Below are 72,089 nucleotides of genomic sequence, written 5' to 3'. Positions count from 1 at the left end.
TCGCAGAGATTTAAATATATTGGAGTTGAACACATTTCCCCAGAAAAGAAAACGTTAATTGGAGAATGCATATATGAAAATATAACACTTTGTCATAATATAACCTTGTTTTATGTGGTGAAATGCACAAAAGAAAATTAAAATGAGCAAATATTTTTAGACCACCTTGGAACATCCTTAAGACACCCACTTTGTCTTTGGGACCAGTGTTCAGGAGACACCTGGTGTACACGGCAGGTCTATAATCTGGCATTTCTTACATTTCTCTCCTGATCTCATTAATACATCACTCCCTGCTGCTTCAGCTCCCTTCACCACCCCAACGCCCTCTTCATGTGTTGAAGCTTTCATGTAGTCTTTAGTTTGCCAAGACTTTCATGTATGTTTACAGCCATCTGTAAATCATGTATAGTGTAGTTCTTCTGTTCGTTATGCTCACGGATGCGTTCTTCCAGCAGAACCCTTGCTGGTGCCCTCTGAAAGCTTTCAAGAGTAGAGTTCTTTCTGCTATTGTGTGAACATTTTCAATAAATGGCCACCTCTTTAACACTGGAAATTCTCCTGAGGAATGTGTGATTTTTTGCCAGCTGTGGTCTTTCTCTGCTGATCAGCGTACTGACCTTATCGGTCCATTTATCCTTCGATAACGTTTTAGCAACATATGCTGTGTGTTGACTTGGGCAAACATTGCATTTGAAAACCATAGAACAGAATGCCCTTTGTCTCTTTTGTTAACGTGCTCTTACTTATTGGCAAAGAGAGACACAGAAAACTTTCAGATTGTTATTCTCAGCCTTAAGCTTGATGAAAGATTATGTTTCGTTGCTGTGCATTCAGGTTATCTGCAGTGAAGAGGTGCTGAAAGGGTCAGCCAAGATACTGCGTGTCAGACGCCAAACTGCAGCACGAGACACCAGCCTTCCATTATTCATACTGTCACAGTGTACAAATGTAGAAACCTTCAGGCTCTTAGCAACTTGGTCAAACTGGCAACTTTTCAGTCCTGACATTTTATCAGCTGATCATCATGGTTTCTGGGTAACACGGTTGAACCAGCTTTATCATTATCATCTTTATTTTGTGAGTCTTGGCCATTGTAAACTTTGACAAAGGCTGTGAATACACTCCAAGTAGTGTATCTGCTTTTTTAAAAGGAGCATAACTAACAGGCTGTAGACTCTTGTTTTATGCTGGTGCAAAATCGGAGGCTTTATGTCGTATTGTTTCAAATACAAACACTATATTGTACATGGAAGTATTTTAGTTGCCACCTTAAATGTTTTCAAATGTACTATGACCAATTTTATTACGCCAGACACAATTGTGTTGCATAGTTGATTGGTGATAACAAGTGCCCGGCGATTAAACAGACTGGTAATGTTTGTCATGGCTCTGTCTAAATGAGCCACTTCTTTTCATATTTGTTTTTAAAGCCACTCAGACTGGGCCCCTGAAAATCTGAGGTGCCAGTGCCTTTGAAATATTCCTCACAAAAGACGTAATTACCTCTATTCATCTGTAACCCATGGTAAATTAATGTTTTCTGGCACGCAGTAAGTTGCTGAGAGTTAATTCTGTGACGCTGTCTGCTCAGCCACCAAAGGATGTGCTGCTTACCATACTGTTGTGATGCATAGTGAATAGACACATTGTAAGTGGAAATATATGCTGAAATTCTACTTAGAAACATTATTTCCACATCAGCAAAGAGTCTTTCGTCCTCAGGAACATTCTCAGCCTGACACTGCCGATTGTTAAGGACACAGACTGAGTACAGCAGCTCCTCGTGCCCGCCTTTTCATGCCACTGCTCAACTCATATGGCAGATTTACCGCCTGAAGCAACAAATGAGTCACGTCTGCATGCGTGCAACCAGGTCTCTCAACCAGGTCTCACTGAAACCGCATTAGCCCTGTAGCCTGCAGGCAGTCTGTGACCATTCCCGTAAAATTCATCTATCAATACTGACAACAGCCACACCATACACATTATGATCAGTGTTGCAGAAAGTGTTTTGGTTGCCTCAGGTTGGGTTGAGCTTTGATTCTGCTACCGTCCTGCACCTCCATACCATCACCACACAGCTTCAATGTGGGGGGTCTCAAGAACTGAATAAAAAACCTCATATTTGGCCTCCAAGTGATCTGCTACATTGCTGTGTGCAATATCTTCATAGTTTTGGGAGAATGTACTCAAGCAAGCAGCGCATTGCATGAATGACAGTCGTTATTACAGTACACTAAGTGAACGTTAAATGTCATAACATGTTGAAAACCTGTGTTGAGTCAATTTATCCTGTTGTAACATCTAGTTGTCATCAACGTCTACAGCATGCAGCGTGAGTACAATGTCAGCATAATGTCATTTAAAATGTCTTTTGTCATGCTATCTGTATTTTCGAAACAGAAATTGAATATTAGCCAAGTCTCATTCTGGGATTGCATTAAACTGTCAGCCTATGGTATCGCCATTCATGAGGAATGCCTCATAAAAAAGTAGAGGTGTGATTTAAAAACATTTGCCTCTTGGGCGGAATACTCTTATCTGAATTATGTCAAGGCTTGCCAATAATGCGGAGCCGTCTGTTCGGAGAAGCTGTGTTGTTATCTGAGGAAACATGTGAAAATAGGTCCTTATTGTCTGGTACGGCTGTTTTCATGCCACGTCTTACCGCTCACAAACAAACAAACCAGAGACAGCTGCACAGATTGCACTTAGTGAGCAGCCACTCAGGCTAAGCGGACAGAAGTCATACGGAAATGAAGGGCACCTCAGGTAAGAGGCGGTGTCCAAGGCATTTCCTCAACTAGATTGGCTTAGATGAAGACAAACAAGGCCATTTCCCTACCAACTACAAGCCCAGTTGTGACATTTGCATCCATTTCGATGATTGTAAGTGACAGCTACCATGTTTCGGCCTTTACTTAACGGTATGCTGTGGCTTTCTTCTACTTAAATTATTCAGGTCTTTGTTGGACAGAGTATTGCACCTCTCTCCCAGGCTTTTCAACAACATCTGATTTGTTACAAGCCACTCCCGCAAGGCAAAAACTCCTGCTTAACACTTGACTAGTTAGATTTTGAAGTTAAGAATGATCTGCAGCTCATAGGGCTTTCAGCCTGCAGCGATTCTTTGTCGCACAACGGACTGAACTCGAAGGTATTCACATACTGGAAACACATGCTGTCTCTAATAGGGGTTCTAAAGCATATTCCACATAGAGCGACAGTTAAAACATTACCATATAATCTGTTTTCGCGTTGGCCACCGCAATGTTTTGATATTATCCGAGCCGTGCAGCCACCTTCTCCTACTCAGCTCATTAAACACTGACATACTGTTCTACACACCTGTGAGGGCATCATTCTTTTCTTTGGAAAATATCCTCTACTGCACAGTAAATAATGTTCTTTATACTCGAGCACTATGGGACAAATAACATGCAAATAATTATATACTGTACAGCAGATGGGGGCACCACTGTGCTTAATAGTCATAAATGCACACCATGTTAGCCCAAGGTCCTTTAATCCAAAGCTCTCCGTGGACCTTTGTTGCATATTAAACCCCCCACTCCTCCCAACCCCCCATATTATTCTGGAGCAGCACTGTATGTCTGTCTGTGCAAACATTACATCATTTGAAATCAGTAATAAACTACACAGATTCCAAGTTAGCAGCAGTGCTCTGTCAAAGATGTTGGTATATTTTTTTGCTTTAAATAAATCTCCAAACAGCATTTCCTGGTGATAATCAAAGTCATTTTTCTGTATTGTCTGTGGGATTATTTTGGGGAGTTCTGCTTCTTCTTTTTTTTTGTTAACAAATTAAATCTCCTTTGGGTAAAGTTCTCCATGCCTCGAGTTTCCCAATGGAATCACACCAGTGTTGCTGCTCGTTTTAGCCTTTTTACTCTGAACCTCGTGGATTTCATCATCTGTTGCTTTATACTGCATGTGAAACATGTTTTTTCATGCCTGGTTTCTTTTCATTTCCACATTGTATGAAAATCCACTTGGCTAGAGATGCATGATCAGTCAACGGTGAACACTGTGTCTGCTTTTATTATTTCCAATTTTATATTATTGTTGTTTGGTAATGCAGTGCAGATTTTTCAATGCAGTCTGTATTTTCAATTGCATTAGCATGGAAAGATGCCAGAAACAGCACTTTATTCTCAATGATTTTGTGTACAATTCATACAGACATACTTGAAGCCTGAAGTGGACAATTGAGCAACATCACTGACAGTGATTTTTTTTTTTGTGGTTGGACAAAGGGTGTTTAAAATGGACAAAGCTGATGGGGATAAAGTTAGAACAAAGGAACTAATTTGCAAGTTAATAGTGCTTAATCAGTTTGTCGCATTAGTGCCTGTTATAACAAAGGGATATGGGCAGAGGGATTTGGACAAAGAGGGTTTAGAGCCGGTGGAAAGGCCAGGGCCCAGATTTGATAACATTACAGTGAGTTTAACATTGTGCTGGTTGAAGGTGAACGAGTATGGACTCTTTAGCCAAAAATATATATCATTATTAAATATACAGTATTTAAATAATCACCTGAACGCAGGCAGGCCTACACACACGTGCAAACACATGCTATAAGTGTTCACCTGATCCGCCATCCAGTAAATAATCCCTGCTTGTGTTCAGACTCAAATGTATTACAACACTTATATAGCCTTTCACGGGAGGATTATTTAGCTGAAGCCCTTTCCCCCTCACAGGCTGACTAAGCATTTCCAAAATCTGGAATCTGGAGAGAGAAATTTACAACCTGTAGCTAACATCTGAATGAATTCCCAACTTTTGTGGGATACAGGCTCGACTCTCGACTCATTAAAGTCATGAATATTCAATTTGCAAAGATATGATCTTATTCTGTAAAAGAGTAATATTAATAGGGCTGGGTTACATGCTCTTATCCAAACACATATAAATTAATCATAACTCCCCCGTGTCGGCAGAGTGTTCTGCAGCAAACATCTGTAGCATAAATTACTCCATTGCAATCACATCATGTCTACCCACAGACAAACAGGAGATTTAATGATTTTCTGTTTACATTTTAAGCAAGGAAAACATAGCTGTTGTCCCTGAACCTGGGTAAAGAAAAACTTAACTGCAGTGTGTGAAAATTGTAGGGGCTTCCATAACATTTTATAAGAGTTGTTACTTTGTAATAGGATTGTTATTTCCCAGAGGTAATGTGATATAGATTGGGTTTTCATTTATCTACAGGCCTTAATTACCCCAACTTATCCTCTATAGAAAATCAGCATATGTTAATGGGATCTCTGTTTCACCCCAATAAAGCAAGGTGGTACGATATTGTAGTGCTTCCGACAAAAGAGTGATAATGGTCAGTTTTTAGATGCTGTAACTTCACCTTTAACTCAGGTAATATGATTACAATCTGGTGAGGCTGTCATACTTTTTACAAGACATAAACTCTTGCATGAGATATCACTTTCATTACTGCTCAGCAAGCAGCTCTCGTGGCAACAGGCAAGCTATAGTGTTGGTTCAAAACAGAAGCATCAAACAGATGGCATTTTGCACAACCGGCAATAATTTCCCTTTATTGCATTCAAGAAGCAGTGCAACTTAGATCACAATTGGCACCATTCATGCAAGTGCAGATGGTGTTTTTGACTGTTTATAGGAAATAGTCCAGAATCCAGGTAAAACTGCCTTGGTGTGCTACGGTTGGCTGGGTGTTGACTCACAAATGTCAGTCACCATTGCCCAGTAAATTAGAGTTATAGGCAAATATAAGATTTATCTCTTTCATCATTTTATATTAGTTAGTTTTTCTAGGTTTTCTGTAGTTTATTTAGATGTGCACCTCAGCGTTTCCATGGTTGGATAGTATTTTCTTTTTGGCCATTTCCTACACGGACGCACAGCTAGCCGTCAACGTGAGATTTGACCTTTGGTGCCTGTGAGTTATCCTGTGAGCATGCATCGCAGCTGCAGGTTCCTACTGAGTTCATCAGGAATCTGGAGCAATAGATCTCATACTTTATCAGAGCCGTAGAGATTAATCCTGCGTGATAAATATTCTATCAGGCACATCTCAAGGAACCTATATGTACTGCTCACAGTCAGAGCCCAAAATTAATTTTTCTGAAATAATTATCCATCAGTTACTTCGAGTTCCTGTCAAGACACGACTGAAATTCATTTAGAAATCTGACATCACAGAGACATGTTCTTACTTGACGGTTCTTGGCATTTAGGCTGCAAATAACCTGTTCTAATAACATGAAGCATGTTCTTTTCTTGAGTCTTTATGACTCATCCAGGTCTCTTTGTGATTTCAAAAGAATATTCACTCTTCTCTTCTTGTTGGGTTTACATTTCACTGGGAATGCAACTATACCCACAATTTTAGTCTGCACATTTTTAAACCATTTTGAGAAATGTTACACCATGTTATCAGAACTACATAATGCAGAAATGCACCGCTAAAAAGCCCAAGTGGTAACTGTTAAAACTGTCTGGTTCAACCAATTTAGTTTTTTTTTAGTTTAGAAGTATGCAGACCCAATTTTCTTTGTGATCATACTTTTACATTTTTGCGTATTTGCTCACACATATTGTCTCTGCCTGTTGAATACAATATATCTTGATAGTGGTTATTCAGTGGCTGTTCGCCTGCTGGACTATCATATTGTAAATTGGTCCGAGACTTCTCAAATAACAGGCATATGAAGGGATTTTTACACAGCACTCTGACTCAGTGCCCATAGACTGCCATTCCAGGCACACCATCACTTCAGATGTTTGAGTCTTCATTTGCCATGACAACAGTGCAGAGGATAGAGCATGACACATCTTTGACAGACTGGGGAGTAAAATAGGCTTGTATGTGTTGTTTTCCTGTCACTCTCTGCTTTATGTAACAAACATCTATAAACGCCAGTGCTGCCGCTTCTTGCACAATCCAAATTGTTTTGCAGAGTGATAATGGTATTTTATCATGTGTCTGCAGACACCCAGAGACCATTAATGGATGCTCGCTGGCTTGGTATAACAGGATGCACCAAGCCAACTGGTCAAGTCACAGCCGACAAATTAAACATTTTGCAGCAGGATGTGATATCGATGATTCCTCTTGTTGTGCTCTGAAACAGTTACTGTGCTTTGTAGGTTACAGCGCCTAACACACTCGGTTGTCCCAATTATGGGAGACCAAAAAAATCTGCAATTATTCATGAAAGTCAAGTCTTTAAATCCTTTGACTTATTCAGATCCCAGCCTATAACGATAAAAAAAAAAAGACTCAGTCCAGCAGCCTACTGCTCTGTGATAATCACCATGATATATTAAACATAACCAGTTAGAATAACAAGGTCATTAATTAAGATACTTAATGCATGAATTGGAACACTTTCTGTGTCAACATCTCTGTTTTTGCATAACCCAAGTGGTATTAGTATGATCTCTGTATTGTATAGCATCATGTAGTTACACAGAGATTTAAAGACAGCTGTGTTATTAGTGATTGATATGCAAATGAATGCAGAATGATGCTCCAAATTCAAATGGTCTACTTTGTAGAGGAATCCTGTGGTGTAAGAATGCAAGTTATTCAGTGATTTTGTTCACATGAATGTGTCACCGGACAGACATTTGTCACCGCGACAATGTAATGGTGGAGAATAAAAGACAGAGAATTATGGCGGCATGAGGTTGGAAAATAGAGTGGCTGGTCAAACAACGTGATGCCAGAGCATGCAGCAGCAGTGATGGCTGATGGCCATGCCCAAGCTTGGCCTGCCTCAATATTTACACAGCTGTGTCTGGTCTGGAGCACATCAATGCAGGTCGGCCATCTTGCTGACCACAGTGGGTCACCACAACATGCTGACAACAAAAACAAACTAGCACAATCTGCTTTGACTCAAGAACTTATGGGTGGGCTCTGATGAACATGGCTAACAGGGAGCACAGCACTTGTTTCCAACTGCTAAATGTAATCCATCTTAGTTGTGAACTTTTATTTACAGGAGGATGTTTTTTCAATTCCACTTGCAATCAACTTCTGACAGAGTTCAGCTGTTTTATGAGCCAGCTGCTGTTATTTTTAGGATAATATAATTACATTATTTATAATTAAGTAATTGCATCTAATCAAGATGAAGGAAACTGCTGTTAGGGAGTGGCATACTCAGGTTAGCTTAGGGTTAGTATCAGAGATGGGTACCAAGGATTGGTACTGTTTCCTGATTAGCCAGAACCATTAAGCTCTAAGAGCATTCTGTACTGCTGTTGGTATGCTAAAGTCATTCATCCATTAGTTCAATGTTCCACATTTTCAGTTGGCCTCCTGTTAAATTAGCTTTTTCCCAACATGTTGCTGTCCACTAGTGATGCGTTTATTGGCATTGTGTGATGGTTGGATAGTGTGAGCTGCTGTTTGGTCAGCCCCTGTGGAGAACTGCAACACACCAGTGCTCAACTGCGGACTTGGGTTAAATGGCCTTTTAATAAAGACTATGTCTTTTCCTTGTCCCCTGAGCCAGTGCCCACCGTGACATCCAATAGGATTTCACGTTTTTACCCAAACCTACCCTTGTCTGATGCCTCTCAATGGGCAACTCCAGAAAAGGAGAGAGTCCTGTCCCCCTCCCCGAGTTTTGTCCGGGACTTGTTGGTATGGCTCCATTTCCCGCACCTGCTCTGGTTCCTTCCCAGCCAGAGAGGTGACATTCCACGTCCCTAGAACCAGTCTGTGATGACAGAAGTCAGTATGTCTTGGTCCCTGCATTTACCTGCTACCCAGCATGCAAAACACCAAACCATGACGCCTATCCCAGTGGGTGGTGGGTCCACAGGGTGGCGGCTCCATGTTATTTTTTCAGAGTGTACTGAGCCGAGCCCCATGGGCCAAGGCCCAACCAACAGACGAACGCCAACGAGGGCCCCTCCCACATCTGGCTCCAGATGGGGGCCCTGGTTTCCCTTTTTCGAGCGAGGTGCTGCAGGTCCTTCTTGGACAATTCATGTTGGCCTTAGCAGGTAACGCTCAGCACCCAGGGTCACAGGGATACACAAACCCCCTCCACTGCGTTAAGGTGGTGATTGTTTTAGGGGGTTGTTGAAATTAATGACTATGCATATTTTGCATACACAGTTTGTAGTCTGGAGTCTTCTCCCAGGGAGTACATTAAAATAAAAGCTTGAGCTTCATTAAGCTTTGTTTAAATTCTGACAATCAATCTTTTAATCAGGTAGCACAACTCAGAAATATCCTTGATTTTGAGGTGAAGTAAGGTGGAGGTGGCAAACTGTCGTCATTCTGCCAACACAACTCAGAATAAAGTTTAAAGTTTTATATGAAATCTCTCCACAGGATGGCTTAACAGGAAGTGAAGAAAGAGTAGAGAGAAAAAGAGAGATTTCTAACCCCCACAGTTAATGCTTTGTGAGAAATGTTTAATTTAATGTCAGAAGAAATATCGTACATGGTATGAAGTCGTGCATTTACAGAAGAGTGAGAGAGTGCTTAATATTTAAAGTGCGTAAAGTACTTATATCTTTCCTTGATGGATCCAGGGCTTCATTTGAGTAAACACAGTAAAGTATGAAGCACTCCGAGGCTGAGAAACCAAGTCACTGCTGTGATCATTTACTCTCTCTCTCTCCATGCTTGAACGTCAAACCTCATACATTAATTTCAAACATTAGACTGTTCATGTTGGAACATGAGCTCATTGAGCAGCAGCTCTGCAAATAATGCACAACTTTCTTTCAGTCTTGTCGATGCTGGCTGCGCTGTTTTGTTGTCCTTGAATTGGAATGTGTTATATAGGTATTTGACGGTGATATTCAAGACAGAGTTCTTGGATATAAGCTCTGCACTGTAACCATCATAATGAGAGAGCTGTATGGTGATACGCAGATTGGTTTCCAGCCTGCATAGAACTTCCATGAATGAATATTGTGGATTGTCAGGATTTCTCTGATTTCTTGATATGCTCTATTGTGTGCTTTGAACGGAGATGTGCACTGTGCTGCCCAAAGACCTCTCCAGTCTAAACAATGGAGCCATAAATTTCTATATCATTATTCAGATGTTCCCTACTAGATGTGCATATTTGAGAAGCTAGAGGGCCATCAAAGTCAAACATAAAATACAAATGAGATCTTTATGAACCCATATTCATTTACAGTCTGCTGCTACGTTGTTTAATTTTCTCTATCTCACTCTTTATCTCAATCATGCTCCTCCAATCTGTTCCAAGCTCAACATTATATTAAAACACAACAAACACAATGCCTTTTATCACGTCATTAATCTCCAATCATGTTCGATGTCTGTATAAATACAGAATATATACATTTCTCCAAATTGCTCCAGCATCTTTAGCTCAGAAATGATTGCTCATTTATTTACACCAAATTTTGAATGAAAAAATACTCCCACCCTAACAACTCCCCGTGGGAGTGGCAGCTGAAGTAGGGGCCTCAGGCATGATCAGAAGTGTCTGGCCAGTCAACGTCATTATTTACCAGGCCATCTGATATAGCCTCACCAACAGTCATAACTTACACACCTCAATTTACCCGCCAAGGGCAAGTGCCCAAGGTCACATTTAGCCTCAGGTGAACACAGTGCAATCCACTACCATGGTGAGGTACCACTGTCAGGCCTAAAGCCTTCTTCTGCACAGCTGTTGAAGTTTACTTTCACCACACAGATATTTAGATAAATCATAAATATGTATGAATGAATTAGCTTCAGTGTTTTTGCCTGATAAGGACTTATTTTGCTTGGTATTTGTTTCACAGTCTTTAATTTGATTCCAGTTGAGTGGGTTTAGAAGGAGATCCTCCCTGTCAGAGAGTGTCACGTTTAATTTTTGTAACTTTGGATAACCTTTTCTAAAAGGTTAAATCTCCACAACTTTAAGAGACAGTTTAAGGTGCTTGCTGGAAAATAGAGCTCGGACGAAAATGTGTTGGTCTTGACACAGCATCAGTAAAGTTAATCTTCTGCTCACTAATTATGATCGCATAATATAACGTGGAGAAACCAATTGCCCCGCAAGGTCCATTTGGTAGCTGCTGTGGAGCTTTGATTATATGACCAGTTGTCACGCAACCGTAGATGTTTCAATTTTAGAAAATAAAAAAGGAAATTTGAACATCCACATTTAATCTGTTGCTGAAGATCATGCATGACTGAAAGATCCAGTTTTTTTCTACTCCTGTTTCATTGTCAAATTGCCATGATTGACATGTGGCTGCATTGACTGAAAGAAGCTAGAAGAAGTGAACGTTTGGTTAAGGCAAAGCAATGCGTCTGCATCAAAATAAAGTCTAGAAAAACATGATCAAATTTGTAATGGTCTACAAGTTTAATTCTGAAGTATACTGTAAATATCCTTTAATAATACTAAGCATCAGATTTTTTTTTGGGATGGATCTCTGTTGTCAGTCTAGGATTAAGTCATTAAGACACCTACATGTATAATATGTTACAGTATATTTACAGTATTATACAGTATATATATATTGTACTGCAGTATAAAACTGCAGTGATAGAGTTACAAGGTACATGCTCATGTAGGTTACATCACATGTTGAATCCCATTGTATTGCATTACATAAAGAAAGGGATGAACTGGATTGTATCAGTCTGTCAGCTCCATAAAAATATACCTGGATGTGTCTAATTGTTGCTGGTGTATTGAGATGTTAATCAAAACGGTGACATACACACTGTGACCATGCAAGCTGGTGACACCATCATAATTTTCTACCCAAAACAAATGACTTTGTGTTCTTTGTTGTCCATGTCGGCTTTACTGTATTTGCTGCTGTCAACCCGCTGAAAAATGCAGTAAATATAAGGCTTTGTAATGCAAACAGGTATTGTACATTACAGAGGGTTGTAGCATTGCTCCCAGAGATGATGCAGAAAAGAGTTCTGACTCCCTTGTGTCTGAAAGACATGCTGATACTCACAAATCCAGACTGACCTTGCTCAATGTCAAAGGACGTGCACGGGCTGCCTAAAATCTGCTCTGGTTTAATGGGTGTACATCAATCTGATATTGCACAATAACTATTTGCAGTGATGGGGATGCTACAAGGCACGAGGGAGAGTGAAACGTTTCTGCAACCGAGTGGGAATGAAAATAAATGAGGGAGTAAGAATTAGGTTGAATCTCCCATTGATTCTCTGAGGTACTGTATAGCACACAGCATCTCGCAGTGTAAGGATATAGTGGATAGGCACGATCACAGGAAAAGCTGTTTATCTTTGATTTTCCTCAATCAGTAATCAGGGCCCTGGTTTTGTCAATTATTTGTAATTTGTCCTTGTTTGACAGCTCATAAGCCCATAAGATCCAACACAATACTGAGCCTCATAAAGAAAGGAAAATCCAGACTTTATAGGATTACTGACTCCCTCATAAACTAGGAACTAAACACCCTCCTGAGCGAATATTCCATTTACAGGATTTATTTTGTAGATCCCAAAACAGAGAGTTCACCGCTTTCTGCTCAACCTAAGGAGATCAAATGGTAGAGGCCTGATGTCAACAGTGTGCTAAGCTTTTCAATATGCATCACCGCTGCTGACACTGTGAGAGGTAAATCTGGTGGGCTATCAACACTGTAAGAGAGGGAATTTAACATGATCCAAAATGCATCAGATGATAGATCTCTGAGTGAAGGTTAAAGGGGATAAGACTGCTCACCCCATGGATACAGAATTGATGCAAATAATGCCTATGCTAATGTAGCATTGGATTAAAAATATGGATCAGGATTCCCAAACAGGCCTTATTTCTGCAGTAGCCAGGGGCTGCATGGCCAGATTGTAGAGTAGTTCAACTAATTTGGGAGGAAAAAAAAGAGGAAAATAAAGAGGAAATAAAGATTTGATTAAAAATATATCCACACATGTATTTAGAGGAGGAAAATAACCTTTAACCGTAGGATTACAAACATGTGTTGTCACAATAACCCATAAACTACAAGCCAGAGTAACCTGACTGCACAGTACACACCTCCCATCAGTCCGAGTCAGTTTTTACATCCTAAAGTCACGTGATGCCACTGAAGGTGAATGAAAACCGGTTAGCAAGCCTGCAGACGAGTCAAAAAGTTAGCTAAAAGTACTAAATGGTTAGCTAAAACTAAGATAAATCCAAATGGTATTAGTAAGAATGCCAACATGACCAAACTGAGCAAAACTTAAAAACAAAACAAAACAAAAAAACATATCTAGTCTGTGCAGGCTTACTAAACATCAGGTTTAAAATCAGTTGAAATGAACACATCTTGAACACGATGTCGATGAACGAGAGCTTGAGCTCGTCTGACAGGAATGTGAGTGTTCAGTAAATCGTTAGACACCACTGATATAGAGGAGCTACTCCATTAACATAAAGCTAAACTGAGTGCATCGCTTCTTCGTCTTGGTTTTTTTGTGTCAATATCAATCACAATCACAATACTCTTTACAAAATGATTGTGATACGCACATTTTGTGGCAGTAAAAGACTCAGAACACTTCACGCCGATGAAAAGAGATTGACATTTGCTCATTATGACATTAATTTAAGCCCACTCATTTCACAAACCCTTGAGTTTGTGAAATGAGTAAAATGCAAAATAGATGGAAACTTTTATGTGCAGCAACAAAACAACACAACAAAACAGAAAAAAAAAACAATTGGCAACTACAAAAACGTCCTTCAAGTTTAGAACAAACAGTTAGCAATTTAAAGATTTTGTTCTTCTTATTTGACAAAAATACATACTGAACCAGCACTGGTTTTACTGAAATATCAACGTCAAAATCCTATTCAGACGTGAGCCACACATGGAAAAAAATCCTTTTAACTCCACTTCCATTTTCTGAAAGTTGAAATGAGCCCATATAAGAGACTCACACTGTTTCTTCCCCCTCTACAAATACATCTTTTCATCTTAAATCAAATCAAATGAGATGTCCCATAGCAGCATGAAGACAGGCTGCCTGATTTTTCTATCCATTGGTTTTTCATCTAAGGGCATTCTGTTTGTGTTCTGTACTGTATTAATTTAGAAGTAAGAGGCATTTCATGCTACACATGGCATTGTTTATGTATAAGGTTGCGGAGCCACATGTAAGAACTGTTTGTATTTCCCAGGAGTGGAGGTAATTACCGGAGCTGGGAGTGCTGTGAGCTTTCTTCTCCTCAACTTCCATATTTAATATGCCCCCATGTATGATTTTCACCACACAAGAAAATATGTAAAATGTGTTGGAATGACACACATTAGGCTTATGGCTTTGTGCCTCAGAATGACATGTGTGGGCTGTGCTAAAGCAGGATATTTCCAAGTGTATGAATAATTTTAAGCTCAGAATGATAACATCTAATTAAATGAGTCAGTGGGAAGGTCTGCTTTACTCATTTGTCTGGATGCCTTGAATGCCAAATCATACAGTATTATTCCACTCTAACAGGGCATTTCCTTTCCTTTGATAATATCACTAATGATAGGTATGTAGCCAAAATGTACTTATTATATATTCTCTTTTACTTCTCATAATGGTTTACTTTGCTGGCATACAACAGCATATTTCTATATAGGCCACAGTGCAGCCTGTTGGCTATTAGATGACAGAACACCAGAGGGTATTGTAAGTACTATCTCAAACGTCAGAATATGCACCAACATCCTTGCCATGAGTTCCTCTGTCTTTCCCTCCCAGTCAATAACATTCTCAGGGCATTGAAGAAAAATCAATGTGTGTGAGGCATGGTGGTATTGTGAATTCCAGACACACCAATCTTCACTGCAGAAATGTCTCCTGATGATTCAGGACGGTTGCTGTGTGTGAAAATTGCACATCATCCAGCAGTCAGAGAGTGAAGGATGCAAAGGAAATAAGTCAAGGTGAAATCAAGCTTTTCTGACACTATTGTGTGCGACAGAGATGCGCCTCCTCTTCCTCCCCGCTTGAGACGCACATGCACCGAAACATGAAAAAGCCAGGAGATGAAAAAAGACAAACATATCAAGTATTCTCTGTGCTTTCTCTACAGTCATGTCAATATGAGGCTAAGTGACTGTTCAATATTCTCCACCGACCACCAAAATGATGAGAGAGGGGTGATGTAAGAGTTACAACTGCTGCAGTGTATTAGAGAGAGAGTTGGCGCAGCGAGGCGGGAAGGGAGGAGTGAAAGAGGGGAAAGACAAACCGACAGACAGATTCAGAGACAAAGAGCAGAGAAAATATTTAGTAGAAGCCTGAGAGAAGACTGTTTACATGACTGTTGCGCTTTAATTTGCTTCTAATGCACTCCCATCTACAGTCTGATCAATTATTTACACAATATTTTCCTTTTATACTTAAGTCGTGCTATTTAGCGGGATGAAAAAAATCCACACATTAATCGCCTTTGGTTTAATTCAGCCTCTTCAATTGGCTTCGTGATGTATTCAGGCTTATCAGACATGCTCTGCCCACACTGGTTGTATTGAGTATCAGATCACAATTCACAGTCAATGGCGTTTCCTGGTCGGCCTACCTTTTATATCCACGTACTCAGGGGAAAACTCCTCCACACCTATTCATTTTCACAGCGCTGTGAAGACGTGTGCTGTGTTACATGGGCCGAGGTGACCATTTGATGAAGTGCAGCTCTTGTACAAAACTCATTAATGCAACGTGAGTTTGCTGTGTAGGAGGACATATGGCGTGTACTGTAAATGGTGAGCTTTGCAGGAGACAGAAACAAGATGGTGTGACCTCTAATGCAGTCATTATAAAAGGGGACCAAGAGAAAAGAAGATTTTCAATTTCATTTTGTTCAAGTGTGTCAATTAGGACCCAGGTTACAGTTGGGATTGTTGGAAGAGTAAAGGTTCAAGGCAGTCAGACGGCACCAACGCTGTTTCAAGGAATAACTCTCATTTAAAATAAATAAGAAAAAAACAACTTTGACACCAGTGGGGGGATCATTTTGACTTTGCCTCCTCATTTGTGCTATGGCTCAGCAGTTGTTGAAGGGACTTCTGAAACGACATGTCAGGAGCTGTTTTTCCAAGTGAAAAAGATTGAATTACAATGAAACTGAACTCCAGACAGAATGCGTCTGTGGGGAATAAGGGGCACAAAAAGAGAATACATCAAAATGCCACGATAGATGTTGAATGTTTGCTCTATACCCAGAGAAGTGTAGCGCAGTGGCTAGCACAGGTCAGAGTGATACCTCTTCAGGGACCCATAAAGAGATTTGTCAAGTCCTTGTGTCTCGATGTCAAGTGTGCGTTTAAACAGATCAAGCTTGTTCCCTGACCTGGCATACTTGTCTTGTCAACCTAACTCAATAAAGCCGCAACCATCAGATCGAGTCTGACTGAGCTTGACTCATTTTTGTGGTAAAGGTTTGTCGTTGTGACTATTCAGCTGCAGTGTTTTTGAACTCACTGGGGGGAAATCGTCATCCATGGAGATTCATTGACCCTTCACTCATCTCCGCAGGCTTACTTTGCTTGTAGACGTATCACGATCCTAATCAGGATTAGTGTAATGTAGAGATTAATTAAAGGATAATTCAGTTTTTTGCGATATTCAGAGATCTCTGCGGCCTGGGATTTGTCAGGGTACTCAAGCTTGTATTTATCAAACCTCTCAGAATTACTCCAAGGTATTACACATAAAGTTTGTCTTGGACTAAAAAAATAGTCCCAGTTTAGATGAACATGGGAGATAATTACAAAGGCTTGTACAGGCATATTTGGATTGAAGCAGAGGTCATATCAGGCAATTATAGAGCACAAAATTACAATGTAAAAAAAAAATATAACTAAGCCATTTTCTCAATGTGATGACAGCATGATGAATGTTTTACTCTGTCGGTTTTGGAGAGGCAAGTTGGCTTTGCACTATTTTACTTCCAGAAATTTAAACTGGATAAGACTCCCAGTCCGAGTCAATGAAGGAGCCAGGAGACAACAATTCTTACAGCTCAATGGCATTTAGGACATGACAACATAAGATTGGAGTTGACACTGGGGAGTCGTGGTGCCTTTGGGAAATTCCACATGAGCATGGACCTCTGCGATATTACAAGTTCAGAATCACCAGTAGGGTTGAGCGATATGACAGTGCATACTGTGCGACAGTACAAATGTGTCCACTGGTGGACATTTTGTAAAGTCTTCTCCATTCTGCGATACGTATTGAGGATGTGGACCAAATCAGCGCTTGATTCGTCGGTTGGGCCTGCTGAAGAATTCAGTTTAAAAAGATTAATAATTGTTGGCAGATGACATCATGTCACTCCTTTATTGTTGTGGGACCTGCAGATGGAGGACAGGAAGTGATTTTCGGCATAGGAAGCACTGTAACACAAAATGCCGATGCTTTGTTGTGAAAGAAGATTTTGGCCATATCGCCAAAGTTTGAGCCGTCGTGGTTTCTCTCATTCAGATGAGAATGTTTTCTTTGGCGTGATTAACATGGATCCTTTCCTCACCGTCTCGTTCCCTGCTCAACTCCAAACATCCAAACACACAGAGAAGACCAAAAGAAAATGGACCGCGCGCACACAGACACACACACACACACACACACACACACAGACACACACACACACACACACACACACACAGAGTCCAACTGTGATGTCTTTCCCACCAGCTCCACGCAATGTCTTCGTCTCAAATATTTAATATTTAGCCCACAGCATGTCAGAATATAGTGAATATCCACATCCAAGATGACATCCTCAATTGCCGGTTTTATTCGGCCAACAGTTCCAAACCCTAAAATATTCAGTGTACTACTACATATGAAGAATGACTGAAGAAATTAATCAATTATAAAAACTGTTGCGAGCAAGTTCTCTGTAAAGCTCCTAATTGATCAGTTAGCATTTCTGCTCTAGTGTTATTGGTATTTACCTCAAACTTCCAGTATCGGTCAGGCTATAACATGAATTTTATCAAAGTGGATTTCCTTCTCTCTACTCTCTATGATTTATGATGAGGGGATATCGATGAATGTCCGTATTGAGCTTGAAGATTGCATTTTAATCCCCCGACAGAAAATGAAACTTTTTATTGCACTTTTGCAAACTGTAAAAAGGAACTTGTCTTTCAACTACAAAGAGCACTCTGCCTCAATGTCTTTGTATTTATGATATTGTACTCTATCACAGTATATACACTATGTGACAGAGTGCCACACACACAACACTGAAATCTGAGCTATACTCTAATACCGTAGCCACTGTATTTCCAGAAAACAGCAGACAATATGCCGGTTGGAAATTACACAGTCTGTACTGAAAAATAGAGATCAACCTGCTGCCAGTTTCAAAAAAAAAAAAAAAAAAAAAAAAAAATATGACTCATCCCAAATGTTTGAACCACCTTAATCCGGATAAGACCCTGAATCAAGTTAATCTCATGGCTAGACCAGAGGCGCAAGGAACTAACCCTGAGGAAAAACAAAGACAGCCATCAAGCTCTATCCCACCTAAATAAACATCTGCGAGCAAATAAGTGAACAGATTCCCATTAAAGGTCAAGTGCTTAAGTCTGAAACAGAAACATGAGCAGGCTGTAATCCAACATCTCAAGCTTTGCCGAAGCATCAACAGCCATGTTCTAAACAAATGGAAATGTCAGAGCTGGACATAAAGCCGTCTCCACAGGAGGCTCTTTTCATCACTGCAACATGCAAGAGAAATTGTTTACATGCCAGCCGTCAGGGATGAGAGCGAAGAAGACAGGTACAGTAAAAGGGGAAGGAGCGAGAGATCCAGATAGCGAGTGAGGCAGCGATGGAGGCAGAGGGCAGAAAGGGGGGCTGACAGTATGTGTGTATAATCCTGGATGTATTAAACTCTAGGGTGTGCTGCTGGGTTTTTATGTTAATAATGTGCACCAGCACATGGCAGGCAAACGCTTTGTGGATGCTCCCCTCATTAAATGAGATCATTTACTATACCAGCAGGACTTAACACAACCTGAGATGAGACCATCGTATCTGCAGCATGCTGCTATAATGCCCCTTTCACACAGCACACATTCGATTATGCATGTTGCACTGAATGCCCACACAGACCTTTTTTCTTGACGTACAAAGGGACAAATAAATGCATTCCATGATGAGTACAGTGTGCAGCTACCACATCAAAAGTGATGTGTTTTGACTCCATTCCTGACTCCTTATTTTATCAGTGCTCGTGACTTTCTGCTGCTCGGTAAAAATGCATTTGCAGAGCATATTTTCCTCGTCGTGTTCCTCTAACTGTCCATAAGGACAGATGCCCACAGCCACTGAGTGTGTCCTGGTTCACTGAGTCTTTCACTTCATCATAATCTTTGTCTCATCAAATCACATCATAGTTATTTCCCCCATGATGTAGCAATTTGTCATTGTAGTTTCAGTTGACTGCGTTGTAAATGCCCTAAATTCACCTTCTGTTTACTTTCTTATTGTAACATGATCAATTTATAACATGACACGAAATGCCGCTCTGCATTACACAAGTAACATAAAGTGAATTACAACTCATATTTTAATTGCCCCTCATGCATGAACAAGTTTAGGGAGCTTTAAACAGTTATGAATGTTTTACTGTGTATCTGTTATCTATGCATGCCACTGCCTTTGAACCCGAATAAGCAGTAAAAGCTGGAGAATAACATTGTACCTTAAACTGTGAGCTAGCAGGAGTCGTTAAGCGTCTTATGCATAAAGCAGTGTGTTGTTTAAGAGTTTACTTTGATCTCGAGCAGTGTCACAGACTCGCACACACTCACGCACATGCACACAAAAATAATAAAGAACAGCAAACTGCAAAATACTCCATGAACCCTCACACTTTGAAGTACCAGTATAAAAACAATGAAATCCCACATCACTGCAGTCTTTTGGGGTCTTAAATATGAAAGACTGTTTACTCTTTTAAGTAGCTTTCAGAAATTGTTCTATTTATCACAAAGCTTAACATGATGCAAAACTTTATGAAAGGAATACTAATATACCATGATCTTAGCAAAACTCTCTGACCAATTATGTCTTCCTAAAATGCAGCGCTTCTCTCCATCACTCTTCATTTGACTTTATTTTGTGAATCATTTCCCAAAATACCCACGTGTAAACCAGAGAAAATGGAAATTATTGTGTGGCAGAACGAGTGTAACACGAGGTTTTATTTCCATGCATATTTTCTTAAAGAGTAACGCTGAGTCGACGTTTTTTCTTATCTAACCTACAAATTAGACCGTGAGTTAATTGTAAATGCTCGTGTAAACATCCGAAGCTAATACTTGAAAAAGGCTTCGGCCCATTACTCAGCCATACGTCTCACCTCGCCAAAGGAGCGCAATTGCTGCCAGTTTCAGAAAGATTGACATCCTCTTGCGTACCGTCAGAGGCAGTGAAGTGTGGGTCTCCGTACCCAGAATTCATTGGGGTGCAGGTGCAGCCTTTGCACTTCTACAAAAGTCAGTATCCAGTTTTATTGCTGATCCTTGCGTCATCAGGTGTCACCTTATGTCAGCAGAGATTTAAGGTTTGTCTGCTCTGTGTACACTTCCAGCGAGGGCTGGTAGAAAATATTTCAGAATAAACTCTCAGAGATCACAGAGGTGCTCTTACAGTTGTTTTTTCATTGCGTGGTTTTTGTAAGACCAGGCTATACGTCATGAAGTGATGCACATTGCTCAGTGATTTCATACAAATACACAAATACATCAAATGGCCTGAGGTGTGATTTCACATACACACAAACGCACTCACAAACACATGCACATTTTACTTTTAACTTGACCGCTTTACCTCAGTTTTATTCATTTTTTAAATGGAATTTTGTGAGATGCAGAGGTGGTGCAGCCAAGGAGGGAGATCATCCCTCACTGACTGACTCATGGGCTGATGTGCATGTGTGACAGTTTCAAGGCGACCCAGTGGGGCTGTGGACGGACGGACAGACAGACAGAAGTGAATTAGACTGACTGGATGGTATGGATGGTAAGAAGTGAGTTTTATATATTGATAACAGGGTCATATCGAGGTAGTGATCCATGTCTATACAATGACTGTTTCTTTGGTCTCTTCCCAGAAACTCAGTATTTTCCGACAGTAGTCTTTTTGTCTTGTCTCTGCTACTCAAAGTTTCCAAAAGTTAGCTCCATCACAGACGCTACAACAGAATGCATCCCAGCAAAAACAGAAAACTCGACAAGAATGAAAAATAATAATAATTACAAAAGTTAGACGTCTTGTCCTCAAGGGTTCGTGAAACTTACACTGAGGATCATTCATGCAGAGTGACGTCTTAAGAACAGAAGCACGGAGGTTTTAACCTTCAAATGTGGTTATTTTACCAGTGAAGACAAGGAGTTCACGATTAAGTACAGAAAAACAATTTCTGTCAAAATAAAACAGTATTTGCATGAATGAACCCTATGTGGTACACTGTGGCTGAGAATCATAGTTTATAAATGCTTCATTTTGAAAGCACATCTTACAAGCAAAAAGCCCTCAGACTGAGGACACATGGGGACAGCCAAGAAAATAACTTTTTATTTATGTTGTCAAGTGAAACTGGAGTTCTCCTGAAAATATTAGGACCTAGAGGAAAAAATGAAAAACTTTTATGAGTAAGTGTAAGTGAATAAAGTAGGGCTAAATTAATCCACTGACAAACTGAATATGCAGAAAACAAACCGGGTGGAGCACAGAATGACCACACGGAGTCACATGGGGGCAGTCCTGAAGCGAACAAGCGCCATGCTAACAAACGCCGTGCGAGGAGAGGATGCTGTCTAGTTTCAGAGGGCTGATGATAAAAAACGTTTGTTAATTGCGTTTGTAGTACAATCTGTTTTAATAATTAACGATACAACTATGAATAGTAGTTCGCTGCATCGGCTTTTAGCTCCAGCATGTTATGGGCTCTGATGAAGGTCTGTTTAAGAGGATGCTTAATGTTACTTCAAATAAATCTGATTTATAAAATGTTTCGTGTTCAAATGTTAAAAGCCTTCAGGTAGATGTGTCAGTTTCGTTCAAGGGAAACTGCACACATGCTTAAAACATAACCAGACACATACATGTACGATCCCACCAAAAATCCCCCTAAAACACTTGTCCAGGAAACAGTACAGTATACAGCCAGTCAACATTTGCATCAATGGTTATTTACAAGTTCCTCGAGACAGTTTACCAAATCATTTTAACCTTCGCTTTTTTTTCACTTTGCTATAATTTTCCAAACATCTGTGATAATTTTGCTCTCTACCTTGAATGAGTGCCTTTTTTCCCCTGCAGCTCTCATATTTTTCCTTTGCTCTGCCTTTATGATTTATTTGGGATTCTGTGTGTGTTTGTTACCCAAAGCAACTCTGAAAAGATAAAAGCGTTTCTTCAAAGTCTCTTCATCTGAGTTCAGCCCTATTCATTTTCTGTCTCTGGCACAGCCTCTCACTGTACCCACACTGTCACTGTACCCACACTCCAGTCCACTCACATGTGTTTTCAGGTAACTGTTTGACATCTCGATAGTCAACCTTGAATTAATCATGTGGTTGTGAAAATGCAGTGTCAGTATACAGCATCTTTAGGTTTTGGACTGTTGCTTGGACACAAAAGAACAATCTGAATTGTCATGGGCACTTCTTAAAACTTGTATCCTGATATCTTTTAGACCGAATGAGAACGAGGAAGTAATTGTCAAATTCATTAATGAATAAATAATCGTTAGTTGCATCCCTGTTTATGACAATGGCCCGGTGCAGCCTCGCGGTCCAGTCAGCTGTTTCTGTGGCAGCAGTCAACATTTTACCTGGCCGTGGACGGAGGAGTTCTATAGAAAAAGGTTGGTGTAATATTGGCATCCGAGGAAGCAAATTAACCGACAAATGAAATCACATAACCTTTGGCCCTTGACGGAGGTGATGTCACACAGTAGCAGACTACAAAAATGAACCCAAATGGTTTAAATGTCAAGACTGTGTGATTTTATGGTTATCAGGTAAATCATGTCCATTCTTTAATAGAGTCAAGAACTGCTTACATAAGTGTAAATTCAAAAAGATGTGCACTGTCTCACCTATATAAAGTACAGGAGTTTGAAAGCAAATTGGGTTTGTTCCTTAAGTACCAGTGGGATCTGATTCAGTAAATGGAAAGAGGAAAGCTCTGCCAAGTGTGGTGGAACAGAGAGAGCTCGTTTTAAAGTGTGCACTATAATCAAGGTTTGCATGTTCGCATTCTAACATCAAAATATGACATCGGACACATTTTATTTGTCCTATAGCTGATGGTTATTCATTACTCTCCATCCAATTTCCCTATTTAAATATTGGAAGTTGAAGCCCTGAGCAGCGCCGCCAGCTCAGACACCGAACTATCGCAGAGATCTTGAACGGTCGACTGTAAATAATGAATGTTAGTCTTCTGTTGTCTCTGTATCATACATGAGAAAGCTTTTATGCAGTCAAGAAGTAAAGTCTGAAAAATCAATGTACCATAGCCCGGGGTCACTCATTTTTTATTGTACCAATATAATACACAAGCCTTTGAACAAATAGCAGACAGAAGCTGTGCTATTAAAGTCAAGTGATGAGAAAAGAGCCAGAAAGGTATAGGAAAGGACAAGTCAACCTGTTCACTTTCATGGAGGGAATAGAAAGCTGAAGTGTTTGTTGTGCCTCTTCCCTTTATTGAGTCCATGTGAAATACTCAAAACACCCACAGGTACCTTTAAAGTCCCTCTTTGTACACCACAGGTACCTTTTAAAGTACTTCTTTGTACACCACAGGTACCTTTAAAGTCCCTCCTTGTATGCTGTTCACCCCTCTCATACAATCAGAAAAACATTTCAAATGAAACATGTGTAAGGTGCTTTTCTTCCCATCTTGATTCATACAAAACCTTTCCATACAGACTCACACCCCTTCTTGCCCCATTAGAATAAAACCATAGGGAAGGTTACAACGGGAAATTCGGATACTGATATGGATTCTGGTGGAGAGCCTACAAAGCTTCAAGAAAAGGGGTTTTTACCTTTTAACACTTTGTACAGTCCGGACAAAATGTGCGAATGCTGCAGTGCGTGATAATGTGAAAGCAGCACTGAACAAGGCTTCTTCAGGGATACTTCCTGATCATGAAATAAAGTACTCTTTTTTTCCATCAGTACTGCCAATAAAAGAGTACCAAATGTTTTTTTTTTATCCTCATTCAAGTCCTTACTTTCAATCTCCATTTCAATTGAGGTAATATTTCTCTGGACTAAGGTTTGTTATTGCTCATTTCAGTCACTTTCTCCATTTTTTCGATTTTCTCATTCTCGAGTTTCTGTCATGTTTCTCTTCTCTCCTGCCACTCTGCCTCCACAAAAGCTAATTGTGTGAAATTATGCTGTCTGCCTCAAGTCATTGGTAGTCCATTGTAAGCAGTTTCTTCTGCAATGAAAGTGACAACTTTTCATGCTCTGTTCTGTAAGAATTGTAGTTTGTCAGACAATTACCTTACTAATCACCGGCCTTCTTTTATTATAACAGTAAAACAGGCTTAGCTATTGGTGTTCTTGGCTTTCTTGGCTTTTTAATGACACCGCTGAATGCACCACATGTAAATATTGGACCAGGTTAATAAACTTAGTGTTTGTCAGGTCTTAGCCAATTATTTATCTCAAGGTTGAAATTATAAAATCAACACTACGCACCCTGCCAGAAATTGCAGGAAGTAATTGGTGCACTTTGCGCAGTCGGATTGACTTTGAAGGAATATTTCCGAGATTGACATTATATTTTTTCTTTTTCCAGAGACATAGTGCTGCCATGGTGATGCATCCCAAGTAGTTCCATCCTTAATTAGACTGTAGCTGATGCTACATATGTATGTTATTAAAGATTAATCTGTTGATTATTTTCACAATTAATCAAAGAATCAATTATGTTGGAAAATAGTGAAAAATGGCTGATGAAATCCAAATGCAGCAGATCCTCACAATTAAGAAGCTGAAATTGGGGAATATATGGCAATTTTGCTTGAAACTGGGTGAAACAATTAATGGATGGGCAAAATAGTTGACGATAGTTATCCGGTGATGGAGTAATCAGCTAATTGTTGCAGCTCTATTCGTAATGTCTGACACATTGGGGAATTCATTCTTTAGTCCCTCCCAGTCTAAAAAAAAAAAAAGAAAAAAAAAAAGGCAGAAAATCCATTAGTGCAGAAATGCAATCACACTATTTTGGGGCTGAAACAATATTTCAGGCTCTAACACTAGCTGAATATTGAGGATGCCATCTATAAGAACCTGACCTTTTTTTTTTTTAACCAGATATTAATACACTAATACCCCTTGATTTGTATTTATTTGTTTTGATTTTAATGTGGTGCCATCTATCATTTTGTAACGGGACGACTCTCTTGCTTTAATAATTCTTGTAATGAGAAGATTCACTTGTTGTAATTTCATTTCCGAACAATCATTTTTGGAATAATTCATTTGTAAATTCAATCAAACGCCTCATTAGGAGAAAAATAAACAAAGAAATGACCCACATCAAAGAGAAAAACATTCCAGAAATATATTAAAAGTTTAACTCATGATCAGAGCAGCATCCAATCATTTGAAGCACTGAAAACTCCGAGGCACTCTGAAACAAGATGACATATGATGTAGCAGACTGAAAAAGTCATGTGACTAGGCAACTAGATAACATGCAAATTGAAAGGCAGCAGTGAATTGCACTCTGAGGAGTTATCTGCCCTGTGGAGAGTGCCACTGGCAGCCAGTGTGCTAGCATGCACCGCCACTGAGTGAGTATGAAACCATTTGGCTTGCTGCCTCCAATTCCAAACATTCAGACCCTCTGATGGACTACTCTTCTGTAAGAGTGCTTAGCGTCCACTTTGAATAAATGAACTAGAATTTCTTTTATACACTCTGACTTCATGAATGCTCCAGTTTGTGTATTTCCTCCTGTTCCCCTACACTGCCATTTTTTTCCTTTTCTTTTTTTGAAAACACATCTCATGCTGAACACAAAATGATTTTAATTCATGCTTGTCCTCAACCTTAGAAATATCACTGAGGCTTAACATAATATTGGGTGACTATAAAACTCTCTGTTAAAGCTTTCTTAGCGTTCTGGGTGCATGCAGTTCTTTCACTCAGTTTTTGTCACGTCCTTCATTAACCTGTGCTGTAACACCACCCGCATTCTATAGATGATTATATACACATCATTTACCCAGCACAAAAATACAGCAGTCCAATCATCTCCCATTATACGTAACAGTAGGAAGCCACTCCACACTACAGCGTCATCCCCAACACCCTATATGATTCATCCTTGTTAACCCTCTTTAGGAGTTCAAAGGTGAACTGAGGTTAATAGAGGGCACATAACCATTGACACAAACGTGATAAGTAATTATTGGAATATTGAGCTGCATTCATCTTTGTGTTGTTTTTTGTTTTGTTTTGTTTTTTTAAAATCCTAATCATCATTTCTCTTTTGAGACGCTGCCAGACATCTTAATTACTCTGTTGGCATGTCAGTATATTGTTGTATCACAAATACAAGTAGGTACGCATAAACACTGCTCACTAGCCTAGCCATTTAAAAATAAAGAGATATATGAGCAGAAAATGATTGTTTCTCTGGCTTACCTATTTGAAGATTAACACAATACTAATTAAACTGTCTGAATCAGTAGTTTTGTTTGCAGTTTTTCCAAAGTGTGCTAATTAAAAAAGAAATGTTCCTCCCCCTCCACCATAATTATATTGGAGCTCTTAAGTGAAGTCCCTGTAAATAGTATAATTTCATGGTCAAAAACCTGACTATGATACGGTCACCAAGGTGTGAGGGGGCTTGTTTGTACTGGTTTGTTCAGCAAAATGGAAGTGAATAATAAATTGCAGTGAACATGTATTTCCTTTTAATAGAATGAGCAACTCACTGGGGCATGAAATCATTATGAAACTGTGGCATATGGGAGAGATGGCAGGCGACTGCTCTCACTCACAGTCTTTATCTGAATGAAACCCTCCAAAGTCAAATCACACCAATCAGAGTGTAATCAATAGACAATCATAATGTTTTGTTTGGTGGTGGTCACGAGCAGTGGTGAGAGAGGCCTCTGTTCCCTGATTTCCCTCAGTGAGAATAGGAAAGCACCCCAATTTATGAAGACGTCCATCAGATATCAGCTCTCCTAGTGTGTGCCCTGGGTTTGTTAATAACGAGTGAGACACTTAGGATGGACAGATTAGAGTATATGAGCTGGAGAGCTCAGGTCTTACATGAGACAGTCTCCCTATCATGTGGCTCCAGTGTATATATGTACATAAGTGATTTTAAAGATTCCATGTCCATAACCAAATATAATGCCTAGTTCTTCTCGCTTTAGGTGCAGCTAACAGATAATTCAGTGCTTGAGGTCGACTTAACAGTATCACCACAATTTGGACAATAAAATTCTTGCTGGGAAGGTCAAAGAGAAACAAAACAACACTTTAAATCTAAATGGATGTCCACTTGTGCAAAGGTCAAGTTGCCATAATTTTTTTTTTTTGCTCGGATACTGCTGCATATCACCCTGTCAAATAATGTTCCACTGCAAAAAAATAAACCCTACAAAAATGAAGAAAAACCATCTCTGAGACTCGGTTTTTCATCCTTGGAAAGTTATCTTGGAACTCATTCAAGGCCTTCCCTGTGACTGTGGTGATGCATTGGCTTCTACTTTCCTGAAACTGGGAAGTAGTGCAGTTGGTAACTCAAACACAAAGTGCACATGGGTCCAGCCAAATACATTTAGTGTCCAAAGGCACCAGTGCAATCATAGCACAAATGCTGCTGAACAGTATGGAAAAGAGGCTGAAGCAGGATGAATAAGGATTATGAACATGTGTTCTTTGTGTAGCTGCAACCTGCCATTGCATATACCTACATACTATGCTATACGTACTCAATTTTTGTCCAAAAAAGATTAAAAACACACAAAACAATTGTTTCAAGTCAACTTACTGAAATAACAACTCTTTATTCAACGTATTTCTTTGATCTCGGTGAAAAAACCTAAACTAATTGCAGCTGCTACCATAGCTTCAGTGTTTACTGAAAATGACAGGCTGGTTAAGAAGGCTTTGCTAGTTTGACGAGCTGAGAGGAATAAATTACACTGGTGGCAAAATTAGCTGTTTGAGGAATAAACATAATAAATTCTGCCCCACTTTGTGTTAGCTTCTGTTCCACTAGCTCTTGTTTCTTAGTGTATTTCTATAGAAGGGTTCTAGTTCAACTCAGTAATCATTACAGCCATGTACATTCCCCCACAAGTGGACACATCCTGGCCTTACCCGACCTACATGACACCTTAACTGGACTTCAGACCAAGTGCCAAGACACTGCCCTCATCGTGGCAAGTCTCAAGAAAGTTATGCCAAGTCTTTTTCAGCACATAAAAGGCCCAGCTAGACAGAACAAAACATTGGACCGCCGCTACACACCCTTCAAGGATGACTACAAGGCTATATATCCCCCACCTTTTGGCAAATCTGAACCATGTTGCCATTTTCCCGATGCTGGGATATAAACAAAGAATGGTAAGTTTGCAGACGGCACAGTCGAGGTGGACCAGATCTCAGATGATGACATGACCTAACTGGAGGAGGTGACAGGCCAATCACCAAGGAGCTGATTGTGGACTGTGCCAGGAAGCATCAGAGGTCTTACACTCCACTGACAATTGGCAGGACTCCAGGCAAGACGGTGCCTGTATCACCTCAGACAGCTGAGGAAATTCAAGGTTTCTCACAAAGTCTTGCTATCCTTCTACTCTGCTGCAGTGCAGACCATCCTGATGGGGAGCTTAACCTCCTGGTATGGGAACAGCTTCTCAGGACAGGATGGCCCTGCAGTGGTTTGTGCGATTGGCTGAGCGCATTAAGGCACTCCCCTCCCTGCAGGGCCTATACAACAAGAGGTGCGCAAGCAGAGCTAGGAGAATAGGAAAGGACCCAAACTACCTCAGATATGAACTGTTTGTATGGCTACAATCTCGGACTGTCAATGAATGTTTTTGTTTCCAATATATATTGGAATTTAAAAAAAAAAAAAAAACATTTAAAAAAGACGTTCACTTGTAATAATGAATTTTTGACTGTGGAAACAAAAAGCAGCGTGACTGTGGCAGCTGTTTTTGGATGGGTCTGGGCTGCTGCACTGAATGCACTGCATGATGGAAAAGAGTCACACAAGTAGTTTCTGTTATCCGATAATTAAAGTTTTAGCACTGGGAAAACCTGTTGTAGTCCAACATACTTGAATCTCTGTGGTCATGATGTCCGGTGAAAATAGTTCTTGAGTTAGACGTTAAAATACTATGACTGCCCTCTCTCTTGAGTTTTATTTTGTTTTTGTCGAGTTTGAATGAAATGTGTTTTATGATGATAAAATTATTGTTTCTGTGAATCTGGTGGCTTTAGCGAGAGCAATATCACAGCTGTTCCTGGCTTAACAAAAAGGATCTTACTCTTTAACAAAGATGTCTGTCTCTGTAGGGCTTCTTTCAAAAATGTCAGACACGTACAATAACAATCTGAGCCTGTCAATGGCAAAAACACTTTCAGTGGATGCACATTGACCGTGTGCAAACGGCCAGACAGATTAGATTGCAGTTCATTGCATGGCTGTACTACTCTCCCTTAATACAGGACCAATTTCAAAAATTGTTGTCTCAATTAGTCACATGGACACAAAAACATTGGAACAAAAGCTTCACAATCAGATAATAAGTGACTGGAATTTCTCCCATTTGTCTGGGACATTGAGATCTTCCAGGACATGTGGACATTTATATGTTGAAATAATATGCAAGTAGTATGTCTCTCTGTTTGGTTTACCCTCTTATGGGCTAAGTGCTCCAGCCACAAATCACACTGAGGTACTGAGGAAGAATTTCCCAAGAACATTCACCTAGGTGTATGTTATACCATACCTTGTACTAGGCCTACTGCCATTCAAATGCTTGGCACTTCATTTACACTGTTCACCTTTAAGCTTTGACCATGTTTACAATTTTGATATTGAGATATTTTTGTATATTTAGCTTCTTTGGTATTTATCTGGTATTTTGTTTACAACTATAGCTTTTATGTTTTCCTGTTCTTGCATTGTGCTCTGCCTGGAGTGGCCTGACTACAGTCTGTGCAATAACATTTCACGATACATATTTGTATGTATGTATGAATGACAAATAACAACTTTTGAATCTTGAAGTGCTCTTTCTGAGAAACACTGGTATTCTTACATGGGTATCAACTAAGCCAGTGGACAATAAAAACTTAAGGAGCTTGTCATTTGAAATGCAATCAAACTAGGAGTATTTTGACAAAATTCAAGTACAGCTGTCATCAGTTGGTAGTTGCGCCAGTAAAACTTCCAGCAATTTCCAGAATAAATCTCTGCCTTTTTCATGTCTGAGCACAATGCTGCTGAGAAGAATACATTTTTAAATTGTCAGTTTCAGAAAATAAAGATAGCTGTAATTACCCACATGGCTGTACGCCTCTGCCAGCCAGTCAAGCTGCATTTTACAGTCTGTCCAGACTCATCTAATATATGTAGTGAAGACTTAGCAGGAATTTAATAAATGCTACTAAGTGTCTTTTTTGGTGAAATGGAAGTTATCACTACATTGACATGTATGATTCCAGTGAATAATGTCCAATGAGAAACATGCTGTCTTCCCTTAGAGCCTATTTTTCCCAGAGGACTGATAGAGTGCTTCATCACATGGGGCAACAACAATCACCTGAAGTTCAATATCAGCAGAACCAATGAGCTTGTGTTGGACTACAATGCCTCAAATATGTAAAATGTGGATGCTTCACACACAGCTTCCGACAGGCAGCACAGATGATCAATACAATCAGCACAGTTTCAAGGTGGACACCAAGATTAGTGTCACCAGTTCAATATCTGACCGAATGTGAAATATGGTCACAATCGTTCCTTCTGTTCCTGAATGACAGTGTTGAATAATGGGCAGAAAAGTGTTTTTGCAGAATATTATGATGTCACAGTGAAGTTGACCTTTGACCGTTTGGATTTAAAATGTCATCACTTCATCATTTTATCCAATCAGACATTTGTGTGAACTTGTGTATGAATTCTTGAGTTATGGTCAGAAATGTGTTCTTTTGCACGGTGTCGGCGTGACCTTGACCTTTGACCACTACTTTCTTATCCTTGAGCTAACTGGACATGTGCCAGATGTAATGAAATGTATTCCAGGCTGTCCTGAGATATTACATTCACGAGAATTGGATGGACCCACAGAAGGACAACCTGAAAACATAATGACTCTGGCCTCGACTTGACAGCGTACAGACCTCTGTCTAATTTAATGGTAGGAAAAGGCCCTTCTGACACTATCCACTGTTCCTACTGGCCCTGGAGTGACTCATGCAGCAGTGCCTTCAGACTTCAGAAAACTTAAACGTAGAGTGCAGTGTTTAAGCTGAGAGGTGCATTAGGCCCATCTTCTTGTTGCCCCAAATGCTTTAAGCTAAAAGATTCATCTTGAACAGAAAAGTGCTGCACTGCAGAGGGTTCGCTGAGAATTAGCCGCAAAACTTTCCTGGATCATTTAACCATTGGAGAGCTAACCCCCAGATGACACCCTGAAAAACAGGTTGAAAAGCAGTGGTTTATGTCTATATTGGTGGGTTGAGGTTTAGTTTATGCAGTCAATTTGTTGTCTGTCAGTTCTGCCAGGGGGGAAGAGTAATAGTGTCATCATGGAGAATAATCAGTGGAGCAGAGCACATTAGAGAGGAAGTGTTATTGAGCTATGTGTTGCCCTTTCTTGTTACTTACTGGGAGAACAATTACTGTGTTTGAGTAACCAATGATTGAGACAAGATGTGGTTGCAGTGTGTGTAATTGATGAGCATTGTTGCATTCAAAACAAGGTGAATTTACTTTTAAAGAGTGTGCAGGGTTTTGTTTTCTTTTTAAGTTGCTTTAAGTTTCCAAGAACACTCTTGTGTTCGCCTCAACTGGTGAGATACAACAATGTCACCGTCAGTGCTGTTGAGCAATGCTGGATCACAAATCCATCCATCGGAGCAGGGTGTCCGTGCAGCTCGTTGCCAGTAGCCTTCTTCTCAGCTACACACATGGAGACACAGAAACCCAGAGATACATGTGTACTGTCCATAACACTCACTATAACATGCACATTTATATGAAACATTGGATGTAAATCATACAAGGTCTGATACCCTTTGTTGAGGGTTGGAGGGATATACTTCACAGCCCAGTAGCGCCATCGTGAGACTCTGGAACAGTTGTGATTGCTCATGTCTTTTTATCCAGTATGAGGACAACTTTCTCTGAAATTACCTAAATTCTCAACTCAAACCCATCTAGTGTTTTCTTGTGGAGCTATTCTGTTTCAGATCCACTGTTTAGGTGGTCTGCCCCCATTGTGTTCTGCAGCTCAGACATTTATTCAGTTTAAATCCTCCATCAGATGTAACATTTTCAACTGATCAATTTGAACTGGCTTTGTGTGTTTTTTGAAACAAAAATACAACTTCTGATATCTTTTCCTGCATTTTATTTGTTTATTGGCAGCTGTAAACAAATCCCCCTGATTCCTCACAAAGCTCTATGTTAAACCTTCCATTTATTTATTTACAAAGCTCAGCTATTGTAGAAAAATGAATACAAATAAATGAAATTATATTTAGCAAAATGCTGAAACTAGTCTTCCTGCAGAAACACATTCAAGGGCACGACAAGAGGGTTTTGTCCTGGGAGAGAAAAGTTCTTCAGCTCGAAGATGTTGTGTGATGAAAGCCAGGAGTCCCTGGAAGCATCAGGACCAACCACCTTTCTTCAACCAAAAACAACATCACCATCGGAACATGAAGACCATGTACCAAGCAGGGAAAACCACCCAAACAGCAGCATAAATGGAAAACTACAACCTTGTGCTACTGGGAATCAGTGAGGCAAGATGAACTCAATCCGGACAGAAAAGATTGAGCGGAGAGATGTTGCTGTATTCGAGTCATGAAGAGGACGATGCCCGACACACAGTAGGGGTTGCATGTATGCTTTCAATATCTGTACAGAGACCACTGATTGGACAGGAGGCCTATGGACAAAGAGTCATCACAGCATCGTTCTGAACTAAGAAGCAGAAGATCAAGATGGATGTGATCTAATGTTTCGCACCAACAAACAATAGTGGAGGTGTGAAAGATGAATTCTATGGCAGACTTCAGTACATTCTGGGCAGATGCTCACAGAAAGATGCGACTGTCCTTATCGGAGACTTTAATGCTAAAATTCAAGAAGATAACATCAAATATGAAGAAGTGATGGGAACATGTGACTGAAAGTGCCGAGAATTTCATAGGTGATTGTGCACTGAACAACTTTGTCATTGGAGCATCAAATAGATCACTCCTGTATAAGCAAGAAAACTTATTACAAGGTCACTACAGGACGTGAGAGTAGAAAGGGGATCAGATTATTGCTGTCAAAAATGTCCAAAAATGACATTCAATTATTCCTCCTGAAAGAAACATGCAGGTTCAAACCATTCCTACATCTAACTTTGTGCAATATCTCCATAGGAAGGCCAACCAATAGAAGTTAGAGACAGACCACTTGTAAAGGTGTATTTATTTCAACATAATAGCAGCAGTTGTATCAAGGTGGCCATGCCCCTCCCGGTCCCCCCTTGGCAGCACCCCTGCCCATACTAAATGATTAATTAATTATTAAAACATATAGAACACTGGCCTTTGCATTGACCGGAACCATTTCTCTTTGGTATCTGGCATCGGATGTTAGATGTTAGATGTTAGCGATGATGATGATGTTACTCACAGCTGCTTTTTGAGGTTTTGATCAGTCAGTCTTTGCAAGAGTCAGTGTCGATAAGAACTGCTCACAGTCGTCGACCGTTCCTTTGCAGCTCGATGATTTCACGTTGTTGGTTGTCAGGCACATCAGCTGCTTCGATATTAAACAGCATAGCATATATATTCAATTCCTTTTGTTTACTTTTGATGTCCTGAGCCCTCTCACCAAATGCTTGAAGGAGTTTTAATACTCAGCAGCATATTCAGATGTCATAGCAGGCTTTTGTTCTTGGAAAGTAGGAAAATGTCTTTCTTCCAGTTGCACTTGCCACAGCTTTAATTTCACCTCAAATGATTTCACATTTGAAAGCCGAGAGCTGAGAAGCTGGCTGAACCTTGAGGTTTAGCTGAGAGGTATTTGCTATTGTCCACTGTGAAGGCCAAATTACAGAGACACTTGATGTCGCATCAGGTTTTCCTTCTTCTCTATGAATTAGACAAACAGACTCTCTGGAACAATTTTACTCCTTCACAAATTCTCCCTCTGAGGATTCGGCTTTTTAGCTATTAGCTCTCTCATCACAAAACTTGCCTGCATAACACCATCTCTGTTAGTATGCGGCCTTATGAAAGCTGCTTCTTTTCTTCCCTTTGTTTTTTTTCTTTTGCACTGGCTTGCCTCTTACTTAAAAAAGAAAAGTTTGTCCGTTTTTCTTTGAAAGATGACACTGCACATCTACTTATGTTTTGTTGAGACTTAACATGATGCAATGACGTGATATCAACTGCCGCTTGTCTGTTGTGTTCAGGGACAATTCCGTATTTATGAATTTCCCCGTGGGACCAAACGGTCTTGCAGGTTGTATATGGCCTGGAAGCCACTCCTGGATTAGTTAATATTCATACTGGTGGTGTCTACTGACTGAATTCCAAAGCATTTCCAAACGGGGCTTTATAGATCGCTCCGGAATGCTGAACACTCTCTCTGCGACTGAGCTGGGTTGTGAACTCTGCCATCATTACCACACAGTTGTTGAATTATTTGCTCGTTTCAGCTTGACCTACATTTATTGTCAATCAATGAGAGTGGTGTGGTGTGAGTTGAGTTTCTGTTCCATGTGTGCAGGAAGATTTCAATGTTCTGGTCAAACAGGAGACATTCGAGTCAAATATTATTCATGTTCCTAAATTACCATGTTTTTTTTCCAAGTGACAAATGGGGACAACAATTCTTGAAATTGGTCCAGTATTGAGCAAGAACGCCGCAACCAGCTGACAGCATCTGCAAAACAGGCTGCAGTGTAATCCCTAATCATTTGCGCACCGTCAGTGTACATCTACTAAAAATATTTATTTTTGCCACTGATAGGCTCACATTGCTATTCTAAGTGTCTAACAACATTATGGAAAGCATCCCTACAGAAACCTTTTTGCTCTTGCCAAACCCACCAACACACTTCATTGAAACTCGGTTCATCTTTAGCTGTTCTAACAATCACCACCAACTGTGGCATGGTCGAAATAAACTCTTCATCGACTGAGTTAAAGGTGGAAATATAACAAGAGGAGTGAGAGAGAGGGCAGACATCAGAGAGGCAGTGGGTTAAAACTGTTGGACTTCAACAGATTTTGCTGATTAAAAAAAAAAAGACCTGTAATTATGGGATAATGGGAACTGTGGTTGCAGTGCATTCGGTTCAGTGCCCCAGGCCCACGTGAGAACAACTGCAATAGTCTTCCACAATCAAATATTAATTTTCACAATCAGATGTCTGCTTTTTTAACAATTCAATTATATAATTAAATTCAGAATATTTGTTGACAGCCCTAGAGGAGATCTAGCATCAGGCCACTGCTTGCCAACTGCTGGACTGAAGCTTAAGTTAAAGAAGAACAGGACAGAGACACTGGGAAATTGACAAAATTACATGTGTCGAGAGAGAGACAGACTGAAGCTCTGTAACAAATGTGAAGCTCTCCAGGATCTGCTGGAGGACAAGACCAAGTAGTGGCAAAATGTTAAACATACACTGACATCAAAATGTCAGTTGTTGACTACAGAAAATTCAATGAAAGGAATGGATATCTGCTAAAACTGTAAAGATCAGGGAAAGAAAAGAGATGAAACGAGCAGCAGCAAACAGCTGCAAAAAAGCAACAAAAGCAAAGGCACAAAAAGAGCATACTGATGCTAACAGAGAAGTGATAAAGAGTTTCAAGGCTGACAAGCTGAAATACATTGATAGCTTAGCAGATGAAGCAGAAGAAGTAGCAGGCAATGAAACATGAAGCAGTTGTATGAGACCACCAGAAAGATGTTAGGAATGCTATGTGACAAACAAAGATAAAGAAGGTAACACCTTCATGACCGATGAACGTCTACTCAACAGATGGACAGAACGCTTTGAGCAACTGCTTAACAGACCCCTCACTAAGCTGGCGAACCATATCAAGAATAACTATGCTGGAATGACCTTTAGAGTGACAGGTTGCCAACCAGGGTGGCCTATAACCGTGATTCTTGTTTCCACCAGCTATGGACTGGCTAATGAGAACAACTGAACAAGAAAGAACAGAATACAGAGGACTTTATGGAAACAGCTGGAGCATCTGGACTTTGCAAACAACTTGGCACATGGCCAACATCAGACATAGGGTGAGACCACAAAACAAGCAGCTACCTCCTCAAGTAGGACGTAACACCCATAAAGAAAAGATGAAGATCACAAGGATGAACACATCCAGTGTTGAACCAGTCACACTTGTGTCTAGTGAAGATGCAAAACACAATTGAAGCTCTGTCAAGAGCATGCCAAACCAGCAGTGGGCAATATAACCCTAACTATAAAGCCATTTTGGCCAATCAGAGGCCTGGAAAAAGAACGCCAATACTCATAGGTTACCTGCAACTAGAGATTTTGAGGAGATAACAATGCACAAGCTGATGTCAAACAAAGGAGAGAATGACATGCCCTCTGTCATCGTAAGCCAAAAACTCATCACACAGCTCCATTTTCAGTTACCTAAAATTGCGTTTGTGTCTGGAGGAAGGGACTTTCCCTGGTTGCATTTGGTGGAAGAGCGCTTAACATTTAAAGCTGCAACATAATCTCTGACTACTGCAGCCTTTGTAGTCACCAGTTTTCTCAGTTACATACAGCTGTGTTTCATCAGCAAAGAAATGTCTGACCAAGTAGGTGAACTCACATGGAAAACGAAATATAACCTTGGAGGGACTTTGAAGTATTATGCAGCTAAAAACTGATCAAGAGGATACAGCAATGAACAAGGTGAAAGAGGACTCTTACCAAGAGATATTATATAAACCAATTAAGAGCAGTATCTAATTCCCACCAAAGGGAATGTGCTCGTTGTCATTAGTGAATAGATCTCCAGTATCAGGACCAAGGTGAAGCAGAACTCCAAGCTCTCTCCATTCAGTATTTACAAAAGAAAATAGATTAAAAGCACAGTCCTTTCTTCATATAAATGCTTTGTGTTTCTAAAAAATGTTTCTTGTACATCAGAAGGCAGGTCTGTATCGAGTATGTATTATATGAGTAGACCCTCAAGGTTAGATATTTTGAAGGCAGATGCTGCCTTAATAGAGGTGAACACACACAAATGTTAGACCAACTGATCAGACCAAGCAGGACGCAGCTGGTCCATTTGAGCACATGTCACTTTTTGAATTGTAGCCATCAATTTAACAAATATGAAATGGAGAAATTATGATTTCAATCAGACTTTTGCTTTAGGAAATTCAAGCTAATAGTAAAAGAAAACTGAAAACGTTTTGTGGATCAAAGATTATGTTTAATGGTTACAGTAAATCCTGTTTCTTTCAACTTATATAATGAATAAATATATGAAAAAAAGTTTTCCCTGCCTACATGCTTACACTAGAGCCATAGGCTATAATTAAACATACACTGATAGCCATATTAAAGAATGTTATCATTATGTATCCCTCTGAGATTGAATTCCCCCGCACTGGAATTGACTATGAAATTTTTAATTGTCTTTGCTCTGACTAAAGTGGATGACTCAGAGTTGTGCCCATTTTGTAAGCAGGTGTGCATTTCATTTTGTCACGTTTACCACTTCACTGATGTGAGGTGCTTGTGTGAAGGTTCACATTTAATGATTCTGTTGTCATTCCAAAATGAAAAGCAGTTCAGCATTAAGATGAGACATTAAACTGTACATGCTAATGGCTTCAAGGTCAGTGGAGCCAGATTGTGACCGGCAGGTCAAGGGCTTGAATCCCAGAGGAGAGATTAAACAAAATAGAAAACCTACTTGCACAGCACTCAACTGTAACTGCTTTAGTAAAAATGAAGCATAGCGAACAGCAGAAGACTGCAATGTTAGCAGGTAACAAACTGGTGTGAATTAGGGCATTTGCTCCATTAAACCCAGATAAATTACGATTATACAAGAGGGGAAAAATTCTCTGCCTGCAAGCTCAACGTAATAGGTAATTTACATTGGCCTTCATTTGCATTTTTCAGAATAACTTTTTAACTACACACTGGTAATTTTAACACAAATCATTCCAGGGGACAGTTTCAACTTGTCCCCATTGTCCCTTTTACAGTAAGTAGTAAAATGTGACAAAATGGTCTCGGATAAAGGATTTGAATTGGCTTATTCATCACCCATTCAACAAAAATAAAAGTGGTAAATTAGTCCTGTAAGTACTCTTAAATATTCCAAGAACAAGAATGCATTTATGCTTATTAAAACTAGTCAGAACATGATTTCCTGAGGCCACGGACTAAATTATTTCACAACTCCTCATCTTGAAAAAGGTGCCTATGTGCCCAAATGTACAATAAGAGGGGGTCAACTATCGAAAGCACGATCCCATAAAGTCTAATTGTATTTAGTTCATTATCAGCACTGATAACTTGAATAGCCAGTGCCAGAATTGTAATCAATCAAATATAGAAAATGAAGTAAATGCGTGTGTTTTTGTGTGTTTTATTAGATTAACCAGGGAGTTAATTACATTATTTTCTCTGCTGCCTCGATGACATGTGCTTCTGGAAGCACAGGAACAATTACCTGGGGTTATTTTTTTGTTTTGTTTTGTTTTTGACTGTGAATGTTTCTGAGGATATGTTGGGAATCCATAGTATCTGTATTTCATATCCTTCATCATTTAAGCTCAGAGGTGTTGATTATTTTATTTACAGTCATGAACCATTGCTCGACTCAAAAATTTCTGACAAATGCTGTGAACGAGTAAGGTGGCCCTTGGTCATGTTACCATAAAGAAAGTAGAAAAGAGCAGCACTGTGCAATGCAATCGCAAGTTCAAGAGTGGATTTCTAGTAAGTATAAGAAGCAAGTAAAATTGGTGTAAAAGGCACCAAGTTTGAGGAAATGGAAATAGAACTCAATTTGTCCATCAATATTTTAATTCATTCTCAATACAATAGTATAAAAGAAAGTCCAGGTTATGGTTTGGAGTGTCTCACTAGATGCCTGCTGGGTAGTGAGCTGATTAAACATTCAGAATTATGAACAATGGAGTCAAAAGAAATGTAAAGACAAGCATATTTTATTTCCTAATTTAAGAGGCATTTGGACAATAGTTTCATCAAAGGTCCCTTTTGTCTACATTAGCTATCTAAGCCATCCTTGAGCTTTAGAATGCCATAAAATATCTGGATAAACATTTAAATTCATGAAGCAAAAGCAGATAGCTGGCTGTGAAATTGATCCTAGCCTCACACATACTGTTTCATCTTGCAAAGCAACACCATAATGTTTACCAATATATCCTTAGCTTGTACGTTTGAATAGTGCATGAAATGACATTTAGAATATGCCCTTTGCTCTGCTCTGCTCATTATAGGTACGGCATGCAGTGAAAAATGTCTTTGGATTATGTAAAATAGAGCTGTATGGCAGGAGTTGAGCCAAACCTTTGGCATTACCCCACAGAACAAAGTCCACATGAAGGCATAAATGGAAATACTTTCACAGTTTACTTCTGTGCACAGGTCGAATGTGTGGCACATCAGTATATAAAGAATTAAAAATGCGGCGCCAACATCTGCTATTACGCCAAGAAATTATTCATGTAAATGGGGCCTCGTGGGACAGAACGGTTCACTTTGAGCGAGTCAATTTAGCAAAGCAGCGCTCAGTGCTCACATCCTGTCTTTAGCTGTTAATATACTGTCCACTGTTGAATGATGACAGATTCCTTTTTAACGACTAATCTATCCAAACTAAAACTTGTGCACATGTCAACTCTTCACATGAAACGCATATTTAGCTGTTGAAGACTGTTGATCTGAATGAACCCTATTTTTCATCATTTATGAGTAATTTTTGACTTGTGCAGGACGTGTCTCTGGTCCCCGTCTGTTTCCTGAGGTAGATTTGTCCAGCTAACAATGTTACCTGTGCCTGAGGTGGGTGAGGAGTGGGCACTAATGATCCCTGCACACAGAGGTTGTTTAGATTCCTGATCTCAGTACAAAAACTACAAGTACAGCCCAAGGCAGTTAGGCCTAATTAAAGCCAATAACCCATATAGTTTGATCACAAACTTCAATTCCAACTTCGAGTTTGCGGCCCCTGTGCTTCTTTTTTGGTTATGTTAATTTGTACTGATGGACTAGGCTGTCCACTTTTTCCCTTTTTTCCCTTTTTAACCTCCTTGTGAACCACATCAGCATCTACTCTTTAAAGCTTTAATGTGTAAATTAGCCCAACACTGAAACATGAGTGCCATCCAGTTGTCATTTTTCAATTAATTACTCTGATTTGAACAATTGGATGTTAACGGACTAGTAATTGGGCTGTTTATTCTAAATTGACTTTGGTATTTCTTTGAATTCCTGTTACTGGCCAGCAGTAGGGAAAGCACAGGTGTTACTCATACCACTAGAGATGGCTGTTTTCTATTCAAGTGTCCCAGTATGTCATCACAGTGTGACAGTGAGCCAGCATGTACGAAACTAGCACCCTGAAACTGTAAGCAGTAAAACAGTAAAATGAAATCCAGTCATCAGGTCTTCTACCGGTTGAGCTATAATTATGAAATTTTGTACATAATCTGGTCAAAATATGATGACATCATTTGAGAGACTCTTCTTGACTCTTTGTTCATGGGTGGTGCCACACCTGAGGAGAGCAGATGTTTGAACTTTCCTGCTAATCAGTTACACCAATTGAGCCATGCAGCGACATGTAGAAGCAGTCATCAGCAGAGACAGCCTGTTGCCGAGGAAGTGGAACTGTTCATTGATGTTGTGATTCTCTCTCAATACTCACCCCTCACGTGTCACCTGAAATAGACCACAAACACTGTGTGATTGCATGTCAGACCTCAAAACACAAACAGCCTCATATCTCTAGGGGTGACTGCGCACACAAACACAGCCTGATTCACCTCACTACACCCACACCTACATACTCTGTATAGTATTGAAGACATGCCTATCATAATCACACATGTATTATTTCTATATGAATAGAAACAGAAAAAATAAAGCAGTTGCTTGTTGTCAAGGTCCTCCCAAGCTTCAGACTGGTCAGACAGAGAAAAGCCAATTTCTAAGTAAACTCTGAAGTGGTACGTAAGCTGACATTCATTAATACTACTACTGTATTTCTTAAGTGGTGTACTTGTCATCAGTCGGTGATATGCAGATACAATCATGACATTCAAAAGAGATGTTATTTTCTGTTATATGTTTTGGTAATATAGTTGTTGGCCTCAATGACAAAATCCTAGGTTACTGTTTGGGAAAACCAATAGAACAAGAGGTATACTATTTGTATATTATCTGATTATGGACCCTATTTTCCCAGTTTATAAGGAACCTTCTCCTTTTACAGCCTGTAAAGGCATTGTTGATAAGGTGATAATTAAGATTGAGACTCTCACAAATTGACAGTTACAGTCTTTCAAATTGAGATTTTAATGTAGAAATGTCCTGCCCCTTACAAGATGAAGTAAAAAATCTAAAACAAACCCTAAGCTATTTCAATTCTATTTTTTTATCTGGGGTCTAGTCTAGCACACATCACCACATCACAATAAATCTACACAGTTCATCCATGGACTGTATAGATTTATTTTTCAGTGAAGTTTACTTTTGGAGCACAGTCAGTCTCCAGGAGATGGAAAACCACAGGTGTGTCGAGTGCAGGGAGTAGAAAAATATTTGTGGTGAACCCAGAGTGTGAGCTCAGGTCAGACAGAGGAGCAGCATGTGTCTATATTAAAGCACATTTACCTTGCATGTGTCATTCTTTACCATGTTTTAGATGTTTTCTAGCTGTGTCGTCCACAAGGCACGACTGAACATAAGTACAGTGTGATTTCCCGTCCTCTTGATCTCTCGCTTGTTCCCTGTCTCCCCTTCACTCCCCTCTGTGTGAAGCTCTTTCACCTCATATAAACCCAGTCAGTGGTAGGGATCCAGAGCGGCAGTCTGCGGGAGGACTGGCTGTGTACCCTGGTTTGAAGTGGAGATGAGCAGCAGATCTATCGCTGCATGGAGCCTGCTTACATCTCTTAACATCTAGAACAACATTAGGAAGAATGTAGAACTGGTAATGGCTGCAACACCGAGTCTCCATCGACATTTTTCTGTTTTTCTGTTTTCTTCAGATGTCACACAGAGTTTCACATATTCTTGATATAATGCTTGTTCCCTTCACAGTAAGGTATAACAACACAAAAAATAAATAAAATAGAAATCTTAGCAAGGTAATTTTAGTAATCACAATTTTCCTCTGCGTGTAAAATTAAAGCTTTGATGTTAGAGTGGGGCTATTCTTTCGAGATCCATATGGGGGATTTTAAAGGATGGGCTTTTAATGAGACAACGCAAGCAGGATTTTTGAAAAATACTTCCTCTCTCTGTTGGTAAACACAGTGTGGATGAAATATGGTCTGCTCTAAATCAAGTCAGCATCAACATGCATCTCATTTCAACCATGCAATTATCAGTACCCTCACTTTATCTTCAGAGGAAACATCAACCTTTTTTATAATGTAAAGCACAAGATCAGATATTGAGGCATGTGAAGAGGCCATATTGTGCGATTTTTGGGTTTTTCAGTTTCCTATAGTGTGTTATAAAGCTTTTTATGCATGGAAAAAACCAAAGGAAGCTATTGTCTCCCACAGATAATCACTGCTCCTGAACTGCATGTCGTTCAGCCTTTTCTTCCATTACTTGTCTATGTCACAATGTAACACAGCCCCAGCTCGGTGACCATCCTCCACGTCACGCCCACCTTGCTGTCTGCAGTTGCTATATGAAATGTGGAAGGTTACATTATGAGCAAAACAACCAATTTCTCTGTTGTTGGCAGCAAAAACCAACACAAGACTTCATTGACTCCCACCCTCTTTTTGATGGGTACTGGCTGTAAGAAACAACACAAAAGTCTTCGTATGCTCCCACCATCTGAAGATGTCAAGACCCACTAGATTAACTTTATTTTTGATGGAAATATGATGCAACATTCCCACAATGACTGGTAAACATTGTGTGTTTTAGAGTTACTCCACCAGACTGCTTCGTCAATGAGGGCCGACAACGGTTCAAACTGGACGAATCGATACTGACGTCCATGACGCAACTTCAAACCTGGAAGCTGTTAGTTTTGCCATGTGTTATGTTGTTTTAGTCTTGATTTTGTTGGTTAACCTGTTTAACTTGCTGCTAGCATGTTGCACGGCTGATGTGGCTGCTCCCACAGCCTGGGAGCGATGTTGGACTAATGTTGTAATATTGAAGGACAGTCAAGAAAAACTGTGTGATGGCTACGCCTCATTTGAAGCCAACTAAATAATGACAATAGTTGGTTTGATGCAGGTAAATGTTCCATGTTGCTTTTTGTGTCCATACTGCAATGCTAGCTGGGCTAGCGCCACCTAACTTGACTTTACCACAGACTGGGAGCCATATTTGGTTCATGTTGTACTATTCAGGTGGCAGCCAGGAGAAATTGTGTGAACCTTAAGCCTCATTTGAAGCCAGCTAAATAACGCTGCAGTAGGGGATGATTTAAAGAGGATTGGTGCTAAAATGGAACATTTGAGATAGAGACAATAGTGGTGCCTCAGCAACAGAAAGCATAAGAAAATAATGTTTTATTGAACATTAAAGCATGTAAACCTATTCTGTTAGACACTTGGAGACTGTCGGTGTGTAATGGCACATGGGTCACATGTTGTGTGTGTTGTAGTAATAAATCCAATATGTAAACTGTATTTTTAGACATAATAGTTGCACACTTGTTTACCAACAATAAGCTTGTTGTTTATTCTCTCTCTGCAGTCGTCCTTGAATATGTTTTTAAAAAATGCTGCAAAACGCAGCATAGCGGTGGTCATGTTGTGGTGAACACTGGTGGCAGCTCTTTTCCTGCTTTACTCCATTTTTCCGTTAGTGCTCCAAACTACTTAAAAAATAAAATTCCACTTGTTTAGCAGTTTGTTTACAGTATTATGTGCCTTTCATACATATTTTTGTTTTCTTTGTATCAGACTGACCTAGTTTCTGTGATAATAACATATTCCCTCAAATATACTGTAAGCAGAGATTGCTGAAGTCTAAATTCAGAATGTTTACTAGCCTGCAATCACATAAAAATGGATTGGGGCATTTGTAAGAGGTCATGCTAAATTGTGAGTTGTTTGGAACTGAATATAAAATCATTGTGTGCCAAGTTTTTTTCGTTATTGCCAGGGTAAATGCAAGGCTACTGTTGGACCTAAGGCAATGTGTGTGCAGCTGAGCCAATGTAATATTTTGCCTTACTTTTGAGTGAACTTGTTTTACACACATGCAGGGCATGTGTGTGTGTGTGTGTGTGTGTGTGTGTGTGTGTGTGTGTGTGTGTGTGTGTGTGTGTGTGTGCGCGTGCACGTGCGCGCCCACCCTCTGACCGAGCCCCATGCTTCTCTGCAGTGGAGAATAAAGTGCAGAGCCTGTGCTCTGGTGTGGCTGGTGCTCTTGCCTGTGAGCGACACAGCCACGATGCAGCTGCTGCACTTTCAGAGGACACTTAGGTAAACCGTTTATGAATGTTGTTTTCCCAGTTACGATGATAGTTAAGCAATTTGCAGAAAAAGGCCAAAGTATGAAAATGTCAGTAACAGTTGTTGCATTTTGGGACAAACGTTATGCATTAACCCTAAAAGTTCATTAGTTTTCAAACATCATCATTGATTTCAAAGAACATAGAAAGCAGAAAGACCCCCCACTGCTCTCATCTGTACTGGTGTAGTTGTGTCACAGAAAATCGCCTTCCAACATTATGAAGAGACACATTTTGTGTGCAAAGAATGACAATTATGCTGCAGGCTGCAGACTGATATGGGCTCATGGCTGCGGGGTGTCTGCACTTATTGAAGTGATGTTTGTTTTCTCCGTGTTTGACTGTTGCCAGGTTACGACAGGGAAAAATGTAACAATGGTAGAGAGTATCCAGACTTTCTAAACTTTGTCTAGAAGTAGATGCTATATGAAAAGTACATTCAACATTGAAATTTATTTATTTGACTCTTTTACAAAATTCAACCCTCCTGCACCTTCACACTTTACTTAAATGCACAGTATGTAGTTTCTGCCATTGGGGTCTCAGTCAAAACAGTGAAAACAAAAGATGCAGTTTGATGATGTCGTTAAGCAGTGTGGACTCGTGTCGAGTTGTACAAAGTAATGTGTTAATGTTTTATTCACATTACATTTAGTCAGACTGGCTTCCTTCCTTACTCTCTGATGAATCAACTGGTGTTTCCTGTGTTTCCCCCAAAGCTACAGCAACTAGAGGGGGGAGATATGACGCCATTGGCAGGCGAGCTGCAATGATTCGTTGATAAGTCCATTAGTTGATTGAAAGAAAATTAATTGCCAGCTACTTTGATAACTGATTCATTGTTTCAATCATTTTTTCAAGCAAAAATGTAAAACATGTGCTTGCTCCAACTTCTTGAATGTGAGGAATTGCTGCTTGTCGTTGTCATTTATGACAGTCAGTGCAGTTTTTGAAGATGTCACTTTTGCTCTGGGAAATTGTGATGAGCATTTTCATGTTATTTACATTTAGTAAACAAACTTTTAAGCACTTAGTTATGAAAATACCCTTGCAGTCCTAAACCCAACATGTAAACATAGGTTCAGCTGTTTTTAGACATGTTAATGTGGAAATGTCACCCATTATTCTTTCAAAGCTGAAGTAAAAATTAATAAAGCAACAGTCTCTATTTTTAATACATCAAATAGGATTCAAAAAAGTCAGAAATATTCAAATTCTACACACATATGTAATTGATGTGTAGACACTGGTGCTGTGCATACAAAAAGCTTTACAGTCTGCCATAGCACATCGTGCAGGTGACCAGGGTGGCAATTAAATATTTACCACCCAAAAGTTATAGTAATTTGTGAAACACTGGGTCTTATATTTCACAAAGAAAGATTTACAAAAAAAAAAAAAAAAAAAAAAAAAAAAAAAGCAGCCTTGTCATCCTAGCCAACATCCATCGATTTTGGCTTCTGGCAGATCTAATTAATGTTCTGTGAGTTGAAAAACTCTGTCTCCAGCTGACTTTTTAATATTAAAATGAGAACCATGTACAAAGGTTTTGAACATGCTCTTGATGGCTACATAAATGACATAAGCTCCATGTCCCTGGCATAAAGTCAGCATTGTCATCAGTTGATGACCCATGTGGAAAACAGGGACCTGCACCGTTCTTGTATTGCAGGGTAGAGCAAGTTAGGCTCAGTAATGTGGCTTAGATTTTTTTAAAATAAAAACGTAATTAAGATGGTAAAACACTTTATATATGCACACTATATTCAACAACAAAAAAAGCACAGCAACACACCACCACTGGACATGTGCTTTATTTCTACATATTTTCAAAAATATGTTCCACTAAGAGCTTTGTGAATGACTACTAACCTATAAGTTTGACAAATGTTACACTACCTTGAATGACAACTTTGCCTGGGGTCGTTTGAAGGTAAACGTCCCTAAATGAACAAAGAGAGGCACGAAACCTCTGATTTTGCCCTCTCACATTTTGGCTTCTGCTCAATGAATTTGTCAGTCCTAAACAGGGCTTTTTCTGATGTAACAAGAATCCTCACATAAAAACATGGTGAACTAATGATATGCTGCTTGGCTTTAGAAGTAGCACAAAGGTTCCTGCTGTAGTTAGTAAGCTATTTAGCCTGGAGAACTAACGTTTGCAGCTCGCGTTAGATCAATGTGTCGGCATAGTGATAGACGGGCCAATTTTCTGCCCCGCCACTCATATGATGCAAGCTGTGACATCAAATGTAGGACCTCAGTAGTAAGGCACTGTAAAGCATCAGACACCCAATGAATTTCAATTAATTGTGATGCCAAAACCTTGCTTACATAACAGGCCCCAGGCATGAGACCTGTAGTTCGACCAGACTTTTTCTCATCATTTCAGGGAAATGATGAGGAAGGCAACAGGTAATGTGCTTCCCTTGCCTCTGTCACTTTATTTATACACATGTATGTATTTCAACCCCGCCTCACATATGTCTTAATAAACTCATTGCCAGGTGACATAATAACAACCCAAAATAACAAAACATAACTCCTTTCTTTAATAAGGATAATAATCTCCACAGTCTGTGTGTTTTGGTGTTCTTCGTACACAAATCAAAGCAAATACATTTTTGTTAAACTTCTTTGGTCTGCTGCTTACAGCTTTAATAATTGCACTACCAATTACAAATAGGATTCCAGATAGACTGGCTGATACTATTCCACATCCATCTTAACGCTAACAACATACAATGGGTAATCCCATATATTAAGCATCTCAACTGAAAGTTGTAGCAGTTCAAGATCAAACAAATTCTCATTAGAAATTGCGTTAGAGCAAACATTATGATAAGTGCATAACTTGTGACTGTGCAAACAGAGCCATCCAGCAGCTTTGCACATTCACTTCAATAAAGAAAATTACAAGTCAGTGAACACCAATGGCATATACTCCAATGAACCTGAACTACTCTGCATCTACATTCTTCTCTGGAGTGAATATATGTTTGATAATAATGAGCCCAAAGACACTGGTGTAAAATATATTGTAAATGAACTTCAAATATCTAGCCTGAATGGAAAAAGGCACTACAAGTCTCATAAAAAAAAAAAAAAAAAAAAAACAACTCACAAAGTGGTCCTACTTTTTGACCACATTCACATGCCAGAAATCTATGCGATATGGAGTGTGGAAAGTGACAAGCTCAACTTCTGCATGGACTGCAAAGAACACATGCAAACTCAACGGGGGATTTTATTAGTTTTCAGCTCAGTCTATGCTCCCTTAGAGGATTTTTATTCAAAAATGTGTCACAGACGAACAGGGATTGAACCCAAATACAGACCAAATGGTACAGCTGGTGCAATTCAGAGAGATGACATCCAACAAAGACGGGAGGATGAGGCAGGTGAGGGTCAAAACCAAAGCAGAAGCCCAATGCGCTAACTAAATCCAAACAAAGGGAGCTGTAGTCCAACGATGAGAAAATGAGCGAAGTCCATGGAAATCAAAGCAAAGTCCAAAATCACAGAATAACTGGAGAAACACTCACTATGACAGGAACGTTTGACACAAAAGGTACAGAGACGAACTGGCAATGCCTGAGGGGAACACACAGACTTGAATACAATGGGGTGGGAGAACTAATGGGACACAGGTGAAAACAATCAGACAATTACAACATAAACCATGATATATTCTTCCAGCCAAGCACATTCTACAAGAACTGTACCGAAATTCTGCAAGTCCTAAGACAGCAATGGATCAATTGACTTGACTGACCTGAAAGGATTTTCAATATTCCGAGGGAGCCTGTGCTTGAAACCACATGACTTTGAATTACCTGACCATGCCCAGTTGCAATTGTACAGAATATCAGTGTAACCAGTCAGCTCATCATGTATCACTCTTATTGGAAGAGACTGAAAACTGCATTTGCATGGATATTGAAGATAAAGAAGCTCTATTGGAACTGAGTCAAAAAAGAAAGCAACTTGTGTCAACTGACAATCTGTTTTAGTGCAGGATGCTCTTACCCCATTCTGCCAAGAGAAAATATTTAACAAGAAAGATTTTTGCACTGTCTTTGTGGAAAAAGAGGAGTCCCATCTACAAGCTGAACCCAATTCTAGAGGATGAACTGTTAAGAGTAGGCGGAAGGCTGTCCAGGATTGCAAAGCCCAGAGGGGTTCATGAATGTGTTTGAGAATTAACATAAATTCTCAAACACATTCATGTACAGATAAGGCACGGTGGGAGAAATTACATTCTCTCCAGGTTGAGAGAAAAGTGTTGGGTCACTCATGCCAATACAGCCGGGAGAAAAAATCTTGTCATGTCCTGCTTTTTGCGAGCATCACAAAAGAAAAAGATGTGATTACAAGATGACTGACCTCACCAAAATAAAGAAAATCTCTTGCCTCCATTCACCAACATGGGGGTGGATTACTTTGGGTCCATTGAGGTAAAGCAAATATGTTCCTATGTAGAATGTTATGAAGTCAGCGTGTATGGCACGCAGGACAGCTCATTTAAGAGTGGCACATTCACTGGACACAGACTCTTGCGTCAGTGCAATTTGTTGATTCATGTCCTGTGTCCCACTTCTACTCAGATAATAGCACAAACTTAATGGGAGCAGGAAAGAGCAATTGTGGAGTTGAGCAATGGGACAATTGACAAAGCTTTACTGTATGATGACATCAAGTGGAGTTTCAACCCACCAAGAGCTTCAGTCTTGGGCAATCTCGAATAACCAACCCATTACTGAAGTCTCTGAGGACCATAACGACCTGGAGCCTCTGACACTAAAACATCTTCTCACACTGAAACTCATGGTGCTTTTCAGATTTATTGAGGTTGAAGTGTTATTAAGTAATTCTTCATGCTGAAAATGACTGCATTTATTTTCAGTGTTAATTTTTCTGGTTCCATGTGTAATTGTAATTGGTAAATCTTGTACAGACATGAATGATTCAGTGCAGGTGTGGTAGAAATCGTATTTCCTGTGAGAAACCTGTCTATGAAAGAGGTTGAAGCAAACTTTGTATTATTTAATAATGAAAATGAAAAGAGGTTTCCAGAGCAATCACGTTTACGGCACTAACAAAGTTTCAGCTGAAAGGACAGAGTTCATACACCAGAGTTTGATGTTAGAGGTCTGACCCTGAACAAGATTAAAGACTGCTATTTTATTCTGTCTTGTCTGAATACTTCTTGCAGTTTGTCATTACACCGAGCAGAAGTGGAGAATCTTCATGTAAGGTTGAATGGTATGAAGCAAAAAAGCAGCTGCCTTCTCTAAAATATGAAACATTTGTTCAGTTGAAGCAGGAATGCACAAAAGATTACACATACAGTTCACTGATCATTTCAGGTTACAGAGAATAAAAATATAGTTACATGATGAATTGACATTACAGCCAGTTGTGTTGAAGGTGTTTCAATGGTGGCCACTGGGTTACATTGTAGCCATCATAGTCTGCTTAAAGACACAATGTCTGATATGGACAGAATTTTAGGTCTAAACATTCAAAACATTTCAATGTTTCATTCAAAATGAACTAACATGTTGTGAAGAAGTAACATCTATGTATTGTGTTGCAGAGATATACAGTATATACTGAAGGTAACATGCTAACCGGCTGGCGCGCCTTGTCTTAAAATACCACTTTGTACCTCAAGGGGTGATAGTCTGATAATACAGCCCCTCGTAGTTTAAGCTGGGAGATGTATGCGAGTTTCCTAAGTTTCACAAGCTCTCATGTCTTTTTTTTTTTACTGAAATAAATAGACAAAATAAACTCACAAAATGTCAAGAAAGGAAATGTTTTTACATCTACTTTTTCTTATCAATCACAAACTCTAGTTTGGTTCTCTGCCGTAGATATGAAAATATTTCTGCACTGGACGCTACTTTTCCACACGAGTGATGGCTGACCTTCCTCTCGCTGCTGTCCCTGTTTTCCCTTTTGTCAAACTGGTCTCCATCGATATCAGAGGCTGTGTTCTGTCCCCATCTGCCCGTATTTACTGGGAGGCTGCTGAGCAGGCTTTGGTTGTATGCAAAGTAAACACCAACACTCCCCCGGTGGTCCGAGCTCTCAGTCAGAGCAGATACCAGTCAGCCAATAGGGCCACCGACTGCACAGCTAACTGAGCTAACTAGTTAATGGCAGTTAGCATCTACAACGAAAGACAGTGAGCAGCAGTTAGCGGTTACTGTGGTGATAACAGTCATTGTCCCCCTATTTGTCGACAATTAGCCAATTATTACACACTATATCCATAAGTGTATGGTGAATTGCAACAAATGTGGCGCACCACAAGGTCTGTGGTTTTTGACTGTGAGGCAGGGTAAAGGTGGTGTGTTTATTTTGAAAGATGTAATTTTGTTATAGCTTCAGAAGAAATGGACTGGCATATCCGACATTGGGTTTTTGGGTTTTTTGACAATTTCTGATGACAGCAGAAGATCTAAAGAGCCTAGAAGCATCTACACCACAGCCACACATACAAACAGTGCATCCACACACACACCAAACAATCTCTCTAAACATGTTCTTAAGAAAACAGCTTTTTAAATATAACATGAGCCTAACCAAATGAACACGATCATGAGCCTTGAAATAAGGCATAACAACATGAAGTTCAATACACAACAACAGCATGCTCAGCTAGCTCACGCTGCCATAGCAGTGGCATTCTCACTGCATTATTTTATGATCTTCAAAATGAGAACAGAAGAAGGCATTTACATTTACATCATACCTACATGCTTTTGATCCGATGGTTGTGAAATGATGAGACAGGCAACCAGAAACGTGCTTCCTTCCCTTGCATCTGTTATACTGAAGACAAGAACCGGCTACCAGCCACACTAGGATTCAGTTCCCAACATAAACGTACATAAAAATTAACTAATTAACAAAATAAGACTCTTCTACAAGAATTTATTATACGTGATAACTATGCAGACACATAATGTGACCACATGTGTCACACTGCCACTGCGATCCAGCCCTGGGTACGTGGATGAAAGTAGATGGATGGAAGGGAAATTGTGATGGTTATTATTCAATAATTATTCATATAGCAGAAAGATAATCCTGACTTTGTTAATTAGTTGTCTTGTTGTAAGCCATTGCAAGTAGGAGTTTCTGATGAGAAGTAAAAACTGCCTCTCAATGTCATTTCCAAAGCAAATGGGAAGAAATGAATGTTCCTATACCACAGATGTAGAAGTAAAGAATATGTTATGTAATTAATGGAGTATCTGTCTTGAGAAAACAACTAATTATGGTAGGTGTAGCTTATTCATGCTGTTCATTATGACATCCTGTGCCATGGCCTCCAGTAATATTGACATCAGACAGCTGCCCAGATCGTACAACACACTATTCTGCAGAGAGGAATGTCACTTCAACAGCATGCAGATACCCTCTAGTCATGACCCTATTTGGATTGTAGTAGGTGCAGTGCAGCATGGCAGAAGCTGCTCCACAGGATTGGCTTGACTGCCTTCAGCCATCCAGAAAAAAAGAATTAGCTCTTTGGAAAGTCTCCAACCAAAAAAATGAAAGTGATAAGCAGCGCAATAAAGGAAGAATAGCCTTTTGGTGCAGCTTGCACTCTGCGAGCTTCAAAGAACAGTATGTCAACAGACCAGATGCAGCAACAGACATGACTTGCATTAGTTACTGATGCAGAAAGTTTGATTTCTATCACTCATTATGAGCACAGTGAACACAGACTGTAGCCTTGCTCATTAGTTACAAGATGCTGGGACTCATAAAAGTTACTGGTTCAGTGCTATATTTAAATGTTTCTTGAGAGCTCTTAGACACAGTCAGTATTATTCTTCTGTCACCGACAGTTTTTTTAGAGAACACAAATATTCAGACGAATATTCACGCAGTCTTAGTGTGTTTTCCAGAGGCTTGTAAATTAACTCAGTTTGTAACATTACAGCAGTCTATTATGTCGAATTTCAAAAGTCCCAGGTAAGTGAGAAGAGAGGCGTCCTCTAAAGGGTATCCAAGACTAAAACCCAAAGTACTGGCTGTTCACTATACATTTATATCATACCCAGTTCATGGAAGGTTTCGCATTTATCATTGTTAACACTTGTAACCAGGTATCTCCAGCAAACAAGCAGCAGTGCTTTACCTTAATGGAAGGAGCATTAGTGTGTTGTTTTGAATGAACTGTAGGATCTCAGCAGTTTGCATTAAAGTTTCACTCACCTTGGTTGAACAGACAAACACAGGACTGTTTCAGTTCATTTGTCCAAATGGGTTTTTAAATGTCTGTGTCAGTGTTGATTCCCAGTCGTAGTATCGAAAGAGACTCAGTGGCAGATATTGCTGTCATATAATTTGTTTAATGATTCGGATTCAGAATCGCGACCATGTTCGCATGGCAGGGTTTGACAGCAGATGTAACTGTCACTTGTCCAGCCAAAAAAGTCTCTCGTCTGGATAAAAATTACAAAAATTTACTTTTTTCATTTTGTTTGAATTCAGAAGTCAGACCAACACTTAAAAGCATCCAAACAGTGTAAATGTAATGTCAGTGATTCAGTTGATGAAGTTTTGTAAAGTCTGTTTCAATATGAGCTCTATAGATTAATCATTGATCATTGTGGGAAGTATTTATCACATATGTACTCAGTGATTACCACTTAATTATGTTTTATAATCCCTATAATTACTTATTGTTGTGACTATGCATTTTATTTTTTGTGAAGGCAAATGTCCAAAATAAAATAATGGTGACTGAAATAGAGTGTGGTAAAGGACTGAAGTGTGCAGGTGACCCAGCTCACATGTTAAGTAGCTAAGCAAGTGGATGCAGTTGGTTCAAGGAGAGGATGCAAGTTACGGGAGGCCCAGAGAAACAATGGTGTCAAGAAAAATGATGTGAAGATGAGAGTTTAAGTCCCCCATCAGCAAGAGTTATGAACGATTATAAAAGAGTGTGCTTTCAGAGGTTTGCTTTAGTTTCTACCCGGTTGCAGCTCGATTTATTGTGTGCTGCTTTGAATTTGCGTAATAAGTCTATCACATCAGACTCCTGACTGCTGCTGATTATTGATGAACTACTGAACAGTGTGAATGAGAATCTGAGCTCATCTGGCCCAGGTGAGGTTTCTTTTCTCCCACATCATCCATCTGACATTTAGCAATGATGACTGAGATACACCTCAATGATAGAGTAGACGTACAGGTGAATGTGATGAATTAATGGTACGTGCACGATAAATATCCGTAGCCATACACAATAGTCATGCACAATGAAGGTTGTTCTGATCCTGTAAGGGAATCTCACTGATGCAACACAATCGGTTAAATTCCGCTTTTCTTCTTTGCCATTCTTCATATTGACAGGTCTAATGAGTGATGGAGAGGGAACAAATATTGATTTGCAGAGAGATGTCTAAGAATGTTTCTACATCTATTTATGGATAATTTTTGGTGTGGAAATGAAGCTGGTGCATGTGCACCCATTTCCACAATGATTGAGATTCATAAAACAGAACCAGGCCTATACACAGCCTTACAAATCTGAGGATAAGAACATGAATCCACACAGTTTTATACATGTGGTCCCAGGTCTGTTCCCACAGCAAACAGTTTGAGAACCAGTGGCACACAGCCACCAGATGACTATATCTGAGCCTTATTAGCCAGAAAACACAATGGGACCACAGCATGAAACCTTACCTGAATGTAAGTTCTGTAAAATCTGAAACAATACCACAGAAATAGAATGCTTTCATGTTTTCTCTAATGGTATATTTTGACTTTATCCAAAAAAAGGCAATTTACTATATTATATTTACTATATTTATGTGCATAAATATCTATATTTATATTAATGAAATCAAAATGTTGGCCATCTATATTTATATTTAAGGTATCCATACCGATATTTTGGCAATATATTTTTACATTGAGGCCACTTATTATATTTAACATATATATATCACTTCAAATTGTGTGTGATATTGCTATTGTCATGGAATCTTTAGTGGTGTATGAGTATAAGCATAAATGTATCATTTATGTCAATTGATGGTAAGAAAAATCAACAAGGAACAAAGTGTTCCTACAGCCCGTGGGTGGGCCATTAGAATGGTATCTTTTAGCTGATCTTATTATGCATTTTTGTGTCAATGCATAGATTAAATGAGAGCAGATCGCAGTTCTTTAACTAGGCGGTTAGCTATATGCCCCAAAACATTACTCCTTCATCTTTGTTGAAGCACACCCAGTCACATTCATCTCTCCAGCTGTTGATGAATGTTTGTTCTCTTTTTGACTTGTGCAGTTGTAGTTCTTGTTGGTGCTTTCTCTGGCATTTGGCAGGCAGAGCTGAACCTGAAGTAACGTACCACCACTATAATTCTCAGGTGAAATGTTTGATCGGTGAACGGTTCCTACTCCGCGAAATACTTGAATTGACTTGTGATTAGTCAATCAAGGCATTTTGAGTTCAGCATATTGTTGAGAAAAATTGATTAATTTCAGATTCTGACTGTATTCATTTAACTAAATAGTCAAATCATGAGTGGAACATAACGTGAAGACACTTTTTTTTTTAGTGTGTGACTTCTAACTTCTCTGGTGGGACAAATAAATTTCTCTTCCACTTGCCCTACAAAAAATCTGCTTGTTTTAGCGTCTAAAAAGAATTTTGGCAAGTACTTTTCCCTGTTTCTCATTCTGCTTAGTTTCTTTCATTAAAACAAATTGCGATACCGCTTAAGTTACAGAGTCTCTGATTCCAGTCCAACTCCTCATATCTTTGGTTAGCCTGGGGACCCTGGTGTTGCTAATCCCAAATTACAAACAGGCTATCTGTAATTTCTGTTTTCATATGCTAAGCACTTATCCAATTTAAACTCTGGTTTCAATTCAACATAAAGATTGCACACTGGCATACTTCTCAGTTTGCTTTGCCATGCCTGCATGAGCTGATCTTTAAACCATTCAGCTATTTTATATCTTTGTTTAAACCAGAGATAAGACAAATGACAGTCATCTAGTATCTTCTTAACCTGTAAAGTCCATGGTGCCACATCCACACTATGAGTATGCTGGTTAAGATGAAAGAAATGATAATAAAGTAAGACAGGTTTAGCCCCTGGGAGTCATAGTTCAATGAAATATTCCCCTGTTTGTGAAACAGTTGGTCTAATAACTGTTTCACAAACAGGGAATATTGGTTGAAACCTAATGAGGCTTTGATTTTTCTCATTCAAACAAGTAGCCCTTCAGAATGATATGATTTATTTGGATGGGGACACTCAAATTAGCTCTCAGTTTGCTTTCACATTGCCAGGTTCAGTTCTCAGGTCCCAGCTCCCGCTGCAATATGCAAAATTAGCATATGTGATATGTGAGATGGTCATGATGTGACCCATCTGGACTCGGCACTGTCCAGCTCAAATTTGCCTATGATCCCAGAGAAAGACCAGTTTTAATGTGACGCAGCTCCTTCACTTAGACATAGAAAACTGTACTACAACATGTTTGTTTTTTTTGCAAAATAACCAAATAACATTATGTTTAAATATGGTAAATGTTGCAGTAAAAGCTAATTGTATAATGTAATGAACAAGTGATTGATTTGTGGTGATCTAGTAAATAACTTTCACTTAATCTTTATTCATTTTATCACCTTTAAGTCTAATCATTTGGCTGTAAATAAATCGTTAACCTTGTAAAACTAAAGATAACAGGCATAGTCGCTGCACATAAAACAGCAGAAAACATATATCTTAATGGCTCATTTCAGATCTCTTTGCAGGGAAAACGGCAGGAAGGCTACCTTTCATTTCTCCAGACAGGTGCACATTATTATACAATTGGTCTTTAATGAGCATGCCGTGTTTGTGCAGATCTGTCTGAGCTGGAGGCCTGTCTTCATTCATTTTAGATGAAGTGCCTGGAGAGATACCACATCAATATTCATGCACTGATGATTACAGGAAGCAGGCAACGATATTACTGCACCGTTAAGTGCAAAGAAATGTCAAATGTAAACATGTACAATATGATTTATGATATTTAAATGACACACAATTAGATTAATGGCTTGAACCAACCTCACTGACCTCCATTAGATGCACTTTTAATAATTACCCCCCAAGACACTTCATTTGTAATGAGGGAATAGACTGATTTCAATGTTTGATATTCGATTTGGTAACATGCTGTAAGTGTTTCCACTTAGAGACAAACATTCATTCACTGCACAAAGGGAGCATGCATACATAACACCACTAATAACCAGCTCATCTAATGGTGAGAGTTACCTTGTTACTGTTTTCTCTGTATATATGAAAACCTCCAACACACCTGGAGATGCTAACGCAAGCAAAGGTTTCCACTAAGGATTTCTGCTTTGTGCTTCAGAAGCATCACTTCTTAGTTGATGTGTGTGGATCGCTGATTCCCAAAGTAGCTGAGGTAGGTATTGATTTGCTGAGGATAAGAGGGATAACGGTATATCTGAGTGGGACTGTGGGGAGGGAATGAATACTCCTTCAGAGGCTGGAGAGAATGTTAACAGAACTCAAGCACCCGTTTTGCCACGAGGTAAAGTATCAGTTTATATTTAAAGACTTTTTATCTCACTATTAAGAGAGAAAAACAAAGATTTTTTTTTTTCTTTTTTCATGGCAATAGTGAAGACCTTCCTTCACATAAAGTGGTATTTAGGAACTAAACTAAACTAAACTATGAAAGTTTCCTTTGTGTGAAGTAGAAGAAAAAAAAATGTGTCAAACTATGAAAAAACTCATGCAAAACAACAATGAACATTGTTTTTTTTTTTTTGTCCCTGTGTTAATTTGTTGACTATTATGACTTGTGGGGACAGCTGCAGATTTGAATAATATGATCAGCTGTGTGTCTTGTTGCAATGTACAATATGATGACATCAGGTTAATGAGAGATATGCCAAAATGTCCTGCTAACTGGTATAATCAGATCTCTTATTGTTTGGGTCTAATTCCCACCTGGGTGTTAAACAGTCTGATAGATACAGGAAAAACAACTGATGAATAGCTTTTGTTTGCGAAATTAATACAACAACACAATCTTGGCAGTGTCATTATGGTAAGCCATCTCCGCTGACAAAAGAAACTGGGTAAACATACTTAATATTCATCAGTAGCCTTCAAAAGAGTAAATGAAGTGGAAAAAGAACAAAAACGTAGACTTTGACGTTATTTACATCTATTCGAATTAACGTGAACATATTTATTTCACCTTATCTTCCGCTCTTCACTGCCTCTTTTTAATCATCATTTAGGCGTAGTGTTTGAGGTGGTGCCAACTCAGGACACAGTTAATCAGTGGTGGCCAAATCTGAACACTCACAATAAATCATTAGGTCTTTTTTTCCTCCTTTCCACCTACTGTGCCAAAGATTTAGCTTTATTTTGAGAAACTGCTTTTTAATTCTGTTTGTTCGCTGTGATATTTTCCATGCCCTGCTCAACAAGACAGGTTAATAAACTTGTGAAAAAAAAAGTTGTATATATTTCTTTTTTTTAAAGTTTGCCGTGCCCATCTGTTATTAGATGCTTTCCTATTTTAGGAAAAAAAAAAATGAGCGTACTTGAAAATGTGAGTGTGTCAAAACTTCAATAGAGTCTGAAAAATGAGGAGCAGGTTTTCTTCAATTTGTCCTGTGTGTACCGTTCCTGTAAATAGCTGTTGTACTTGGAGGGGAAAGCTAATTGGGTTTCACTAATTAGATGGAGAAAATCACATGATTACCTGGAGTGTAACTGCAAGTGACTCAGGATTTCTGAATTTATTACAAAGATTACTGGAAACTGTTTCCCATAATTGCAATGTCTGACCCTTATTTTCATATGCATCCAGTAAGGTGGAATGGTTAAGCCTTCGGTCTTCAGTTATGGTTATTAGATGCTAACATGCTGGCTTGTGACTCACAAACTGAAATACTAAGTCATTTTAGGAGGCCACAGATTCAGGACCGGGGGAGGCTGTCGGTCAGTGCCACTGCCAAGCCAGCCCATGCCATCCATAGGAATTGATGCTGCCACCTACTGGCAAAGAGAGCAATAGCTGCAGCAATTTCAACACCTGCACCACCTGCAGGCAGTGAATGTTACAGCTGCAGTTACGACTTGTAGCAGTAAAACACTAAGGAGGGTATCTACTAAGGATTTGTGGTTCATTTTCAAGTGCTTAACCGTCATTGTATTTGTCTGGAGAAACAGTGAGTGAGAGAGACAGAAAGAGAGAGAGAGGCACATTAAAAAATGTACTTTAAAGTTACTGAACCGAAGTTCACTGCTCAGCAGCGCAACACAAGACAAAGGAGCAACAATGAAACAAGTAGTTATTTGTCACACGGCTTTACCTTTCTATTGCCTGAAGTTGCCCTCTGTTTACTTTTCCCAACTTTTAATGGCTCCAGATCCCGTCCAGTGCAGTATACTTGAAGAAGCCAGTAATCAAGTAGACCGTTTTTTTAATCCTGCTATGGAAATAACTGTCAAAGGAGTGTAAATGTTTCACCAAAAGTCATTCAGTCACTGATCTCTTTATTACGCTGACAACATCAGGCTATTAAACTAATATTTTGTTTATGCAAAACAGCTGAACTGCCGCTGGCCTCATTTACATGTGTAGTCTTAAAAAATTGTGGTGATGCAAATTCCAAAAGTTTGTGAATGATTTTATCATTAATTACTTTCCCTTTCTGAACTTCTTATAATATGTACTCACTGCAGGCACTTCAGACATGGATGCCAGAGTGTTGATTGTCTGTATTTTCAAGACATTTTAGTAATGGTCACTATTTTTACATCCGGAACAAATTCGTCATAAATGAAAATTTGATGGATGCCTGTGATTTGGCCGTGGACATTTTCTCAGGATGTTCCATTGAAATCAGCAGTCTTGTTATTATCAGCCTCAGCAGGCTTTATTGTTATTCAGTCCATTAAGGTGCTTGTACAAAGTACACATCCTGCCACATTATGTTCAGATCTACATCTTGAAATGTCAATTCTTTAATGGTCCAAGCCGCGGCCTTGTCTGACTTGGACATCTGCAAGCTGTTTTAACGACATGTCACACATTGTTGCTAAAAGGGGTGTGGCTTCTGTCATGTGGACATTTAGAAATTCTGAAAATGTGGGACAGTATGGTTATTTTAAACCGCTTCTCAGTTGAACTTATAGAACATGTACTGTACCGTTATACATACTGTTGATGTGATATGATATTGTACACACCATGATTGAAGACTTTGACCAGCTCGTCCTCCCACTGGACCTATGTGTTACAGTTGTCTTATTTACATGTAATCTATTATTTCTAGTGATTTTGAAATATGTACCTAATCTGTGCCTGCAAGATTTTGCAAGCTTTATTTTTGTGTTGTGTGGGTGAAGCAGTTCTTACATTAACACCAGGATGAGGTGCCGCTGATAACGGGAATATACGCACTCAAAAGCCACCTTGCGTACCTGAACGCATGCTTCAAGCATCCAGGTGACATTATTTGTGACAATAGTTGCATTGTGTTTGTGTTTGCGGGCAGATCCTGCACAGTGCTCCAGTGAAGGAGTGCGCTTGATCAATTTATCAAACAACCAAAACAGGCAGTGCTCATTTTCAGATTGTGGTAGATGCACATCGTCACTGGAGCACATTGGGGACTGATCCAGGAACTCTTAAATCTGACTAAAATCTGGAATATCAGACAGACTTTTCTTGTAGATGAGTCAAGGAGAATGAGAGCATTGCATCTAAACATTTAAAATTTTGTATCAAGAAGCAAAAAAGTTGTGGCAAGTTCAAGTTAATTTGCCTTACTTGACATCAGGCAGCCTACAATGTGACTATTGCACATGTACACATTGCAGTGCCGATGCTGAAGCAACATATGATGTACGCCTACTGTCAACCATTTATACTTGTTGTGCATATGGCATCAGGTTCTATTGAAGCACTACCGAGGCTCCTGAATGCCAATCAGCAAGCTGACAAACGTCCTTTGGAACTACTGAAACACTGAGGATCATAAATGTCTGAACTTATCATCAAGAGATGAACTTACTTGTTGACTGTAAGTTATACATGTCACCATTATTTTTTCAGGACTGCCGGACTGTGTGTTTGTGCAGCTATCACCTTTCCTAATGACTCAAGATGTCTTGTGAATGACAACACCGTGTAAATAATAATAAAACCCCCCCCCACAAATAATCAGAACCATTCCAGTAACTCACTGAATGATGTGAATATAATGAAACATGTAGCTGATATCAGAGGTGAGACTCCTAACTAATGGCATGCTGGCTATCTGGAGAACCAGGTGGTCTGGTTGACAGTTGGGGAAGATGCAATGCAAAATATATGTATTTTTAAATAAGTGCTGTGTGACTGAGTGGCCCAGCCTGCAGTTGGCTATTACATGTATCACCCTCTATCTCCCAGCCAGTCACTCATGGTCCAGTCCATTCTAACTTTGCCTGGCCCCACCCCTTTCCCCATCTCAGTTGGTGACATTTGGATAAATAGTAGAGCAAGATGGACTAACAAAAAGAGAGAAAAAAAACCCCATAAAGGTGGTGCTGAAAAGCAGAGAGAAAAGAGGTTTAGGTCCCTTGAGGCTGATGCAGCCAAATGTTTTAAAATAACAAATTATTCATTTGGCGCCATTACCAGTCAGTCATCTGAGCCTGGTGAGCCTGAAGGCACTGGCAGCAGAGCGGGGAGAGAGCAGCCCACTGAGCCCAGCCGTACCAGTTCGACTGTTTGTCCAGGTTTTGCAGCTGAAGCACTAAGACAGAGGACAGAAAGGATGAGAGAAGCAAGGTTTGGGTTAGGCTGGCTTGCCATTTAGCTATATCAGTGCCTTTTGTTGAAATGTGTTCAACTTTTCAGAAAGTTAATGCTTTCATTGGTGTCACTTTTTTGCGAACCAACCAATCACAACCTGGATGGGTGGGACATTATAAAAAGGATTGACGTACTAGAGTTAGTGCTTCACATTCACAAATTAGAGACTAACCACCATTACAGACCATTTTACAAGGGGTTCATGAAGGAACAAAACCTACATAACTTAAGAAAATTAGTTGTGTATTTCTTAAAATGCTGTATTGTCAAACTGGAATGAATATGATATTAATATTAGGCTATACAGTATATGATTATATGAAATTATAATGAATATACTAAAATTATTATACTAACATTTTACTACTATATTAATCTTTATTTAATGTTATAGTATTTTACTAATATACTAATTAATACTAGTTACTCATTCATGTGAATAGTGCGTCTGCAATGTGCGCTACACTTAACCAGAACCAGGATGCATCCAGCGCCATTTTTCATTCCTATAGTACGTCCCTGCTCGACAGAGTGTGAAACAAAAGACAAAGTCAAAGCCACACTTAAACTTGAATATAACATTAAGTTTCCCTTGACAACAATTTCATAATGACTTACGGTGTTACGTGTCTTCATCTGCCGCTGCTTCTCGCTCTCAGCCTGTGGCCACTGACTGAAATGACAAATGTTGCCAGCATTCTGTGAGTTGGCCAAAAATTAAACGAAACCTGTTGCTCTTACACTTGCCATGGCAGCGCGGTGATCAGTCATACACCACTCTTGCAGCTAGCTAGGTATCTCAGTTTCAGTGTAACCCCACTGCAGTGAGGGCCGCTTGTCTGCCGTAAACAGCTGCTCCCTCAACTTTTCTCGCTGATAGGTGGCACAACTTGGTCTGGAACAGATCCAGAACTGCTGGTCCTATGCTGCTGGCACTGTTTGTTTTCCAGATAACACATTGCATTTCTCACTAAAGCAACACAAGACATAAATACAGTAATTACAGCACATCTCCACTCTGCTATGTGTGTTAACAGAATGGAAAATTCACTTTTCTCACTTTTTTCCTCATTGTCTTTTATGACAATATTCAAGCACCAGACCACTGTTTTGCATGCTGATGCCATTTGGTTTGGCAATCTGCTCAGAGAAGTCTGCTCCAAGCTGCTTTGTGCACATAGATGACACTTATTGTGCTGTGGTGCGTTCATGTGCTATGAGGAAAATCTTTTGATCAACCACATCATTCTCATTGATGGCACATTTGTTTGTTTTCTGAATTTTAGCACAATATATGACAATTTAGCCTGTGATTCCAGTGCTGCTGACAGCCAGCACTGAAGTTTTGAATGTCCACAGCATCACAATAGCAGCTGAATGCGCCACATACAGACGCAGAGCCATCCCACACCAGAAGCACCTATATGCTATGACACACAACTCTCACAAGATTGTGTTACTTCTATAACCTTGGCCATAAAATAGTGGATCAGGTGGATAAAGATTGCAGCCTGCGTGATAATGTTTGCTTCTCCCAGAGTGCCGTGCACACACAGCAATTCTGAACTGGCAAGAGTAAAACGTTGAGACCTGGATGATTTGTATAAGCCTGGCAAAATCATCCTCCCTGGTAACAAGGTCAAACAACAGGAATTTATCTCGAACTTGATCTGAGCTGCAGCATGACTAATTGATGGTATTTTTAATTCAGACTGGTTGTTGGCACCCAGTCTGCTGAACAGGGGGACTGACGTGTGCAGTATCAATACAATGACTTACTGTAAGGATGCTTATTTCAAATGATACAGACAGATAGATAACAATCAGTCAATTTTTCTTCAGGACAATGATTCAAGGTTTTTTCAGTGTTATCCAGCTTCCAGTGAGAATGGTCTTTGACTGCCAGTGCTGCAAGCAGGCAACCACAGGCATTACTGTAACCCTTTCACCTGCGTGGCGATAAAGAGTAACAGTTGTTGTAGAAAGAAATGGGCTTTAAAGAACTGGAGCTCAGCCCAGCTCTACCGATGCATGCTGGTCCATGGGCATGAATGCAGGTCTGAAGGTTAATTGCTACCAGATGTTCATCCTCACAAGTTTGTTAATCAAGAGAAATTATCAGTCTCCTGTAGTGAATAGCCCAAGCTATAGTTAGTGCAAATTTACAGAGACTGAAAGTAAGTATAACACATGATGAATGAATGTTTTGAGGTTGCAGGTACCTCCATTTGATCTCAGCTTTGAGTCTAATACATTCATCAGCCTCAGTTCAAATTTAATAATAATACATTTATTTGTACAGCACCTTTCATGCAGGAATTGCAGCTCAAAGTGCTTTATGACAAAGAAATCACATGAACCAAGTGAGTGCTTTATATAGAAAAGACATTAAAAGGACATAAAACGGGCATAAAAAAATAATGTAAAAGAGATGGAGAGTAAGATCCATTTGATGATAATAGTAAGAGTAGGATAGAATAAGGATAAAAATAAAGACAATGCATAACAAGAGATGGAAACTAAAATCACAGAATAAAATAATGAAATAGGTGAAAATTGATTACATAGAACGCATAAAATCAAGTGAAATACAACATTGTAAAAGAAGTGCAGCAATGAGCGGTGCATAAGTGTGAAGCAAAGCACAAAGTCTCAGGCCTGTGCGAGGAAGTCACAGCAAGCTAAAGGCTGAAAGGGACGCGAAGACATCAGTTTTTAGCTTTCTTTAAAAAGTATGTAGTGAGCTGCTTCCTCGATATCTATAGGTAGTGTGTTCCAGAGCTTAGGGGTGAAATTTACAAAGGATACATCCCAGATTTTGGCTGTTGCTGCAAACCAGCTACCAATAAACCAATAAACCAATAAACCAGCAGCAGATGATGGCAGTGTCAAATATTAAACAAGGACGGGAGGGAATGCAGCTTGGTCCTAGCCTATTTGACTCAGATTTCAGGCACTAATGAAATGAATACCAGCCTATGTGCATCAATGTGAATTCTAAAGGGAGGTCCGGAGGCATTCATTTAACATATCTGGGTTTTGGTCTTGAAAATGACCTGATTTTCTCTGGTCTTTTTGTCATTGTAACCCCTCTTTCCTCCTGAGGTCTCTATTATAAATTCATATGAAAATGAACTTGAATATATGCACTTTTGAAGCAACTGATATTCATAAAACAGCCTTCACTCATTCAAAATAGCCTCCTTACGGTTTTTTGGAAATCCTCAACTGTGAGATTATCTGACACTTTGTGTGACAGTACGCTCTAGATTTAGTAAATAAGACAGATGGGACTTAAGGACACAAAGTAAACCTAAAACAAAACGAGCCAACATGAAACTTCACAATAAAATAGGATTTGCTGGGGGGAAGGGACCTGGACAGACAAAATGGTTCAGACCAGCCAGCCTATTTCCTGTGTTTGGAAAGTGTGCCACCACTGGCATAAGTCCTGATGGCAACACTAACTGATGGTGCTGTAAATTCATTCTTATTTCGTTAACGAAAAGACCAGAGCAATGTAGTTGAGAACATTTTCAAAAATATATTTGGAAAGTAGAGGATCTATTCCTTGAATGTGTTATCTTTTGGACAATCAAAGACTTTCCAACAATTTCGCATGAGAAAGAAACAATGAGCTTTAGATCCATTGTAGAGTCGAGTAAATGATAAGACAAGCAGCCCTGTGATTCTCTGGCATCTTTCTGATCATCAGTATGCTCTATCTGTTTGGTATTTTTGCGTATTGTATCTATGCATATTGCATATAGCATAAAGGAGAGTTTTGCTTTTTGTCCTTTGTCCTTTGCCACAATTATAATTCAGCCAGTATTTTGCTCTCCTGTGGGTTGGCTCTCATGTCCAGATTATAGTAGATTAGATTTACTTGCTATAAACAGATAACTGCACACAAATGCACAATCTGTATGAAGACGACATGATTTTGGTGTTGGAAGTGTGATGCTTTCCGTTTGTAAACCAAGTAGTTTTGATCACATTTGAGTGGGCGTTAGTTGCATGCAGGTAAACACTCCACATGGAGAGCTAAAGAGGCTGAAATGCACCCCTGATGGTAATTTATCTTTTTTTTGTTTTTTCTGATTCATCTGCATTCATATGGACATATCTGTTAATACAGATTAGCTGAAATGTCATCTAAACCTGAATCAAGTTGCCAACCAAACAGTAAACAATGACTGCCACATGGAAGAGCAAGTCTTGGCCCCGATATCTGTTATCTGGATATCTACTGGCTATAACCGGAAGCCCCAGAACACTGGCCATTGGCCGCTGAGGCTAACCACTAAATTCCACTGGCGACATGGCCGCTGGAGCTGATCGCAGCCATTCCAGACAATGCTTGCAATTTTACCAGGAACATTGCAGCAAAGTTGAGAAGCATCTTTCCACTCTGGTCAGAGAATACGCGCCTAGTCTATTTTTGATAGATGCTGTGTCAAGCTGCACAGAGCAGATCAAGCCAGACAGGAAGTCAGACAAAAGAACAGCATAGAGAATCAAAATAAAAAAATCTGTCATGACTGGCGATCGTACAGTAACGGTAAACACACAGACAAAAAATAAACCATTTAACTAGGTAGCCCCTTTCACACATGGTAGAAGCACAAGTATCAAGGAAAAATGACCAAATTGCCAAAAGCTGAGCAAGTCAACAAAATCAGGCCGGTAGAATCCTGCAACTTCTAAAACGCTTCTAGCGGGGATTGAGACCGCATGCGGGATGGAACAAAACCGCAGCCAGACCGTGATGCCTGGTGGAATCTGACGGTGAGTCATCATCAGATCAGAGCCTATGGGTTCCAAGATTGGATTAGATTAGATTTAGCTTTTTTGTTAATGCACAGAGAAAACAAGTACCGAGAACAACAAAATGTAGTTTAGCGTCTAACCAGTGCAAAAAGCAGATCAACACACTAATATACATAGAAGTATAGAAATAATCAGCAAGGGGTAGACATGAATATGAGAGGTATATACAGTTGCATCTTTGACCACCATATTAACAAAGCAACCTTAATCAATATGTAAATGTGGAGAAATTATTAAATATGCATTGGAGCTTTGAGGTACAATTATAATTACGGTGTTTACCTGTTTCAAGTGTGAATCTAATCAAGAAGCTTTGAAGAAGCTTGTTATTTTAATTCAATGATTCATTCCGAACTTCCGCAGCGACAGGAATATGTGTGCATGTTTATTTCATCTTTGTTGTCCTGCTGGGAACTCCAAGGACAGCTCTGCAGCTCCACTAACTCCTGGAGGGGACAGGGTGGCTTTCCCTGCTCAAGAACACTGATTAAACTGCTGTTATTCGTATTTTTATCTAAGTATAAAAGTGGGAGCAAATGTTCACCACTGAGAGTTTTAGACCAGTAAGGACTAATTTCTGTTTTGTTTGATGGAGGGGAGTTGAACAGTTGCACCATTATCCCATCTTGACCACTTGTTTGGAGCTGTCCTTTGTTTATAGGAGGGAAGAACAAAGTGAACCTCTGATTATCACCTGTTCCTGCTTCACCTCTCCTATATAAGCCGGTGGATTCAGTGAGTTTCTCTCCGTCTCCCTTGGTGTTTGGTTTGTTCTTTGCTTTAGATTTTCCTCGTGTTTATTTTCTTTGTTCATTACACTTCACTGTACGCTCATTCAAGCACTCACTCATCAGAACACTACTGATGTTACTGCCTTACATGTTTTATATTGTCATTGGTTCATTTATATGTTGTGATGTTTGACCTAGTCCTTTTGTTGACCCACTGGGTCTGTTTGGCGGGTGCTAACCCAATCGGTTTGGTTTAAATGGAATTTCTTCTGGTCGGCTGTCAGTTGTGCTGGAGGGCTTGTTGCAGCTTTGTTGATTTCATGTGGTGATGAAAGTGAGTAGAGCTATATGTTCAGGATCATGTCCGTGGGTTTCTGGAAGTGCCTGCAAACAGTACCAGCCACTTAGAATTGCTGTCCCCAGCCAGAGGCCCTTTGGCTGCCAGCCGGCTGGGGTCCAGTTCCCCGCCATTTCCCAGTCACTGGGAGTTCCCCCTCCTCCTTCTGGTGCATGTCTAGATTCCACTGTAAACACAGTCATTCATTCAATTGCAGGGTGTCACCATGAGATGATGCTTTCTTCACAAAAAGAAATTCACACATCAATGTGTGACGCCCACAACCCAGTGCAGATTCATGTTTCCTTATTTAGGCCGTGGTTTCAGAGTATGTTTCCCAGACTTCGGGTAGTTACTGGAACTTCAGTAATGTTTGCCACCTGCCTAGTTGTTATTAGTTGTTCATATATTTAACAGCATAAACTCTGAAATTGCTGAAAAACTAACACAAAAATCAGCAATATTGTTATTATTATTATCAATAAACTGCCAACTACCATTGATTCAGCGACCGAGGAACATATTGAATTGTTGTTTTGCCATATTAACAGGGACAGTGAAATAGGTTTGGATGCTCCATTCACAAAACACAACTTTTCATTCGTGGGTTTGTGTCTGTATTTGTTGGGGCTAAAGAGTTGTTGTTAAAACTCAGGATGACACAACAATGGGCGGGTGGTGAAGTGTGAACAAAAGGTGCACTTTAAGAATGTGAGAAATAAAGTCAGGTTATTTTTTTTAGTTTCCTTTCCTGTTTGCAATGTCTTCTATGACCAAAAAACAAGTGAAAGAAGACATTTTATTCAGCGAGTTTACACCTAAGATTCACTTGTTAAAGAATGTGGTCCGCAACCTACTGAAACCTTCCAGTTCACACGAATGAAACTAGGCGAGGCACCATCATTTCTGTGTCAACAACTCTTCACTTAAGTGTTTGTTCAGTCAGAAGACACTTTTATTCATAGTGTGAGTGCAGTAGTGGGATTAAATGACCTTTTTTTTCTAAGGAAGTATGCGCCCAATTTTGACTCGTAACACAACAGATGTCACAATAACAAGTCATTTTAATGTATAAGAGAATAGAATGAACAGATAACACCTCATTTGTAGTGTTAACAAAGGCATGGTAGATAATGTGGGGGCTGGGAGACCTTTTTGGATGGTACCCTCGCTCATTAAGTACGAACAAAAAAGTCCACTGTAATGCTAATGATTTGTTTGGGCTCTCTTACCTTTCAAGAATAGCAGGAGATGTGTGGGAACACACGGTTTGTTTAAACTGACTGATGAATGCACAGATGAGTGCAGCTGTGTGCACACCAGTGTTTCTTACTGTATATCATTAATTTCCCACCTGCTTTCATTTTTCACGCACTTTTGTTGAATAACACATTTCTTGGCCAAAGCGACGGCTGCTGTGCCACGTGCGTAAACATCACTCTCTCTCAATTTAAAGACGGACTCATCGTTTCAGCTGCTGTGTGATGCTGCAGGTGTTAAATAAACTCAAAGGAAAGAATCTGACACACCGTGGAGAATAAACAGAACAACATTATTGAAGTTTCAGCGAAATCCTGGATATGTTCGTGAACACCAGTGGCACCGACATTATTGTATGATTCAGACATTAAACTAACACATTTCAGACCTGCCTGACTCACATTAATAGCTGTATTTTGATGGACATTTCAGTAGATTATGTTATATATGTAATACAATGGAAAAGTCAAAGCAAGTACATGAAAGTTGGTTGATGTTGGAGCTGTGTGCACAAGTCTGCTGACTACAGCCGCGCAAACTGAGGCTTTTGTGTTGTCTGCGGTTGCCGTTATGGACCAATCTCTGTATAAAAACACTGTCAATTTGTCCCGATGTGGTGCATTACCAATGTGTAGGTTACATTGACAAGATAAATTATATGCCTTATTAACAGCAATCAGCTGCACAGGTGATGTTGATTAACAAAAAAAATTGAATTGATAAAAAATATAAATAATTTCCCGCTCATACTGCCCTCACACAGTTCTGTTGAATAATGCATCTTTTAGTGCTTTCATGGCACAGGATAGACATGTAGCAATCAGTAATTACTGCAGAGGTGCCTTCGAGTATTTTCACAACCTCAAAATAACAGCGAGACTGGGCTAACTTTCATAATCACTGCTCTTCCTTGTGGGTAGATACTGTAAAGCATTGCAGCTGGTGTCCACATGTTGCTTTGGGCATTACGAGTCGGGGCTATGTTCACTACATCGTCACAGGAAGATCTGTGTAGGTCCTGTCACTGACCAGCCGGCTATTTTAGGTGGCTGTATCTTCAGCAGGCATTTTCTAGTCTCACTGGTTTACAGCGAATAAGTTCCTCTCACCCATATAGCATATTGTATATTGTAGTATAGTTTGAATTCTTGTCTCGGGTAGTGTATCATGGCTTCTGTTGTGGCTTGTTTCATTCAAGCTCCCTCTGAAACACTGTTGGAACATTGTACTAAACAACAGTTGTGAAAGATTGATGACCACTTTAATGTCAAAACTGGGGCAAATCGTCTGAAGGAAACGGTTAAGAGTATTCTGAAAGCTAATTTGATTGCAGAAGGTTTTTGGTAAATGATAAGCAATTCTCCAGTGTGCCTCTGTCTTCAAACAGATCTAACATTTGAGTGCAAAAAAAGCTACTGAGCATGAAAAATGTATACAACAGAGAGAATAAGTTAAAGTAATGACACAAAAACAGAGCAGAAAGGGATGAAACAACAACAGGAACAAGCAAAATTAAAGGTTGAACAATGTCAACCTGACCTGTCAAAGGAAAATGAGATGTCAGTGAGTTGATTGACCAGTCCACAGCTGCTGGTGCACCTACTGCTGCTCCATGTGACTGTCAGCGGTTGGCAGATTGTAGAAATTGGCCTGTTCAGGACCACACCTTTATCTTACAGCATCATTTTACTGGTAAAGCTCAGGAGGCACATGAAGCTTTGACATCTGAAGACTGTAAATACCGGGGTCCAACGTGACCTTTTTTTCCCACTGTCCCAGTTGACCTGTGAATCAGTTTTACTGGCCCCTTGTATATTTTCAGTGGCCCAGCAGGCGACTAAATAATTTTTTTTTTTTTTCTGTAATTTGTGAGAGAAGCATGAGTCAGTTTTGCCTTTTTTCCCCACTGTCAGACACAGGCAGTCATGTCCCTCTAACAAATTGTGTTGAGGTATTTTTGTATCATCTAATGTTGTGAAAGCTCTCTTGACTTCCTGTTTAGCCTGTCTGTCCTTTTTAGGAGGAAAGCAGGAAGTGCATCACTGATTATCACCTGTTCCTGCTGCTATATAAGGCAACGGATTCAGTCAGTTTCTCTCTCTCTCCCTGTGGTGCAGGGCTTGTTTGAGTTACGTTTTCCCTGTGTTTATTTTCTTTGTTCATGACATTTCACTATACACTTCCTCAAACACTACTGATTTTATTGATTTCCATGCGTTATATTGTCACTGGTTAATTTATGTTTTATTAACTAAATCTTAAATTAATAGCCATGTGTTGTCCTCTCCTCATTGTCCTCCCTTTGAGCCGGGCTGTGACGATTCAGTAGATTTGTATGAAGCTCAGTTGGTTCAGGATATTCTGAATTAATTCAGCATGTTCAGAAGACATTGCCCACTTCACAAGTTTATTTTATTGCAAGTCCTTAACCTAACCATCACCTTCCATATTTGGATTGGAATGAAACTGGTACCTTGAAGTGTCATGCACAACCTTGCCGGCTTGCAATTGTCACCTGACAAAACTAACCTATGGCACTTCATCAAGTGAGCAGGAGAAATGACTGCGTGCTGTAAACAGGGATTTGGGGATTAACTCTCCTTTATGTGGGAAGATAAAAAAACGGGCTGGATTAGAAGAGGAACGATTAATGTTGGGTTGTGCATGGACAAAGACCAATAAATATTCAGTTATAATCCTCCAGTCTATAATCAAGATGACAAACACAAAACCTAAAGTTGGAGGTGGAGGTAGAAGAGGAGGGAAAACGTCAATATAAATCAAGCCGTGGCAGACATAGGACAGCAGTGTCTTTGTGTCTGTTTGTCCCGATATAATTTAGAATGTTTTCCTGGGATATAATTTGATTGTGAGACATTTAGTGTGAGGATAATTTTGTAAAAAAAAAAAAAAAAAAAAAAAAGAGAGAGAAAAAAAGGACATTCTGACAAGTCAACCACCAAGAGGCGATTAAAGGGATAACATGCTTTCAATGAAGGAACAGTTTGACATTTTGGGAAAACTGTTATTCATTGTCTTGTTGAGAGTCAAATGAG

The sequence above is a fragment of the Chaetodon auriga genome, chromosome 9 (genome assembly GCF_051107435.1).
Source record: "Chaetodon auriga isolate fChaAug3 chromosome 9, fChaAug3.hap1, whole genome shotgun sequence".
NCBI lineage: Eukaryota > Metazoa > Chordata > Actinopteri > Chaetodontiformes > Chaetodontidae > Chaetodon > Chaetodon auriga.
The sequence above is the reverse complement of the archived record's forward strand: the minus strand, read 5'-3'. Positions refer to the sequence as shown.